Raw genomic sequence first — 71,756 nt, forward strand, 5'->3', positions numbered from 1 at the left:
TCTGCCTTGGGCCCGCTCTGCGTGCTCGGGACCTCAAACATTCGAGCCCCGGTGCTGGTCACCTGGAATTTCAGAGCGCCAATACCTAGTTACCCTAGGTTGATGGCGTTCTGAACACTCTCCAGCACGTGCTGGTATGTGACTCCCCTCTCTGTGGCCTCCGGTGTCAGTGAGATGGTCACCGAGGAGGACTTGGGGGGAGTCAGCTTTACGTGGCCCTTGGGCGGGGCTGGAGCCTTCTTGGCCTGCGCTGGAGCCAGTCCCTTGCTCGGAGGCGCCTTCTTCGCCGCTTGGGTTGCAGAAACAACGAAGAGCCCGGCTACTGGCTTCGGCTCCTTCCTAGAGTCCGCTCTTAACGGCGGACGACCGTCTTCGCCGAAAGGAGGCGGTCCTCCAGGCCAGCGAGGCGGGCATCGATCATCTCACCCATGGTGAGAGTCAATGTCCGCTGCAATTCCCCCAGCATATTGGAGATGCTGAGGGTAGGCCCTGTCGCCGGCGTGTACTCACAGGCGGGGACTTTTTCCTTTCGGAAAAGTCCCTCCTGAGGTCCTCAGGTGCTCGTTCTCATTTTCGAGACGGGCATTGTTGGCCCGTGTATATATTTTAATTAATATCCCGATACTTCTATAAATTAAATTAATAAATATATTTATATATATACTAGTTTTTGCCCGCAAACTTCGTCCGCGTAAATTTCAAAATTAGTAATATATAGCTTTTACCCTTGACTTCGTCCGCATTGGATAGTTTTTTTGTATAGTAGTATACAAAACCTAAGCTGCACTTTGCCGGTCATCTTGCTTCCCTGTCCTCTGAAAAGAGGACTCCGGGGGCAGGATCCTTCGCTCTGCCGAGTGGACTCGTTCTGCTCTCGGCACTATCTCGCTCCCCAGCTCCACTGTATCAGAGGACTCCGGGGACGTGGGAACAAGGAGTGGTAGAGCCTAACTGCGGTCTTCGGACTGTGGCTCGCAATGGGCTGGCTCGTCCGGGGCAGGACTACCCTCTCGCTCAACACCTGGCGTGAAGTTGCGTTCGCGCGGCGTTTCGTTCGGAAGCGGGAATTCCGGTAGCCCGGGGAGAGAGGAAACTCTCGCGGTCGGTCTATATGGAACTTCCTTGGGGAGCTTGAGTGTGCGCGTGCATGTGTGTGCGTGCGTGAGTTTGAGTGAATGTGGGGTTGGATCGTGGGACTCGCGAAAGGGGGCTGGCCTTGTGATCCTCGGACTCTCGTCTGGCTGGGTATGGTGTGTGTGTGTGTGAGCGGGGCCTCAGTATTCTCCTGGCACATCTGTCTGTGGGATAGGGCCCTTGCTCGTATGCAAGGTGGAGGCGCGGGTGCACCCACGGTGCGCTGGCTTCCTGCTTCCTAATTTCTGTTCGCAGGGACTCTGGAGACGCAGGACACTCGGCGGCAATACCCCTCGTCAGCGCCTCTGCAGCAGGGGACTCCGGCGACGTGGTATCCAAGAGGTGAGTATGGATGGAGGATCGGGAAGTATTCTTTCCGATTGCCAGTTTCCGTGGTCTCTCGGCAACAGTCTCGCTAGCGGGGCTGGTGCGGTGGGTCGCGGATCTGGTGTTTGTATGTATATATATGTGTGTAGTGTAGTGGTGGTGAGGGCGTGCCATTTTTGGCGTGCCGTTTTCTGGTTCCCCCGCTCCCCTGTATCAGGGGATCCCGGGGACGCGGGATCGGGCGGTGGGCGGTCTTCTAGACTACCCGCCGGCCAGACCGTAACCCTCATTGAGAGGACACGGGGGCGTCAGCTGCGAGGAGTAAACCTCTATAAAAATTCCCCAAATTCTCCTAGTTCGGGGGCGCGGCTAGGGGATGCTTCTTCGGGAGCGGCTGGGGGGTATCTCAGCCACCGAGCGACCAAGGGGTTCCCGCCCCCGAGGCGGGACGACGATGTAGGTCATCGGAGAGGTTTTGAAACATGAAAGCGAGTTGTAAAAACGATTTACCCCAGGAGGGTACCAGCCGCGCCGCGGCTGGAGAATCCCTCACCGGTTCGCCGGTCTGCCCCTCGTATTCTGGGGGGGGGGGGGGGCAACAACCGCTTCGGGAGTCCTTCTTCTAAGGACTCTCTAGGACGAGGTGCAGTGGGCACGGGACCTGGCTTGGAAAAAGGACATCAAACAGCAAACGAGGTGGATAAGGTGACGGTGGTGAGCTCTGACGAGGAGCCTGTAGACGCGTCGGCGGTGCGACCAGTGGCGCGCCAGCCACTAGCGTCCAACAGTGAGAAGGGAGGAGCAACCAGAAGGAGCCCGCGTACAACGAGCGGAAGTGAGATGGAGACGGAGGAGACGCGCTCCGCCTTCTTCACCAGTACGCCGACGAGCCTGGCGCCTTTCCGGAAGCGGCCAGCGACAAGAAGACAACCAGGCGGGAGTTCGTCTGGCGGAAGGGATAAGTCCTCCTTCGCTACTGCGGTGAAGAGAGGACGGGCAGTTGAGGAAGGCGAATCGAACTCGAGCACACCCTAGAGGTGTGTCCGTCGTGGGCCGAGCCCCGCCGTGCGTTGGTGGCAGCTGTCGGTAACGACCTCTCGCTCCCTGGTGTGATCATCGCCATGCTAGGGAGCGAGGAGGCGTGGGCTGCGGTAGCCTCCTTCTGCGAGGACATAATGTCACAGAAGGAGGCGGCGGAACGAGAGCGTGAGGACGATCCCCTCGCGCCAGCGCTCCGCAGAAGAAGAAGGGGCGGAAGGCGGCGCACACAGCGTCCACCTTCACCCGCCTCTGGGGGTGTGCGGCGGGCAGCCAGCGCGGGGGCGCTACCGCCTGCATCACAGCGCACACCTCTAGCGATGGCCAGATATGGCCGTGCGCTCCGGCCACAACAAAGCCCTCCCCCACCCGGGGGGGCGTGAGGGGTCTGCCACAAGGCGGGCAATCGCCGGCGAGGGGCTGGATGCAAACCGGATTCCCAGCTCCCCGTCAGTCAGGCGAGGTCGGAGCGCCACTGGGTTATTTTAGTGGGTATACCGGGAACCATTTCCCGGGGAGTCCCACGTACCCCTCTCCGTCCCCCGACGGAAGGGGATGCGTAAGGCATTTTTTTCCCAGTGCGCCAACAAAAAAAAAAAAAAAAAAAAGGCGAATCGAACTCGGAGGAGGAAAACGTGGCGAGGTCGACGCGTCGGGTCGAGGTGGCCCTGTCCTCGGTCAAGACGCTGCCAGCCTCGTGCCTCGCGAAGGAGATGGAGAGGGCCCTGAGCGTCATAATCGACGTGGCCCTCAAGTCCAAGAATCTGAAGGGCGGATGCGTCAGGGCATTGAAGACGTCGGCGGCACTCCTGGGGGAGGCAAGAGTTGGTGGAGACTCTATCGGACCATCGATATGTGCGGTTCGATGTCTCCGCCCAAGGCTCCCAGAGGAACCGTGCGGGGGGCCAGTCACCCTTCCCGCGGTGGGCGCTCACCCGCCTGGATCAAGGAGCCGCCAAGGAGGCGGCCTTCGTCCAGGACTGGCTCACGCCGCGAGTCAACGTCCAGGATGTGGACGCCGCGGCAGCCCAACTAAGGGTCTCCTTGACCGAGGTGTGCAATTCCAGCATGCCTCGGTCCCAGCGTCCGCCTCCTCGCCGCGCCGTATACTGGTGGTCGGAGGAGTTGGCAGCTCTCCGGACCGCCTGTGTGGCGGCCAGGCGAGAGTACACAAGGAGCCGGCGGCGGCGTCTCTACGCATCATACGTAGAGGCGAAGACCGTCTTCAAGGCGAGTCTCGCCGCCGCTCCAGACCGCGCGAGGTCGAAAATGTTGGAGGATCTCGACAACGATCCTTTTGGTAGACCGTACAAGGCGGCACGGAACAAGCTGCGCCCGTACGGTCCCCCAGTTGCCGAGACCCTCGAGCCGACGCTGCTGGCTGGGGTGCTGCAGTCCCTGTTTCCCCGAGGGGACAGCTTCACCCCTCCGGCAATGAGTCCTCCGCAGGGTGCGGCTCCGACGGTGGATGAGGTCCCTCCTGTTACGGAGGAGGAGTTAAAAGAGGCAGTCGCCTGCCTCCGTAGTAAGAAGACGGCCCCAGGGCCGGATGGCATCCCCGCGAAGGTGGTGGCCATCGTCGCTTCCCAGATGGGACCACGGTTTCGGGACCTTTTTGGAGCGTGTTTGGCGTCCGAGAGATTCCCGAAGCCATGGAAGGAGGGCCAATTGTGCCTTCTGCGGAAGGAAGGGCGGCCGGTGGACTCCCCCTCAGCATACCGACCCATCGTGTTACTCGATGAGGTCGGTAAAATGTTCGAGAGAATACTCGCCACCCGGCTCAAGACGCACCTGCGCACAGTTGGCCCGGACCTGTCGGATGCTCAGTTCGGCTTTCGGGCTGAGCGTTCGACATTGGACGCCCTGTCCCGTCTGAGGGGACAGGTGAGCGAGGCGATGGAAGCGGGGGATGGACTGTTGGCTGTGTCCTTTGACATAGCTAACGCATTCAACTCCGTCCCCCACTCCACCATCCTAGAGGCACTCCGCTACCACGGAGTGCCTTCATATTTGAGGGGCCTCCTAGCGGACTATTTACAGGACCGTTCGGTCCTCGTCGCAGATAGGACGGGCCGACTGCGACGGTACTGCGTCAAGTCCGGTATCCCACAGGGTTCTGTCCTAGGACCGCTCCTGTGGAACATCGGATTTGACTGGCTCCTTCGGGGAAACCTTCCCCGAGGCACGTCTGTCATCCACCGAGGGAAGTGCAATGAACACCGACTAATGGCCGGGCTCCATCGCATTCTCCAGGCGAACATCAACCACTGCAAAGCGGCCCAGCACCTGCTGGTCCAAACCTTTGCCGAGTGGTTGGTGGACGTGGCGGTTGTCGCCGAGCCGTATTCAGTCCCTGGCAGCTGGCTGGGAGACGAGGACGGCTCGGTGGCATTGGTTGCGCGGTCTTCCACTAACTCCCCCCCCATCTCGCTCTTAGAGAAGGGGCCGGGATACGTGGCCGCCGCATGGGGAGACATAGCCCTGATAGGTGTTTATTTCTCCCCCAACCGCCCTCTCACAGACTTCGAGAACTTCCTCGGGGTCCTCGCCATGGTGGCCGCCAGAGCAGCGCAACGCCGGGTATTGGTGGTGGGTGACTTCAACGCCAAATCAGTGGCTTGGGGTAGCCCATCCACGGATGTGCGGGGCCGCGAGGTGGAGTCGTGGTCGGTGGCGTCAGGTCTGTCCCTCCTGAATAGAGGGACAGTACACACCTGCGTGCGGCGAAATGGGGGCTCCATAGTGGACCTCGCCTTCGACACCCTCTCTTTGGCGGCCTGTGTTGTGGACTGGCGAGTGGAGTCGGTGGAGACTTTATCGGACCACCGATATGTGCGGTTCGATGTGTCCGCCCAGGGCTCCCAGAGGAACCGTGCGGGGGGCCAGTCACCCTTCCCGCGGTGGGCGCTCACCCGCCTGGATCAAAGAGCCGCCAAGGAGGCGGCCTTCGTCCAGGACTGGCTCACGCCACGTGTCAACGTCCAGGATGTGGACGCCGCAGCAGCCCAACTAAGGGTCTCCTTGACCGAGGTGTGCAATTCCAGCATGCCTCGGTCCCAGCGTCCGCCTCCTCGCCGCGCCGTATATTGGTGGTCGGAGGAGTTGGCAGCTCTCCGGACCGCCTGTGTGGCGGCCAGGCGAGATTTCACAAGGAGCCGACGGCGGCGTCCTCGTGATCTCGCCAACGAGGATCGTCTCTACGCATCATACGTAGAGGCGAAGACCGTCTTCAAGGCGAGTCTCGCCGCCGCTCCAGACCGCGCGAGGTCGAAAATGTTGGAGGATCTCGACAACGATCCTTTTGGTAGACCGTACAAGGCGGCACGGAACAAGCTGCGCCCGTACGGTCCCCCAGTTGCCGAGACCCTCGAGCCGACGCTGCTGGCTGGGGTGCTGCAGTCCCTGTTTCCCCGAGGGGACAGCTTCACCCCTCCGGCAATGAGTCCTCCGCAGGGTGCGGCTCCGACGGTGGATGAGGTCCCTCCTGTTACGGAGGAGGAGTTAAAAGAGGCAGTCGCCTGCCTCCGTAGTAAGAAGACGGCCCCAGGGCCGGATGGCATCCCCGCGAAGGTGGTGGCCATCGTCGCTTCCCAGATGGGACCACGGTTTCGGGACCTTTTTGGAGCGTGTTTGGCGTCCGAGAGATTCCCGAAGCCATGGAAGGAGGGCCAATTGTGCCTTCTGCGGAAGGAAGGGCGGCCGGTGGACTCCCCCTCAGCATACCGACCCATCGTGTTACTCGATGAGGTCGGTAAAATGTTCGAGAGAATACTCGCCACCCGGCTCAAGACGCACCTGCGCACAGTTGGCCCGGACCTGTCGGATGCTCAGTTCGGCTTTCGGGCTGAGCGTTCGACATTGGACGCCCTGTCCCGTCTGAGGGGACAGGTGAGCGAGGCGATGGAAGCGGGGGATGGACTGTTGGCTGTGTCCTTTGACATAGCTAACGCATTCAACTCCGTTCCCCACTCCACCATCCTAGAGGCGCTCCGCTACCACGGAGTGCCTCCATATTTGAGGGGCCTCCTAGCGGACTATTTACAGGACCGTTCGGTCCTCGTCGCAGATAGGACGGGCCGACTGCGACGGTACGACGTCAAGTCCGGTGTCCCACAGGGTTCTGTCCTAGGACCGCTCCTGTGGAACATCGGATTTGACTGGCTCCTGCGGGGAAACCTTCCCCGAGGCACGTCTGTCATCTGCTATGCAGATGACACTCTCCTGACTGCTCGGGGGAGAAATTTCGAAATGGCGGCCAGCCTGGCCTCCGCGGGAGGATCCTTGGTCGCTGACAGGATCTCCCGCTTGGGGCTGACGGTGGCGTTACCCAAAACCGAGGCCGTCTTCTTACACGGGCCTCGGCAACGCCAGCCGCCGGACGCTCACATTTATGTGGCGGGCGTCCTCATCGGGGTGCAGGCCCAGATGAAATATCTGGGCCTGATACTCGACAGCAGGTGGCGCTTCGGCCCTCATTTTAGCGGGCTATCGAAGCGCCTGCTGAAGACCGCGGGAGCCCTTTCCTGGCTCCTCCCAAACATCGGGGGACCCGGGAATCGTTGCCGGCGACTATATGCCGGCATCTTGAAGAGTATGGCCCTTTACGGTGCCCCAATTTGGGCAAACTCCCTTCACAGGAGGGAGAACGCAGCCGCCCTCCGAAGGTCCCAAAGGGCCATTGCGCAGCGGGTCGCGATGGCTTACCGCACGGTTAGCCTCGCGGCGGCGTGCGCTCTGGCGGGCACTCCTCCTTGGGAGCTCGAAGCGTGGGTGCTCGCCAGAGTCTACGAATGGACGGCGGAACAACGGGCGCTAGGCCAGCGCCCCAGCGGGTCAGAGCGGGAGGCCGTTCGTGAGGTGGCGAGGGACGCGGCCGTCCAATATTGGACGGAGGATCTCACCACCGCAACATTCGGCCGAAGGACGTTGGACGCGATCGGGCCCGTCCTTAAGAATTGACTCGAACGGTCACACGGCTCCCTCTCCTTCCGTCTGGTCCAGGTGCTGTCCGGGCATGGCTGCTTCGGATCGTACCTGCACCGGATCAGGAGGGAGGAGTCCCCGTCGTGCCACCAGTGCGGGGCTGCGATGGACACGGCAGAGCACACCCTAGAGGTGTGTCCGTCGTGGGCCGAGCCCCGCCGTGCGCTGGTGGCAGCTGTCGATAACGACCTCTCGCTCCCTGGTGTGATCATCGCCATGCTAGGGAGCGAGGAGGCGTGGGCTGCGGTAGCCTCCTTCTGCGAGGACATAATGTCACAGGAGGCGGCGGAACGAGAGCGTGAGGACGATCCCCTCGCGCCAGCGCTCCGCAGAAGAAGAAGGGGCGGAAGGCGGCGCACACAGCGTCCACCTTCACCCGCCTCTGGGGGTGTGCGGCGGGCAGGCAGCGCGGGGGCGCTACCGCCTGCATCACAGCGCACACCTCTAGCGATGGCCAGATATGGCCGTGCGCTCCGGCCACAACAAAGCCCTCCCCCACCCGGGGGGGCGTGAGGGGTCTGCCACAAGGCGGGCAATCGCCGGCGAGGGGCTGGATGCAAACCGGATTCCCAGCTCCCCGTCAGTCAGGAGAGGTCGGAGCGCCACTGGGTTATTTTAGTGGGTATACCGGGAACCATTTCCCGGGGAGTCCCACATACCCCTCTCCGTCCCCCGACGGAAGGGGATGCGTAAGGCATTTTTTCCCAGTGCGCCAACAAAAAAAAAAAACAAGATGCTCTCGGGGCACGGTAGCTTCGGGCGGTATCTGTGCCACATAGCCGGAAGAGAGCCGACGGCGGCGTGTCACCATTGCAGTTGCGTGGATGATACGCCCGACCACACATTAGCGGAGTGCCCTTCCTGGGAAGCGGAGCGTCGCCAAGTTATCATCGAAGTTGGCGCGGATCTCTCGTTGCCGGCAGTAGTTCAGGCTATGGTCGGTAGTGAGAGGGCCTGGGCGGCGGTGGTCTCTTTCTGTGAGGTTGTCATCTCGCGGAAGGAGACTGCCGAAAGGGGGAAGGAAAATGATCCCTCCTCGGTGCCGATGCGCCGACGTAGGCTGGGTCGTAGGCAGCGGGCTAATGCCCGCCGAATGCCTCCCCCGTGAGAGGAGCCTGCGGGTGTCGGAGGGGTAATCCGATGCCCGATGATCCAGGCGAAAGGAGAGCTGCAGGCCTTACGTTCTGGCAGGCAGCTCTTGGAGAAGGAAGGGGGTTGTGGGTGGGGCCCACCTCTATTACCGAAGGCGGAGTTCCCTTTTAGGGGCTCGTGCGTAGTGAACGGATGAATGGCAGGCCGTCCCCGTTACACTAGCTTAGGCACTGCGCCGAAAACGTCGAGGTGGTTTTAGTGGGTAAAAATCCCACATGCCCCCGCCGGGTTCCCCCTCGGTCGGAAGTCTTTTAGAAGATCTCCCCTCGTTAAAAAAAAAAAAAGGTTAATACATTTTAAGAAGAAGATAGGTTACTGCAATACATTTTAATATACGATGTTTTTTGTTTTTCCTTCCTTGGCCAGAAAAGTAATTTTCCCATGGGAATGCGTTGTTTTCCTGTGGTCAAAAGTAACTCATGTCCTTTCTTAAGTTTCAAACTATCTCCTTACCAAATTTCATTTAAATCTGTTCAGTAGTTTAGGCGTAAAAGCGATCGGCCCACCTGAATATTCCCATGGGAAGTTTATAAGTGATTTCAAAATTTTCGGTGTGGCCATATGGGCACAAGTGACGCTGAACGATCTGGACGCACTTTTGAGGTTAATACTCCAGAAATCATTGATAAAATCCATGATATGGTGATGGATGACAGAAGAGTGAAGGTTCGTGAGATTGCTAGTGCTATAGGCATCTCGAATGAACGGGTACAATGTGATTTTGCAGAAAATTACACAAGGGAACAAAATTAAACTTTTTTTTGTTGCATGGAATTTTATGCCTGTTGTTTACTAATTTGAGGTCTTAAATCTATCCTAATTTTTTATAGCAGATCTAGTTTTTGAGATACAACTACCACACATATTTTTGTACTACTTTGTCACATTTAAAGTTCTAATCAACAGAGTTGTTTTAAAAAATAGTTTTTTTAACAATGTCCACTTCGAGGAATATCTGTAAAAATGATCCCAACTATTTTTGTAACATTTGCGGTGAATATTGCAGTAATTGTACACTTAGTGTGGCGGGGTTTATAAAAAAGGTGTATTTGGATTACTTTGGATTCCCTTTGGACACCCGTGACAAGGACTGGATCCCTCATATGGTATGTGAAACATGTGTGCAGTCTTTCGAGATTATGGGCGAATAATTAAAGACCCCATTGTAAATATCAAAACACCGCAAATGTAACCTTCCGCAACTGGAACCGCAAATGGAATCTTCGAATCATCAAGATGATTGTTACTTTTGTGTGGTTGATATAAACGGGATTAATAAGAGAAACCGGTCGAAATGGATTTACCCCAACTTGTTATCTGTTACTCGACCAGTCCTGTACTTCGACGATGCGCCAGCTTCTTCTACACAAAATAATGAGGAATAGAAGAAAAAACCTCTTTTTCTAGTGATGAATGTGGGACAACTGATTTCAACACAGATATTTCGTCTGAACCCCAGCCCTTTAATGAGGAAGTCCTCAGTGCCTTAGTCAGTGACCTTGGTTTATCTAAAAAATCATCAGAGATTCTGGCTTCTCGATTAAAGCAAAGAAATCTTTTAACCCCAGAAACAAAAATTTCATACTATCGTAACCGAGAGAAAGAACTGCTTTCATTCTTTTCTGAAGATGACGATTTTGTTTTTTGTTCTTATGTTCCTGGTTTATTGAAAGCAATGGGAGAATAGAAATATAGTCCAAATGAATTGCGTTTATTTATTGATTCCTCTAAACGTAGCCTAAAATGTGTACTTATGCATAACGGCAACAAGCTAGGTTCAATACCGATTGCACATTCAACTACAGTTAAAGAAGAATATGCTACTGTAGCTGCTGTTATGGGAAGAATCAAGTACAACGAAAACAAGTGGCAGATATGTGTAGACCTAAAAATGGTAAACTTTTTTCTTGGACAACAAGGGAGCTATACAAAATATCCTTGTTTTATTTGTTTGTGGGACAGCAGAGCTAAGACTGAGCACTGGGTTAGAAAACATTAGCCTTCCAGCCAAGCTATGGTTCCAGGAAAACGGAATGTGATAAATGAACCCCTTGTGCCGAGAGATTGCATAATACTGCCGCCCTTACATTTAAAACTAGGACTTATGAATCAATTTGTCAAAGCTCTGAACAAGGAAGGTGATTGTTTTAAATACACCTATAAACAGTTCCATAATTTGAGCACAGAGAAACTTAAAACCGGAATTTTTGATGGTCCACAAATAAGAAGGTTGATAAAGGATGAACATTTTAATAATCACATGACAGATATTGAAAAAATGCCTGAAATGAATTTATTTGGATTGTACAAAATTTTCTGGGAAACAAAAAGGATGAGAATTATGGGCAGCACGTTGAATTGATGTTATCACACTTCCAACAGCTTAGATGTAATATGAGCATCAAGGTACACTACCTCCACAGCCATTTAGACCGTTTCCCTGAAAATCTTGGAGATCTGAGTGAAGAAAAAGGGGAAGGGTTTCATCAAGATATTCGGACTACGGAGGAACGTTACTAGGGCCACTGAAATGCTCACATGATGGCGGACTATTATTATTAAAAACAGCCTTCACGAACCAAGTCAAGCAAGAAAATCTTATAAAAGAAAATTTTTGTAGGTGTATTGATTGTTTTTCTAATGTTTTTCTTAATAAAAAGTGTATTTTTCCAAAAAAAAACTCGTTTCGCTATATTTCAAAAACTAAAGCTCATACAAACAATCTGACTTCAGATCTGAAATCAGCGCACCGACAAAATATACTATTAGTCATAATATTTTCTGTAACAAAAATGCTGTTCCCATGCGTTATAGGTTTGTTGTCCAAGATGCTGCTAAATCTTTTCATTGGAATAACGAACAGGCAACACTTCTAACGTTGGTTTTTTACTACAGAGACGGTAATGAAATAAAGCACGGCAGCATTGTTATGATTTCTGACCACTTGAAACATGACACAGCCACCTTCTATACTTTCCAAAAGATACTACACAAGCATCTCTTGGAAAAATCAATAGTTGGATCTTAAATAATATACATAACCGACGGGGCTTCCCAACATTTTAAAAACAGATTCAACTTTGTGGATGTATTTATTTAAATTTATTTAATTCGAAACAAATACCTTCATAAAAATTAATATTACGATAACGACAATTTTTTAGAAACCCATAACTTGTGAAATGTATATTATACAAAAAAAATATTTTGTGTTTACATTCATACCTACTAGAAGTATAAATGGGCCGAATATGATCGATTTTCAGAACTTCACTTCTTTTTTCCCGTCCGCTTCACGTGAAATGCCCCATATAACAAACTGCCTTCATTTAGTGACTATTGGTCAAACCAACCAGCACTTGGTAATACTGTAATAAAAAATAGCATAGGACGCGATAGATGTAAGTTTTTACTTAGTAAATTATATTTTGCTCACCCTAAGAAACCTGCAAATGCATCAAAAATATATTATATTGAAGATGTACTACACTGTGTCAAACAAACATTTAGAGAATATCGTGAAGATAGTCATATACAAAGTATAGACGAAGTTCTAACTACGTTCCACACTGAAGCAGTACGTGTCTTTGAAACCTACAAAACGGGGTGTAAAAATGTGGCTTCGATCTGACGCAAAAACTGTCTATAAATATGATTTTAATATTTACATTGGAAAAGACACAGAGGGCCGACAATACAAAAATACTCTTGGTGAGAGACGAGTAATAAATCTTGCTTCCTTAATAATTGTCATGGACCTGATAGGACTCCAGTAAAATGGAATCTAAAGGATGGGAGCCAAATTGATATTCCAGCTCCAAAAATTATAGTATTTTATAGGGAGGCCATGGGTGGTGTCGACCGACACGACAGAATGGTAGGAGAACACGAATTTGAAAGAATGTCTAGAAAATGGTAGCGAAAAGTATTTTATCGAATTTTGAAAATGGCTATCGTCAACTCATGGGTTATATATAAAGAAAAAATAAAAACAAAGTGTTCAATAAAATAATTCCTTGTTGAATTAGCGCAACAAATAATTGAAGCTGGGAAATTACAATCGTCTGTAAAGAGATCTAATCGGACTGGAGCACATGCAAATAGAAATGGCAAATAGACGCCGCTGTGTATTAAAACAAAAAGGACACTAGAACATACACAATGTGTAAATGTTGTGCTAGATACCTTTGTAAAAAATGTTTCACACCATGGCATTATTGAAACGTAATAATACAATAAGAAAAGTATTTCAATTTTAGTCCTGACACACTATTGTACTGCAGTATCGAAAGTGTTAAGTGGAAATGAGCTGGTAACTTGTCAAGATAGCAGATAAGAGATGGTCTCTACAAACTACCAAATGGGCAGGGCCTGTTGGAAAAAGAAGCAAAGGCAGACCACTTACACGTTGGGCTGACGATATAAAAAAATTAGTAGGCAAAGAGTGGTTGACATTATCCCAAAAATAGGGACAAATGGAAGGATTTAGAGGAGGCTTTTAACTCGAAGGGGTTCGTGTAAAGAAACAACTAGAAATATATTATATAACAAATACAATTACAAACTAACCTAGTTTAAGTAATCTACTAACACTGAAATGTAACATACTTTACACTGAAATAAAAAGCTTTATTATTATAATGAAAGAAACCAACAAATAAAAGAGTACCAGCTCACAACCGTCACGTACGGCACGGAGGCGGCTGCGTTTCTCGCCATGATGACGTTAAAGCAACTTGCAAGCGATGAAAGACTCAACTATAAAAACAGCGTCGCCGTGGAGGCCCTTACAGAACAGTTTTAATATGCATGATTTATTACACGGGTCCCATTCTATATCATGCGCGAAATAATTACAACGAGATTTAAAAAAACTTTTGAGTTCCGGTGGCTTTAATCTTAGAAAGTGGAAAGTCAACTCAACGGAACTATTGGAAAACGTTGACTGCGGTCAAGAAAATTTCGATTTCAAGCAAGTGGAATCCACGAAGACACTCGGGCTGGGCTGGAACCCCATAAATGATATTTTTTTATTTCAACCATTACTGTACATTTAACGAAAAGAATATTTTTGTCAGAAATATCCCAATTATATGACCCCCTTGGCTGGCTTTCTCCTATAACTATTCAGCTCAAAATTTTATCTCAAGATGTTTGGAAAGCTAAAATAGAATGGGATGAACTAATATCGGAAGAAACCAAACGTGAATGGAATAAAATTAAGAACGATTTAGTTATTGTCAATGAAATTAAAATACCACGGTGCTTGCAAACAAGGGAAAATGACACCATTGAGTTGTACGGATTCAGCGACGCCAGCACCAAAGCTTACTGTTGCGTGGTTTATTGTAAAATAAAGGGAGATTGAAAGAACACGACTTTCGGTGGCATGGGCCCGCATGGCTTCTAACTTATAAGTCAGATACCGAAGTAGAAACACAGTTTTCCACGAATTTGGAGACCAAGAAATGTAAACAAGTAAATATTGTAGTGGCTGAAAATATATTTTTAAGGGACCTAGTCAACAGTTTATTACAGAAGCACCGTTCACTTAATAAGGCTATTAGAATTCTAGCTTGGATTTATAGACTAATTTTCAGAAAGAAGGCAGATTACCTATCAGTGGATGAGTAGAATAATTCAAGGAACATAATTATAAAGCAAATTCAAACGATTCAATTTTACGATGAAATATCGCGTCTCCGTCAAGGGAAATCGTTGAGTAGAGGAAGCAAAATATTAAGCCTTAACCCCGTATGAGACAACAATGGTTTAAGATTAAGACACGCCAATAGTGACCCGGCAATGAAGCAAACATTGAATATTCCGAACAACCGATTAGCGGAACTTATCATTGATTGAGCGCATGAAACTACTTTTCATGAGGACTAAACTCACAACATTTTTTATAAGGCAAAAGTATTGGTAGCTTGGTGGCAACAGGGACGTTACGTCAGTGTGTAACGTGTAAAAAACAGAATCCCAGAAGGACACCACAAATCATGGGTGATTTACCACCCTGAAGGCTGAATCCATCACGCCCCTTTTTCATACAGGCATTGATTACACAGGACATGTTTTTATAAAGTCCAGCAGGGGACGTGATATCAAGGCCACGAAGGATTTCATAGCCGTGTTCATGTAGACGGCCACTACAGCTGTACATCTAGATCTTGTTTCGGACATGACTTCATCAACCCTTCTCGCCGCTCTCGGCAGACTGGCCGCTAGGCGAGGCGTCCCAGGCCACCTATACAGCGATCAGGGTGCTAATTTCATAGGCGCCAATAAAATATTACAGCAAGAAAACGAAGAAATGTGAAACTCAATTAGTCAACAATGTAATTCAGAAATAGCGAAAATGGGGATTAATTGGCACTTTAAAGATCCGTCATGGCCATCTGCCGGCGGTTTGTGGGAAGCAGCCGTTAAAAGATTGACTTTGGTCCATATTTAAAATTGACTTTGGTCCATATTTAAAACCACGTGATACATATTCTGTACATTTTTTGCTAATGCACAATAATGATATGTATTTTATTTCTAAGATGTTGATTTATTTCTAAGATGTTGATTTATTTCTAAGATGTTGATATATTTCTAAGATGTTGATTTATTTCTAAGATGTTTATGTTCCTTAAGAACTCTGACAATCGTTTTTCATACCAAGTAATTATCGAAGCGTTCAAAATTAAAAAGCTGATTAATCTTTATATTTCTGAGTGTTATTACACAGAACCCTTGCGACGGTTCATGGTATCGTTCGTTCAGATGTCATCAAATTTAATAATAGTGTTGCCACACCGCGCTCCTCGAGCAAACGTTTCTCGAAGAGAAAAAATCAACCCATTTCATTGATTAGAATGTTATTTTATTTATATTTCACTTAATAATCGGGCATCACTAGAAAATAGAAAATTCGCTCGTCGTGAGATGCGCGCACCTTTAAATACCTAAAGAGGATTATAACAATGAAACGATCAAATAAAGAGGCCCTTTATTGTTGCGAGTCGGAGGAGGTGGGGGGAGCGGCGGGGGCGGCGGCGGGGGGCGCGGGCGCCAGGTGAGCCAGCACCAGATGCGGCGCGGGCGGGGGCGCGCGCGGCCGGCGGAGCGCCAGCTGCTGCAGCTGCAGGGTGCCGCCCGCCGCGCTCACCGACACACCCTGCGGAGTACACGCACACGTCACAGCGATCCCTCTCGTTATTGCTATTTTTACGTCAGGTTGTTCCTCGGGTTTCCGTTTCTCATTTTCGTTAAAAACACAATAAAAATAGAAATAATAATATCAATCCTTCACACATGAGAAGTAAGTCTTTAGTCCGACTTGTCCTTCTCCCATTCGTTTCTGATGCCTCATGTAACAACACGTCACCGGATGCGATGACAAGCGAGATAGTTTTTGTCTGTTTTTATTTCAGTGCGGGAACACTTTCATTTCATTTCATAAGACCCACCAGCCACCAGTCACCTGGCGTCCGTCCGTCCGTCCGTCACAATACATGTCTGTTGGAATGTTTCTGACTTTAAACGAACTCGAAAGAGTTAGGAAAGACCGCCTCTCTACCACCAAATCCACAGCTATATATTTTTTTTAGTACAAAAAAAGGCTTTCCGGTGAACACTTAGTCGTTCCTATTAGTCCCATTTTTGAATAATTCGGGTGTCTCCTAAATTAGTTTAATCAAATATTTTTGAAATAATTGGCCGGTAAGTTTATTAGCCGGTAGCCTTGACAATAACTAAAACGATACTGTTTGTTTTATTTAACCATTCGAGAGAAATCACAAACTCCGGGAACAACCAAATGTTTCATTCAGATTCGTATTTCTAGCGCCGCAGTCCCCGGCGCGGCCCTACCTGCGGCTGGGTCGGTGTCGAGTGGTGCAATATCTTCAGATGGTGCCTGCCGGCGAGCGTCTGCTGGCGGTACAGCAGCTGTGCGGCGGCCGGCGCCTGAGCTCGCGGAGCCTCCCCCGGCCGCGGACGGCGGACCTCCGGCTTGCCGGGCCCGGGCGCCGCCGCGGCCGCCGCCGGAGCCCCGTGCGCCGCCACTACTATACGCTGTGCGGTGACGGGCGGAGGCGCGCCGCTGGCGGCGGCCGGCGGCGGCGCGACGTTCCCGGCGTTGGAAGCGCTCGCGCCGACCTTCATCTTCTCCTTCGCGATACGCTCCGCTCGTCGTGTGGCCACCTCCATCGGTGAAGGAGGAGCGTCGTAGTCCACTCCATGGTCGGCGAGCAGCGCGGCGTGCTTGGGATTGTGGTGCGAGGCGTCGTCCAGGCGACGCTTGGGCGCCGCGCGACGTCGCTCGGCGGCTTCCCGCATCGCGTCGAGTCGTTGTAGCGGCGGACGCGGGGCGTCATCGTCCGGCCGACGTCGGGCCGGCGGAGGCTTCCGATGTTTGCGGCGGGCGCGCTCCGGGTCAGCGAGCGCGTCGTGACGATCGCGACAGGAGCGGGGAGAGCGATAGGCGCGGGCGACCTCCCCGACCAGGTCGGCGAGCCAATCCCAGTTGGGAGCGTGAGCGGCCGGAGGTTCCGGCGGTAAACGCTGCAGACGGAGCGCTCGCCGTAGAGCGGCGTCCTCGCAAGGAGCCCAGTCGGGCGGAGGAGTGACGTGGTCCCTGGGCGGGGCGGGGGGCGCGCGGACGCGGGGCCGTGGACGCGGGCCGCCGCGGTCGAACAGCGAAGGAGGAGCGTGGGCGGAGCGGGGAGCCGGCCTAGTGCGGCGCGGTGACCGCGGAGCACGAGAGTCTCTCCAGCGGACGGGCGGTAGGAGAGCGTCGGCCGCCGCCCCACGCCGGTACAGGGCCCGCGCCCAGCTGTCGCAGTACACGTCTCCGTCGCTGGAGGGCGGGGTGGGCGGACACCACATCTGCGGGAGAGCGTTCCGATTAAAGCGAGCGCTTCTCTTTCTTCGTGCCAAAGAGCTCCTCCGACTACTCACCGGCATGCGCTCCGCCGCTCCGTTGCCGTCGATCCATATCTGCAATGAATGACGGATGGGTGAATGGCGGTTCTCATACAAGCGACCGATACGAACGAAGTGACCGGTGAACGGCACTTACCTCATGACATGGTTCGGTAAAGGTGATGTTAAAAACATATTTAAATAGGCGATGAAACGACCCGCAGCTCGCGTTTCATCGCCGGTGATTTGTAATATTCTTTTTCACAATTTTTTTTTGAGTCATGAATACTGATAGAGAATATACCGATATATATGAAACAATATACTGAACAAGATATCGTTTTCAACAATTTCGCATATTACATCGAGATCACGAGCAGACCGACGTTCTCTTAACCGATTTCTTTCCTAGCTAATGATACGGACACCGCGGCAGGAGTAGCAGGGAGTGAGGTCGGGGGAGGGGGGGAGGCCCCGCTCGGACTCGCACGTAAATGCTTGCACGCCTTATATCCCTGACGTTCGCGGCGGCGTCGTCGTTTTGGTGGCGTCTCGCGATAACACCGAGCGGAGAGCGAGGTCGGTCAAGCATTCACGAACGAGTATCGAGCGGCACCAAAACGTCGAACGTCAGAAATATAAAACGCAAGTGTAGTGTTTCAAATCATTTATTATTCTGTCGGTCGGGTGTGCCGGCGAGCCAAGAGTCGAGGGTTCCGTTACGTAGTGCGCGGCGCCGCCCGCCCTCCACTACCGCGCCGCCCGCCCCTCCGGCGCCGCCCGATGCGGCCGAGCGGGTCTCGTCCAATGTCCAAAGGTTGATGTGTACGGTGCCACGAGACCGCGTTCGTGGCGCGGTGGGGGCGGGCGGCGGTACGGGCGCGGCCGTGGGGGGGGACGGAGGGGGAGAAGGCGGAGGCGGCGGCGGCGGCGCCGGTTTAGTGCGTCGTCGTCGTGGGCGGACACGCACCTCCGTGCGGGCGTCCTCCCGACAGTAAGTGAGCTCCAGGTCCTGGTCGTGCTCCGGTTCCGTCTCTTGCTCGTGCTGGTCGCTGGCCTCGTCCCGGAGCGCGCGCCTCGCCTGTTCCCACTCCCTCAGCTGCCTCCTCATCTCCCCGAGCGCCGCCCGCTCCGCCTCAGTGGCCGCCTCGCTGCTCTCCACCAGTCTCATTGCGTATTTCTCCACCGGCGTTAACTGAGCACAAACAAACAAAACATGGTCCGAAATTAAATCTCCCGAGACACATTCGACGCTTCTGTCCAGGTCTGGTACTCACCTGTTTCATGAGGGCGGCGAACTCTCCCCGGTCTTCGTCTCCCGCATGTCCGGGGGAAGCTGCGCGCGTGTCTTCATCTAGCGGTACGGTCTCGTCGAACTCGGCGAGGTCACCCTGAGCCTCCGCCCTGGCCGCCTGGGCGGCGGCGGCGTCCGCCTCGTCCTCCGCGGCCGCGAGGGCGGACTCCAACTCCCCACCCTCTGCCGATTCGCAGTCTCTCTGGCCGGCCGTCGGCTCCGTCTCCGCTCCGAACAACTCCTTGATGTTGGCCTGTCAGAGCGGTCGACGGAATTATTGAAATGTCTCGAGAAATCTTAAGGAATGAACGATCGCGGGAACGAGTGCAAGCGGACTCACCGCTCTCAGATAGGACGTAGTGAAGTGTCCGTCTTCGATGGCGAGGTGGCCGAGGGTCCGTTTCTGTTCGGCCTTGCGCAGAATGTTCTCTTCGACGGTGGCCGTGGTGACGAGGCGGAACACGTGCACGTCGCGCGTCTGACCGATCCGGTGGCAGCGGTCCTGAGCCTGCGCGTCCATGGTGGGGTTCCAGTCCGAGTCGTAGAACACCACGGAGTCCGCTCCGGTGAGGTTGAGGCCGACGCCGCCGCTGCGCGTGGACAGGATGAAAGCGAAAATTCGAGGATCCGCGTTGAATCGGTCCACGAGCGGCTGGCGCTGATCCACACGGGTGGCGCCGTCCAGGCGGAGGTAGGCGTGGCCGTGCATACAGAGAAACGCCTCCAGCACGTCCAGCACCCTCGTCATCTGAGTGAAGATCAGCACGCGGTGGCCGCCCGCCTTCAGCCGCCGGAGCAGACCGTCCAGCGTCTGCAGCTTACCTGAGGATGGACGACCGTAGCATTAGACGGAACGGACGGAAGTGAGGACGAATCGCCTCCACCGTGTTTTCGACATATAAGTTCCACGAAAAGTTCCGAATCGCAGAGAAGCGGAAACAGCTTTTGTTCTGTGCATCTACTCACCGCAGTCGTATTGCAGCAGTCTCGGGTGCGGGAAGGCGACGGCTGCGCGCGCGGCCGGAACGTGAAGCAAGGTGAGGGCGGCGCGCGCGGCTCGCAGCCCGCCCTCGGGGGGGCGCGCCGCCCGCCGCCAGGCCCGCGCCCCCTCCCCCGCGCCCGCCCACATCTGGAGCCCGCGCGCCCGGCACGACGACCAGCAGATCATGAACCTGAACATGAATTCTTCTGTCACAGAGCGTCATGGTCTCGGGCGACGTTTAGATCAATTTTAATGAACGATGTCGGTTTTTATTTAATCGAAGACATCTGAATCTTCCGTAAACTATATTAATCCTATAAAGCCCTTTCATATCATAACAAGAAAGATAAACCCACATAATACTTGGGATGCAACGGAATCAAGCACATACTGTGAGAGGATCATCGACAGAGATGGAGGTAACGGACATGGTTACAAGGAAAGAACTTGAGACGGACCGGAGCAGACGGTGGAGGAGAGGAACCGGGACGACGTGAAAGAGTCAGCGACGAACGAGGGGTTGGGGGGGGGGAGAAGGTATATTGCCTTCCTTAATGGGAACCCTCGCTTGACAAAACGGGAATGAACATAGTGAACCTGTCGATGACGTCGTGCAGGTCGCGGAGCACGTCCGAGATATCCCGCGGCGGCAAGGGAGGCGGACCCACGTCCACCGCCGCGCGCAGGTCCGCGCCGAACAGGGGCAGCGCCAGCAGCGGCGCTCGTTGACCGCGGCCATGCGCCGCAGGCTGGCGCGGCGGTGAGCGGACAGGCGAGCGGTCGATCCGCGCGCCGCGGGAGGAGGCGGATCCGACGCGGGAGGCGGCGCTCGGGACGACGGCGTGCGGACGGCCGTCACGGTGGGCGTCGACGTCGGCGCGGTGAGCGGCACGCGGAGCGAGGGTGGCGCGCGGGGGACGAGGCGCAGGTGCAGCCGCAGGGCGGAGGGTCGGGGGACGCGGAGGAGGCGGCGGCGGGGGGTCCGGCAGCTCCTCTATGAGGCGCCGCGGCGGAGCCAGGTGGCGAGCGCGGTGAGCGGCGAAGGCGCCAGCGCCGGACACTTCGAGCGTCGCGAGGTCCCCGCCGAGGCGCGCCGCCAGCTCCACTCGTCGCACCACATCGGCAACGAGCGCCAGTGAAGGCACGCGGTAAGGCAACGGTGGCAGCTGGAGCGGAGAGGACACCGGCCGCGGCTCGAACAGGTCGGGGTGGTTGCACACCTTGCGGAGTTGCATCAGCACGTTGATTACGCTCAGCAGGTTGCCCGAGGCGAGACTCTCTTTCGTTCTGAGGAGCGAAAGAGAGGAAAGATACATTTCGATTGATCCGTCTAGGGGTTAGGGGGGAGGGGGAGAGGTGTCGCGAGACTCACTTAGCTCGGGACATGAAGTCGTCGTAGAGAAACCGCTGCCTCTTGGAGAGTCGACACATGAGCACGTGCTCGTACTTGCGCGGCATCTGTCGCTCCACGTCCGCCTTCAGGCGCCGCAACAGGAAAGGTCGCAGTACCTGCGAATGTAGTACATATTATAGTTTAGCGTCCACGGCCGCTACCGGAGCCGGAGTCTCCGCGTGTCCGCACCTCGTGCAGTCTCCTCACGAGCTCGTCGCTGTACCGGTGCGAGCCCTCCGCGATGCCGGCGACGGGCGCGAACCACTCGCGGAACTCCGAGTGCGAGGCGAACACGTCCGGCATGAGGAAGTGCATGAGCGACCACAGCTCCAGCAGACTGTTCTGTAGCGGCGTGCCCGTCAGGAGTAACCGTCTGCAAGTGAGATATCGCCGATGACGTCGGTTCCTCGCACCGTATCGGATATAACTTTTTGTTTTTTGGCGAGTAACTTTTAATATGTTATTACTTTATTAAAATAAAAATGGGTCATAACGTTTCATGCATTACCTAAATAGTTTACCTTTCTGTCTGGAAATTCAGTAACATCTGCCATCTCTGAGATTTAAAATTTTTGATATTCTGAGCTTCGTCTAATATGAGATACTTCCACTTCTTCCTACGAAAACTCTGATGGTCCTGCACTACCAGTTTGTACGAGGTTATACACACGTGGAACGAGTTCGTTTTGGTCCAACCGACACGTTTCAGTTTCCTCTCCTTGATGGTGCCGTAGTAGGTGAGGATCTTAAAGGACGGACACCACTTCTTGAACTCCATCTCCCAGTTGAGGACGACGGAGGTGGGCGCGACCACGAGGTGCGGTCCCCAGTCTCGGCGGTCCAGCGCCAGGTGCGCCAGCAGAGCTATGGTCTGTATGGTCTTGCCGAGCCCCATCTCGTCGGCCAGTATGCCGTTGAGTCCCCGCGCGTGCATGGTGGCCAGCCAGTGAAGGCCCACGTGCTGGTACTCCCGGAGCGAGTGTCGCAGCAACCCCGGCACGGGCGTGGCCACGGCCGTCTCCGAAAGCGTGGTGCCAGTGGGTTGAAGAGAGGCGGCGAGCGAGGCGGCAGCCTCCACGCGCTGCTCTCCTTCCGCATTGGCATCGTCCCTTCTCGCCTCTTCTTTGATTTCGTCAGTTTCCATGAGAGCTCCTAGCTGCTCGGAGTCCGCGGACTCGTCGCTACTTATTTCCGAAGGCTCGTCTTCGTCGTCCGTGTCGCGCTCCGTGGCCGTGGAGCCGTCCCCGTCCTCGGCATTGTATCTCCCGAGCAGCTCGTGTATGTCGAGGTCCGCGTCGTTCCTGAGCGCGGCGAGCTCTGCGGCGGCGTCCTCGGGCCGTTCGTTCTGTTCCTGTTCCGCGATGGTGTCCTCGTCGTCGGCGGAGTCGACGTCGGGCCCGTAGTCCGAGGGCGGCGGCGAGTGGGCTGGCACGTATCCCGGGGGCAACAGGTCGCCTAGGTCGAGGTCGGACTCCCGGCGTAGCGCCTCAAGCTCGTCGCGATGATCCGTGGCGTCGTGTGCGGCCTCTCGCTCGGCAGCCGCTATGGTCTCCTCGTCGTCATCGGAGTCGTCTCGCGGCTGAAACTCGTCGTCGGAGGGCGGCGTGTCCGGGACGGCCGGGGTCACAGCGGGGGCTGCGGGCGCGCCCAGGTTGGCTGCCAGTTGACGCGAGTAGCGCTCCGTGCGGTCTACGATATAACTCAGTTGCTCATCGAGAGCCTCCTTGCGGGCTCGTTCTACTCGGCGGACGCGTTTCCACTCGACCAGCTGAAAATGTATTACCATTTTTCACCGTTTTCTTTGTTTGTATCTAATGGCGAGTCAATCATACATCACACTATTTACCTTTTCGACATTGGACCAAAAATTTCTGATTTCTTTGGCTGCGAAGGCAGCAATCTTCTTCAACTGTAACTCTTGCGCTTTTTCAGCTTTCTGAGCCGCGACAGCTTTGTCTTGAAAATATTTTTGAACCGCACGAGCACACTACAATTGATAACGTCATTATTACCAACCGCTCAGCTTTACCCGAGTTTACAGAAATTTATGTATTTGGGGCTTGGTGTAATAAAAAAAGGAATGTTTTAAGATTTATCACACCACAGGGTGACCTTCTAACTCTAGTTACCTTTTTGGCGGCTTGCTTTTTCCACTTCCGTTCATGTGCAAAATCTTGCGCAAGCCAGGCCATCTCCTCGAGCAAGTAATCCCAATGCGTCTTAGGTCTCGGCGGTTCGAGCACGCGTGGCAGCCTCCGTTCGGTCCACAGGCCAGCACGGGCGAGCTCCGCTACTCGCGCCGCCACGTACGCCTCCTGTTTGGCCTTTTCGACCATTTCGTCCGCGGCGGCGGCGGCGGCGGCTGCCGGGGTGACGGGAGGGGGCGCGGCGGAGGACGTCACCACAGTAGGCTCGACGCTAGGAGCACAGGCCGGGGCCGGCTCGGACGCCACCGCCACCGCCGGAGAGGAAACCCTGGCCCGCTGGGGGGGGCGGCTCCGGCGGGGGTGGCACCACGAGGGGCGGCCGGCGGGACTCTAAAAAGGCAGTCAGCTGTGGACCTGGAGGTTTTTTTCGCCAAGCCGAGTAGTCCATCATGTTTCCACCCGCCTGAAGAAAATACAACTCGCTCAGTTGCTCCGTGAACCTGTAACCGAGAGCCGTTGTATGATATTTATCATTCAGGAAATTATAAAACAATCTATGGCATCATTTGAATCACCTTTCTCGCAGATTCTTCAACCGGAGCAACTTGTACTCCAACACGCGTTTCCTGAGCGCCGACACGTCCTCGACCCCATGCAGCTTGCTCTTCTTTCTAGGCGGCTCGTCATCACGTCGCTCCACGGCGACCCCGTTGAGAGGTTCCTCGCCGCCCCCTCCCCCTCCCCCGCCTCCACAACCGGTTCCACGTTCCACACCCTAGTAATCACATATTTTTTACATAACAATATTGACCTTAATAATGCCAATAATAAGGTACTAGTAGTACAAAGGAAGGACATTTTTTCATGGTAGTTTGTACAACATTAAAAATCTTTCTTGTTTGCATAACCTTTCTTCAGAAGTAAATAGATCCAAAGTCTTTTGTTAACTAGAAACTTGCTTGTGTTTGTTAAATTTTAGTTCAGACATATATTTTCTGGAGGGATATAGTTAATGTGGTGTGTTTACTAAAATGTAAAAAGGTTATGTTTTCAATAACAAAGGTCTAACTGTCCAACAGTGAATCAATAAGCAAGACTGAAGCATTCCTAATAACAAAATATTATCATAAATTGAATTTATGATTCAAAATGAACTTCAAAGTGGGTCAGGTAGTTTTGTTTATTGGGCCGTCAGCATTTAAAAAGGATCAAGCATTGGTAATGGAATCTTCAGAACACAGCAATCTGTGTCCCACAATACAAACATATCTAACATATTAGTATGTAATCATTTGATTGAAATTAATTTTTCCCAATACTAAGGGTTTATAATTATTTTATAACTACATTAATGAGGTTCCATTTAGTCTGCCGTGACCGCCAAGCTGTAAAGGAAGTGAATCATCACAATTTCCAAATATACATAATATTCAATCAAACAAATATTTATGATTCTGCTTCATAGTTATAAATCTATGTAAAATGGATCTATTTTCTTTTAATTACAACAATGATCATGAAGAAATAAAATCAAATCATTATTTTTATCATCACACATTCAAACTAAATATTTCAAGCAGTGGAGTGTATTACAACACGCTACTGAAGTAATCCAAGTGATAATTAAACAGTGCCGCATTTGTTGCAAGCATCTCTATATTCTCATTAATTCCTTCAGTAAATCTCAGTAATGAAGGTGGACTGCTGGACTTGGGGCACTAAATACTTATGTAAAATATTACACAAGACTTTAAACAAAAAATATCAACTTGTCATTTAAAATAAGCTTATTGATCACTTGTTATGATATAGATACAGTACTACCTAGAGGCTCCATGAAGCATGTTCAGTCACCTAGTGACATGCTCATGATCTGTTTATTGTACACATTAATGGATTAACTGCAACTTTTACATAGAGAACTTCCACCAAGTTTAAACTATGGTAAACTAAGCCACTAAACTCATCTGTTTAATTTATATCTTTATATAATCAGACAAACAGTTTTAAGCGCTTGTATTATTCTTAATTAATGAATCTATTGTTTGTTTCATTTAATAAGCACTTAAAGTATTCTGTCAGAAAACTTATATTAAATATGAAAACACAAACAACACTATTTATTGTTTTTGCTGAATTAAGTATAATAATAATGACAAGAATAATTGAGTAATATTAATAAATACCACATATAAAGCGATATTTAGACAGAATCTTACCATGAGAGGTAACGGTGAAGAAGCTGATCCAAAAGTTGAGGCGGGATCATTTCGTCCACTCATAGTGCGACATCGCGAGACAAAATTCACAAAACCTAAGAGTTCACTATCTAAATATTAAGCAATATTTTCTACAAAACTGCACTTATTTACAGAAGACTCGTATGTATTGTTTATATAAAAAATTAATTACGAATTTGTTAAATACACTAAGTCAGTCTTCTTAATACTTTCCATTTCTTTTAGTAGTAGCTCAATCGAGTGACACTGTCGGACATATCGCCATCAAACTTTTTCACATTACTATTTAGAACCCTGAATAAGCCGCCGTAAACATAATGCTGTGACAAATCCACTCCGGAAGACGCCATATTGATTTTGTATAATCAACCGATGTTAACAATGAGATTTTTTAATCCCTCAATATCTTTTCAAACACAAGATATCACAACTACTTTATCACGGTTTTTTATTTTCTACAAATACATATATTATTGTTATGATAATATTTTCAAAAATATGATTCGTACAGCGATGTATTTCTTTGAAAAAAAATCTATTTGAGTTTTAACCCTTTATCCTGTCTCACTCTTAGCAAAAACACTAATGTTACTATATGAAAATATTCTTAAATTGTGAGGGTGCTTTAAATCGGAATAACTTATTATGAATTTCAATGTATATAACTAATTTAAGATTCTTTAAAAACCTGTGTTTTATTAGACATTATATAATTCTGCTATTGATCTGACTTCCGTGACTAACCTTTAACCTAACTATTAGCTAATGTAAATGATTTAACTTTATTGTAAAATACCTTACAAATTATTACTATATTAAATTAATCATAACATTGAAAATAAATTAATAATAACATTGAAAATAATAATTTTGGTTTTAATTGGAGATTTCAAATATTTAAAAATATTTATTCCTGAAATAATTTAAGAATTATCGTCATTCGTAAGAGATGCATTCGCTTCACCATGCCTTCAACAAATTAAAGTGTAAGTTCGACTACAAATAACAATATAATTACTATTTAAAAAAAAATACAAAGCAAAAACGCATAAAACCATAAAATAAAATATTCATGTTTAAAATTAAAACAAAATCGATAAACTTTTTATACTTTTACGTTTATATTTGTCAAGAAATATTAAAACATTTTTTTTTTTAAACAATATTTTTACGATAGTATTTTTTTTTCAGATATAGTCTATAATGAAACTATCAGTCTCAAAGCTTCTAAGGTGTAAATAAACGGCACGTAAAAAAAATTTATAAAATAAGGCTGAAATAATAAAAAAGTTGAAGTATATTTTTAACACTTTAATACAAAAGTGTTTTTTTAATTTGCTATCTTTAATGTATGAATGGCATATGTCAAGTAATTATGCAGCTACTAGCAACAAGAACAAATCACAAATGACATGTCATGTATTATTGACATTTGGGAACTAAGGCATTAGGACGTTTAAAATCTCACAAGCGAAAATATTAATTTGTTTTTAAAACTGCAAGCCAGTGAACTTGCAACACGAGCGATAATTGAATAAGTAACTTGGGGAATCGTTCTTTTCATAAAAATATATAATAAATTTAGTGTTTAACTTTAGTATACTGTTTTGTTTGAAGTTCCTATTTTCATCAATCCTATATAGGATCAAATTTTTTCGGCAAAGATGTGTTGGCAAGAAATAAAAGTTTTCTCATTTATTTCCATTAAAATTTAATGTAGGTAAGTGTTTTTTTGTGATAAAGATAGAGTCCAGTCGTGATAAATAATTCAATAACTTATAACCAGATTTATGTTCTTTTTTACTTATCGTAGTTTTGCGATATCACAACTTGTAGACGGCTTGTGCTACTCAGTTGTAAGGTGTAATTCGTGGCAACAACTAGTCTACCACATGTGAAGAATTAATTTACTAAGTTTATTATAAACATTAAATTCAAAATAAGTTATTGCTTCTTGAAATGACTGATCAGTGACTGGCATCATGTTATAACTGATGCAAATTGTAAATTGTATGCTAGATATCGTTTCAGGAGATTTAATTACATGATCAAGGTCAGAAACAGTGAGTTATTACAAATTGAACAACGGTTTCATTTATATTGCAATGAAAAATACATTGAATTTAGAAATTCTAATTAAATGTATATTATTTGTTTATTTTACTTATAACTATAAAGAAAATCTGTTGAGTGTTACTTGTAGTTGAAGGATTATAGTTATTGGCAGTATTGACTATTAATGCATTGCCTCAAATTATAATCTAGTAAATTAGGAGAATGAGTTTTAAACAACATTAACAAATGATGTTCTTATCCTAATGAGCCTATGTAAAAAAAACAATCTTCTAAATTTGATAATTGTTTGCTAAAGCAGAAAGAGGAGAGTGCTCTGTCGCGCATGGGTCGCGGTGGGCGCGCGCGGCTCGCGGCGCTGCTGGCCGCCGCCGTGTTGCTGTTGTGGGCGTGGGGCCGGCGAGTCCCCGGCACGCCGCCGGCACGAACGCCCGGGGACCCGCTGGAGGGCCGCTCTCTGCCTCTCATCTTCATCGGCGGAGTGCCGCGCTCCGGCACTACGCTGATGCGCGCCATGTTGGACGCTCACCCGGAAGTGCGGTGCGGCCAGGAGACCCGCGTGGTACCGCGCATACTGCAGATGAGACAGCACTGGATGCGCTCCCCGAAAGAGAGCCTGCGCCTAGAGCAGGCCGGGGTCTCCAAGACGGTGCTCGACAATGCGATTGCCGCTTTCTGCTTGGAAGTGATCGTGGGTCATGGAGAGCCGGCTTCCCGTCTCTGCAACAAGGACCCCCTCGTCCTCAAGATGGGGACCTACGTGCTGGAACTATTTCCGAATGCCAAATTTCTATTCATGGTCCGTGACGGCCGCGCCACTGTACACTCGATCATTACCAGAAAGGTATCGATGTAGCTCCGAAGTGTGTCTCATGAGATGTAATCTGTCGATGGATATCCCACGTGTCGTTTCTCATTCCGCAGGTGACGATAACTGGTTTCGACCTGACCAGCTACCGCCAATGCCTCACCAAGTGGAACCATGCGGTGGAGCTGATGTATCACCAGTGTAAGTCTTTAGGGCCGTCCCGCTGCCTGCTGGTCCGCTACGAGTCCCTGGTGCTGTCCCCGGAGCCGACCTTGAGGCGCGTGCTGTCCTTCCTGGAGCTGCCCTGGGACGAGGCGGTGCTGCATCACGAGCGATACATCAACCAACCCAACGGCGTCGCGCTGTCCAAGTAATATATGTGCATCCAATGACCTGTATGATTAACACATGTCGCCTTGTATTATCCTTCCCTGACCAACTGACGTAAACGACGAATAGAAACGTTTATTTCATAAAGAACAAAAAGCAGCAGCGTGTGTTGGGTACTTTTAACGAATTACTGAATTACCTATCGTGTGCTTGTAGCGTGGAGCGGTCGTCCGACCAGGTGGTGCGCCCCGTGAACCTGGACGCTCTCGACAAGTGGGTGGGTCAAATCCCGGCCGACGTCCGCGCCGACATGGCAGAGCTGGCCCCCATGCTGTCCGTGCTGGGTTACGACCCCTGGGCCAACCCGCCGCGCTACGCCGACGGGCCGGACGTGTCGCTGGACCGGTCGCCCGACCGATCTCCCGCCCGGTCGCTGGTCGTTTCTGAATCTCTGGGGCCTAATTCACCCTAATAAATATATTGTCTCCGATGTTTGTAATTATTTCTCGATGGTATAAATGTCGACGCGAAGACTTCGTATATTGTGTGTGCGTTCGGTGCTGTATATTGTCTGTTAGTGTTTGTTAGACTCCGGTCGATCTGTGTGACGACGAAGTAATAAACTATTGTTGGTAATAAAAATACTTCTATTTTAATTTTGTTGAATTATTTGATTTTATAGTTGCTGAAGGTTTTTCCTAAACGTTCTTATCATATTTCGCTTTACCCAAACGTTTTATTACTCGTTTCCAAAACATTAAGAAATAGCATCGGGTCAATTGTGTGAGGTCAATCTGTCGAAGAAATATAGAATAGTGATAATATATTGTGTTTTTTTGAAGATATACTTTTCATGTAAGGCGACATCTAGCGGGGATTTGTGTTAAAGTCCAACGTTCGCTTAACAGCGCCCTCTCTTGAGACACTCATTATGTATTAACGATGTATCTGATGGGAAGATGGCGCCACTGTACGCGGAATGAATTATTTTACTTTTCATATCTTTTTGAGGAAACGTTAACGTATTTTAGCTTCAGAGATTATAATAATTATAATGCAACTTTTTTAGGTTAGTTCTTTTGCAGACTTTATAAAATGCTTCTTTTCTGTATAAAGTGAATTAAGATTGTTTTCAGTTTGATAATTCCAATAACTGTGTTTTCAAAAGATCTTATTTGCATGTTTCTTATTCTTCCGAGTTCTGGTCTCAATCACGAAAAATCAAATAATTTTATCCAGTTATAAAAAAAAGAGTATTAAAGCGAAAGTGCACCACAATATACAATTGACTCGAGAGTAATCTGTCGAAAATTGTAGCTTTAAAAATTGTAACCGTTTATTTATTATAATGACGATTTTTTTTGTTACTGTGAAGAGTTTGTTTTGAACTCAATTTAATATACCTATGTCAGCAACAATACGTTTTTTAAACTTTTATTTGATGACTCCGTCCGTCATTACATGTATTACTTCTCTGTTAATATTATTTGTTTGTTTTTTTATTACACTGAGCAGAAAGATAAAATGCAACGCTTAACATTCAAAAAGACTAACAGATATATCCCAAGACAACTGAAAACATTTAAACCGTATTAAGGAGCTGTAAAATGAATACAACTATACACTATACACTATACACTATACACTATACACTATACACTATACACTATACACTATACACTATACACTATAGGTACTATCATCACCTCTTCAAAGAACCGATGACAGTTCTAGTTTATAATAATACGCTAAAGTCTGTCTGCGACTTCGTCCGCATTTCGTGATAAACTCGATCCTTTGTCTTATCCTGGTGTCTCAGCTGAATGACTGTAAAGTTTGCGTTAAAGAGCAACAATCATACGTCGTTCAATATCAAAAATATTATAAAAATGCTTCGATGAAAAGGTTTCTACATCTGGCAACTCTTTGTGAAATGACACAGGAGTATGCTAAACATAGTAATGGCCTTTAATTCACAAATTGTCTTTCCACTGTTTAAAATTTTAAATTAATTCACTAAAAAAGATCAATCGAATAAACAACGTACTGATATATGTATCGAGTTACCGGTTTAAATATAAGCACGTATTACATATTCGTATATGATTTGATAATCTATAAAGAAATGCAATCATACAAAGATGGATAAAATATGAACTTAATCAGAAAAAACTAACAATATACATTGTTCATGCTTGCTCTTATTCATATAAGTACCTTCTTTGACCATGTACAAGCGTAATTAATTACCTGCAGGTACATGTCTATTCAGTATTTTATGCATTCATAGAATTTACCCGTTTTGTTTTCGAGTATTTTTAATATTATTAAAACTTTTTACCTGCAAATTAAATAGATATTATCTCAAAGATAGCAACGACAAAACCGGTCTCGATTATAACAATAGTAAGTTGTAAGGAGTGAGGTACGTTAGTCATGTGCCAACAAATAGTTATAAAATACATTTAAATCGTCTCAGAACTCGAGACAAACGAGTTCTTAGTAATTATAATTACATCGTTCTGTAAGGTCGGTACTGAAGACGAGCTGAGCCTCGGACATAGTGCTCTCGTAATAGAAGTCTAAGTGCAGACATTTCGACTCGGACATTAACAGAAGAAAAAGTTGCAAGATAATGTCCCTGTTATAATATAAATATTGAGTTCAGTTCCGAGTTACTGCGAGCCATGGCCTGCGGGCTGAGGGCTGCGGGCTGCGGGCCGCGAGCTGCGAGTGCCGTCTCCCCCGTCGCACGCTCTCCTTACTCCACCAGTCAGCAATCGGCACTCAGCAGTCAGTGTCTGCCGAGCTCCCGGAGTGAGAGGTCGCGCCGTCCGTTCCACGAGGCCATACACACGTGCTTACGTTTTCGTCGGACGAATATGTTTTATTATTACAAGCCGCTAGTGAACTACAGTTTTGTTCGAGTAAAAAATCTTTGAATCGGGCAAAAATTTAATCGAGTGAATTATTAGTAATCGTAAAATGCAGTGTCTGTGGCGCGACACAGTCCGGTGAACAGTAGTGTCGGTGGAAGATGTCCGCGGCGGCGCTGCTCCTGTTCGGTTGGTGGTGGGTGACCGCGGGCGGAGTGCGGCTAGCGCCAACGGACGTGCCGCGATGCTGTCCGCCGGAGCAAGCGTTGTCTTCGGACTCTTTGAGGGCGGACCTGTTGCCGGCCGCGACCGTGAACGACGCTTGCGTGTCGGTGACCGAGGCCCGACCTTGGGCTCCGCTGGTGTACGCGCCGACTCGTAACAATTTCTTGAAACGGGGTCAGCTGCCAGCTCACTGGCGGATCGCGTATTCACGAGTACCCTCCTGCCCCGAGTTGCGAGTCCTTCCCGAACACGCCGCGCCATACGCGCTGTTGGCTAACAATGGCTCGCTCCTGATGCGAGGGGCGACGAGTGCGCTCTCTCCCGATCGTTTCTGTGCCGACGCAGTGGCTGCCCTGGTCTGCGTCGAAGACGCCGGCGGCCGAGGACCTTCCAAGTGCTGTGCCGAAGGACGGGCTTTTGATGGCTCCCGTTGCGTGGAAGATGAGACTCGAGCGGCCGAGGCTCTGCACGAATTGCGTGAGCTCGCGAACGGTAGCGCCGTCGGCGTCGGCTGGCCATCCTGTACGGAAGGCTCTACGTATGCGGTGGCAGGAATATTGAGCGGAGCGAGATTACTCGACGGCGGGACGCTTCAGTTGAACTCGGAGAGCTCCACGTTAGAAGCGGGTGCATGGTGCGCGGAAGCCGTTGCCGGGGAGACCGGCACGAGGGTGCTGGCTTGCGAGGAGGAAGCTCGCTCGGCGCGACCAGCGCAGACTGCCCGTCACGCACTTTACGGAGCGGGACTGGCCGTGGGGGCGGCCTTCTTGGCGGCCACGCTGGCGGCCGGCTTCGCGTTGCCCGCTGCCCACCACGCTCTGCACTGGCGCTGTCAGACACACTACGTAGCCGCCCTGATGCTGGGCGATGTTCTTCTGGCCGCCACCCAGCTGGCCGGAGACAGAGTGCCTCCCCCGCTGTGCCGAGCGCTCGGTGAGCTCACGCTGCTCGTACACGTTGTGATGTGAGGTTTTCATGGTTTCCGATGTTTCTAACGTGATCATTTCTCTCTGTGCATGTGGCGTGTGGCGGTCCAGCTGTGTGTATGCACTTCCTCTTCCTGTCTGCATTTTTCTGGTTGAACACTATGTGCTTTAACATTTGGTGGACGTTCCGGTAAGTTCCTGTCCCTTTAATTTTCATCTCCACTCGTTCGTTATCTTATCAAACCGGGATATTGTCGTTGTAATGTCGAGTGATTTTATATTCTTAAGTTGATTTTACTGATAGAAACTTACAGAGAATGATCGTCATTAAACTATTAATTTTAAAGTTATTATATATATTACAATGACAAAATTATTTAATTTTGATAATATTTTTTGTCGAAGACATTTATTATCGTGATCAGTATTCAGATAGCGGGCAAAATTTGTGAACTAAAATACTGTGGTACATTTAAACACGGGCACAAAGAATATATTCTATTCGCCTGTTAATGCGCTCATTTTTTAAACCATCGATTGTTTTTCATACTGTCTTTTAACAAGATTCCTTATTAAAAGGTATCATGAAGGACAACCGGATCTATAAACAAATAATGAAACACTCTTGAGAACCGTTCACCATCGTTATAAAGTAATCCATTGTATGTTATTCTCTCATTTTGATATTGTTTTCCTTAATGAGGTCGAAAATTAAACGGATTTGCTTCATCTAAAATAGTAGATTTTTCAAAATTCATCAAGACCGTTCCCTCTACGCTGCCCTGTGAGCGCGTATATTAGTCTCGTATACGATAATGAAATACGAACATATGTAATCAGTAAGTCTTCCTGGTACCATACTATTTAAAAAACAAGTAACATCTCATTTTTCTTTCTTTTTGTATTACTTTGTTTTTATCGCGTAGAGTCTCAAAGAAACTGTGGAAGACCAACTGTACAATAAGTTTAAATTAGTAAGATACATGTGACAAGTGACAACTATGAAGACGAACTCACATGGTATTAGTAATATAATGTTTATAAAAACAACACTAATTTAAAGAGTTAATGTCTCTGTATTTGTTCGCGTAGTTTCACTTTGTTTATAACAGTCATATGAACATAGCATGCTTGTAACTTGTGATGTAACAAATCATTGAACAGATGTCACCCAAGACATGAACTATTATTATAATTCCCAAATATCAAAGGTCATGATATAAAAGTTTCCATCGCAAATTCATTTTGTATTCGGGTTCGGGACAAATGTTTTCCGTTAGGTAACTCTTTGTGTATGTGCGTCCAGTGTGTATGTGTGTGTCTCTCCCCAGGGACTTCCGTCCTACATCTCTAGAGCGCGGCCAGGAGGCGTGTCGGCTCCGCGTGTACATGGTGTACGCGTGGGGAGGCCCGCTAGCCGTGTCCGGGGCCGCGGCCTTATTGGACCGGCTGCCCCCTGGCACGGCCCCCGGCCTGCTCCGTCCCCGGTTCGCAGTGCAGCGCTGCTGGTTCTACGGCGACATGGAGATCCTCGTGTACTTCTTCGGCCCGGTCGGAGTTCTGCTGCTGGTGAATCTCGCCCTCTTCATATCAACCACCCGCCAGCTCACGTGCGGTCTGTGGCGGCGCGACGAGGTCAAGTCCACATCCGAGAGGTTTGTCTCTGTGTAATATTGACATGTTCTTCTGTTCTTATATTTGGTTTTTCGTGTCTTTATACTGAGCCTCCTCGTTCCTCACAGGGCGGCGTTGGGTCGCGTGTGCGCCAAGCTGGTGGTGGTGATGGGTGTGACGTGGGGAGCGGACGTGGTGTCTTGGGCGGCGGGGGGCCCGGAGTACGTCTGGTACGCCACGGACCTACTGAATGCCCTGCAAGGTGTGTTCATCTTCCTGGTGGTCGGTTGTCAGCCTCACGCCTGGGCGGCACTGAAGCGCGCTGCCGCGGCGCTCTGTGCCCGGGCGCCGGGGGCACAGGCGCATTCGTCTTCCCACCTGCCATCTTGCGGAGAGTCCCTGACACACACGACGGCGGCCCCGGCCCCGGCCGCACCCCCGGCCTCCGCCATAGCCCCCGCCCGTGTTCCCATGGAGACCGTGTGCTGAGCGGGCATTGTATCTTTAATACACAGTATTATTTTTGTACTCTAGTTAACGACTACGTCTGTATGATGTATCCGACACACTCTGTATATATAGATGTATGTGAGCGAGGTCGAGCCCGCGCCGGAGCCCGAGCCGGAGCCCGAGCCGGAGCCTGAGCCGGCGCCCGAGCCTCTGCACTCGTGTGTACGTTGTACGTGTTTGTATATGTATGTGTTAATTTATACGATAAACTGTATTGACGAATCGTCATCGGTGAACGTCTTGCCGTTCTCTTGGCTGTTGAAATATAAATCATTATAAAATTAGTGTTTTTTATTGGTCTCTATCTTATACCATTGATCACAATATCGTGATCGCCGTCTCTTTCTTCTCTCATACTATTCTATACGTTGTCAGTGAGCGCGTCTATATCTTTCGTGCGAGTGCGCACGCCTCACCGCTTTCACCTCGACACGAGGCGAGCCGTGTACACGAACATGGCCCTGGGTATAATAAGTATAAAGTCGCTTATGTTTACGAAACGAGTTCATCAGTGGTGACGGGCGAAGGTGTGCAGGTCTAATAACAAACGTCTCGTGGCCCAGAAGGTTCGTGTCGGTTCTGTTCAGTGTTGGCGTCTCGACGTGTCTCCGCTTGTTATCGCGATGACTCAAACGAATTAGGAATTCATTTACAATTGACGACATTCCTCAAGATAACAGAAACAGACTGTTCGTTGACAATGAACAGTAAGGTGTTATGTATTGTTCCATGAGGAAAACAAACCTCCCAGAGATGTTATGGTAACGCGTCAGTTATGTATCCGTTCATGAATGACAACACACACACACACACACACACACACCCAACACACACACGCAGACATACTGAACGAGAAAATTATACTTTTGTTAAATATACATATATTAAAATTTGTTATAACTAAGAATATGAAGATGTGGGAAAGAAAAAAACAATATTAATATGAGAAGCAAAATTAAGTAAAGCGTTCGGCCACTAATGTTTTATTTTGCATTAAATAGATACGAACACTTTTGTATTTAAGTCACGGCTTTCGACAAACACCTCGTATAACTTAATTATATTAATTGTATATGCATCTTTAGTCCTTCAAATACAAGTCCCGAGGGATCCGGCGGGTAGTTTTTAACGCATCAGAATATTCCTATATGATCATTTTTGAATTCTATCAATAATATTTATATCGAGTTCCCTCAGCGTGTTTCATTAAACGTTCTGTAAGTGTGTTAAGTCTCAGGGTCTTTGCGGTTTAATGTTTATCTCTTGTATGTGTGTGTTCTCGTCCAATGAGCCGTTCTGCTTACACACACCGCTGCAGCTTCCATTCAATTGTAAATAATTGTCGTCGGTCTCACGACACCCTGACATACGTGTTCTGTCCTCGTCTTCTGAATCTTCTGTGTTCTTATCTCCCGTCTCCTCCTGCTCCTCACGCTTCCAGATGACATCATATCATCTAAGCACACCACTGTATATCACTGTGTATTGTTTTGGTCGGAAGTTTCGCCCGACATTGAGCGAGGTCGTTGTCGTCCGCTTTCTCCGTCCCCTGCCCCCCCCCCACCCCGGTCGCTCGGTACATACTTCAGCCGCCGTTCGGATGCTCCTGTCTTGTCTTCGCTCATTCCATCTATTGAGATATCTTGACACATTCTAAGCTGAGCCGAGATCACTTGTTCTGCTTCCTCCGTTATCAGTGTGTCTATAATCCTTCAATACGTTTTGTAACTTCCACTATACTTGAACAGTTTTTCAACTTGTTTGTATCAATCATCGTGTAGAGTTGACCATATCCCACGAGTGTAGGATGTTTAGTCTCTAGGAATTCCCTAACAGCTGGCCCTATCCCTGCGAGATATAGAGGCAGGTGTCGCGTGACCGGGTCAATGTGTCCCAGACGATTGACTGTGTGTGTGTGAGAGTGTGTGCGTATACACAAGACATGCAGACGCACACACACATGAAAGTTGTGCGGAATGTGGCCGTGAAGAAAACACACCTTCTCAGTAAATGTCACACGCGGTGTTTTGTGTTGATACCAGTACATATAGGAGTTGCCTGTGACGGAGACACTGACACGTTCGGGACCAATGAAATATTATTACTAAAGAGTAAAGACCAATAATATCAGGTAGTTAAATGTGAGAGTGGGTTAGGAAAACTTGTGGAGTGTGTGTGTGCGTGCGTGTTGTGTGTTTTGAACCTCCATTTCACATTACTAGAAAATTTATTTTACATCATTTTACATCCTCATATACAACCATAAGTCGCTGCCTCAAAGACATTGAATCCTTTGTGTATATCAAGAACCCATCGCTTGTGGTCAGTGTGTATTACAAATAGGTCGTCTGTAGGTGTCGACGCCACATCGCCAGAGTGCCGGCGCCTGCGCCTCGCTCGCTCTGATAACACTAATGACAGTATGATGAGTGTCATCGTTGGACCAGTTTCGTGTTTATTATTAACCGTCTTTACAAACAGTCGTCCGGAACGCTCGCGAATTCTGCGGCGAACTGTTGGACCTGAAGCAGACACCTTTCACTCTTGAGTCGCGTTTTTTCACAAGCCACAAACATTGAAGAGTTGTTCTCAATGGGCGCTCACAATCTCTCCGTCTTTTAATATTGTTTGTTTTGAAGTAGGTTTCTTACATCATTGTAGGATTATTGTATTTTAACTGAACACTTATGTCGTGTAAGTCGCCCTCCTTCTGTAACGTTAAGAGGTGATGTGATTTCTGCTTTACCTGCTCTGTGTACTCATTGTGTCTCGATGTCACCCTATGTCTCTAGTGTCCAGCGAGTCCCGGTGGGGCCGGGTCCGTTCTTTCACTAGCCTCGATCCCCTCACTCCATTCACCCGAGCTCATCATCTCACGGATTGTTAATTTTATTTGAAATATTATAATATCACGTCCATGTAGCACTTCCTCGTGAGTGAATCTTAATTTAACCATTCTCTGTGAAGGTGAAATTTCACTTTTATACCGTTGTCTATTGATTATTAAAAAATAATACTTATTATTTAACAAAGTGTGAATATACACTGTCGTCTTCGGTGGCTACGTTAATGTGACAACCCGTCTATCGGCTCTATCGTCTCCCAGCTCAGCAACCGAAAGGAAATGCATACCTCAATACAAATAATTAACTTACAGAGCTTTGTTACTCGTGATGGAACGCTAATTTAGGTTAAAAGTTCTCCAATCGATATAAATGCGTCATGAATGAGAGTAGGCTGTGGCGGATATTGTATCCGGTTGTTTGTGTGGCGACACACACACACACGCCCGCACGCACGCACGCAGCTACGGACGCGCGCACGCACTCACGCAATGTTTTGCAATCAGTTTTCTTAGTTTGTAGGTCTTTATTAGAGTATGAATGTTATGTGGAGTACATTCATAGACTTGAAATGATAAGTCAGTTAATATTAAAAGGTGAGTCAGCGAACGAACGTACAAACGAATTACCGCACGGGCGGTTTGAAAAATATAATACACTGTTGGTGTTGTCATGACGAGTGACGGTTAGTGTATGGACGTGTAGATGTTATAAACAATAACCACCGAACAAATTTGGATCAAATAACGTGTAAGCATCTGTGACCAACGACACCGCAGGAACTCGGAGAACACAGTTTGGCATAGCACTTTTAATGTGGTAAAAATATTTAAGCAGAAAATTGAAACTACGAAGACTTGTTCTATGTATTTTTTTTAAATTTTGTATGTTTTTAAAAATATATCGACGATGTTTTTATAAAGCTTACACTTTAATCAGAAGAATGACTGAACGGTGTCGGTGTGCGAGCCGAGGATGAGATGTTCCCGGGATGAGGTCATAGGGAGTGTTATATCAACAGAAGGTCCCGACGATTGATTCGCGTGGCGAGCTTGAGGTGTTAGGGGGTGGCTTCAGTGATAGCTGTCTTTGACGGAGCACTTAATTACTTCCGAAGTCAGCCTCGTGTGACTCATCGATATTAACACTACAGGTTATGGGTAGGCCCGAGTTCACTAAGGTTTACTGTATAAAATCACAGACATATTAGACCTAACAGTTATGTTTGTACGCTGCTATGGTGCAGTGCGGCCGTGACATCTGGCATGCACGTCTCCCTCCATCCGTGACCACACTCAGCATCACCACTCACGACGTCTCACGTGCGTTATGTACAGACAGTTAATAATTTCATAGGGTGTCCAATTGGCCGACTGGCCGACTGATACAGTTTAACGTATAATTTAAAATATGTGGACTTGTTTTATTCAGACTGACGTCAAAGTGTATACGGAATGTTGGATAAAAATATATATGTTTAAAGGAAAGATCGCAATTTGACGGAATGATTTCGTAACATCGTAATTAAACAGTGTGTCTGTTGAGTAACGCTGCATCCTTAATATTCTGGTATGTTGCGCGGCGTCGACCGCTCACACGCTCGCTGTTCGCGTGTGTGTCTTCATAGCGGCCACCGCGCCGATACATTCTTATTATTTTTGCGTCTCCTATAAGTCAGTCAGTCAGGTAGTATAAGTCAATCGGTGACAGTGACCTGGAATCTTTCTTAAAGTCATCGCCTGGTCGTGATGTCGTCTCTAGCTATGAAACTTTCCATTCTCGGTGGTAGAAGACTAGAAGTGAATTTGTTTTTGTATGTAAGTCAAACAGTAACAAGTCGCCGATGTTAGTAAGTACGGTCGCCGGACGGTTATCTGAGTCTCTGTTTGTTTGCGTCTCGCGTACTAGATAACGTTCCTTTTGTGTTATTACTCAGATACTCTTTTGTTTGCTCGAACGATTGCCTACTGCCGCTATACTCGGAATTATATTATTTTAGTTGGTTTTAAATAATATAATGAACATTTTATTATGTTTACGTTAAAACAGAAAACAATGGCTGATGTCGTCTCACAGAACGCTTAGCTCTATTGTATCTATCTTTACCGCCTCGTAATCAGGGATGGTAGATGAGATGTCTAGAATTCTGTGACGGACGTCGCAGATCATCAAATTATACATTGGGTGTCAAACGTCAACTGTAAAATAAATACAGTTGTTTAGTCTGTGGCTGTCGCTTCGCTTGGTTAACCTCACTGAATATTATGTAACATAATTATTACTTTAATAACATAAAAGTATTACGCGTCGGCCTCCTCGTCTATATTTATAAATATTTGTTATAAATGGGACGCACTATTTGTCTGATAAAGTCCACGGATAACGCGTGTTCTTTCTGTTTTTACATCAAACATATTAAAACGTTACACTCGAGCTCGCGAGTCCTCCTCCTGCAGACGCCGGCTCCGTCGTTATATAGAAAGAAATAAGAATTATCGCGTTACTACTGACTAATGATAAGGAACCGAGTCTCACTTACTGCATCCTATTATAATACGATTTTAAAGTGGGAGTGAATTTATCATAATTTTATAAGTGTAAGTTTTGACTCGATAATGTTTCAATCAGCATGGAAGACATCGTCTAAGTAGACAGTAATTTTAATATGTTAAAGTTTCTTGTAGTAGTTCTCGACCTATCCGAGGCCTCTTCTTTATTTTTTTTCGTAATAATGAATTCCATCACGTCCGATGTCATTATCTACCACAAAACTAAGAATCCTTATCAGACGGTTCCATTCTTTAATTTTTTTGCACTGGTTTTTTTTCAGACGCCGTTGATTACTTTTTGTCTACAGAATTCGGAAACAAAGGATCAGACATAAAATCCCGGGTTCCTCTGAAAATAATAGTTAATGAATGACTTTTAATTACTTAATGTAGCTTTTAATGAGCGAGAATAATAATTTTCGAAGTTTTACGACTCTGCACTAATGTCTTTTGACGTTGCAGTGATACAAAAGGCATTCGTTTTTGATGTTGTACCTCAGATCCCGGATGGAAGTCCGGAGTGATGAGTTTCGTAAAAGGGTTGTGAGCCAAGGCAGTACTGCAACTCTAATTCGTAATCATATTGAAAGTCTTTATCTATACGCGTTCTCTGGCGCCCCTCCTGGTCAGCAGCCGTCAGCTTTACCTGTTTACACACAACCTGAGTGTTGCTGTGATAGCAGTAGTCCAGTTCCAATGATCGTCTCTTGATCTACTCTGTTCCTATCAGAGACTATGTCATTCCTAACCGAATTTGTTTTGTTCCGTACCAGATTTTTTATTTATTATTAAGTTACATCAAATATAGCAGGAAATAGACCAGCGTCGTTTATAACTTCGTGTTTGAATATTTTCATTTTGCTCCAATTTCGTTTCCAGGTACAGCGACGCTAGTTCCACATGTTGTCGTTCCTTTAAGGAACTTGTCATAAAAACTCTGTCGGGTTGGACCCTTTATTATAATGTATTTTGTAGAGGCCGGGAACGAGTCGCCGCCACTCGCCTCACACTGCAGTACAGTAACTCGTTACGGTCCGGTTACAGTTTATTAAACATGACGTGCACCGTAAAAAATATTGTTTTATAACTCCATGTGTCTGTGAACTAGGAGGTAGGTCCTGGCATCACAATACCAAATGTCATGAGGTTAGTACCTTCAGTAGGAGCTAGTTTTTTTGATAACTCAACATAGAGAGTTTCAACGTTGTCTAACGTCTGCTGATAACGTCGGTACGATATTGTAATTTGAAGCATAACTGAATTTAAACATAATATTGCGATTAATGGTTCCCAGTGAAGGTATAAGCGAATCAACTTAAAATTTTAATCAGAGATTAAAGCTGGAAGGAGCTCGGTTAAAGGATTAAAGGAGAAGGGACGGTTCGTTTCGCTCGTGTGTCTATGGAACCAGCAGCCAGGGTGTGTGAAACATAAAGAATTAATTTAAATGTACAAAGATATTATACTATATGGCCCTACTTAAAGACCGACTAGGCCCTACTTAAAGGTGGTCACACTCGTCCCACGCTGTGTGAACACGCTGTGTTCAGTTGTCAGTGTCAACGGTCAAGCTATCTTCTAATCACGTCTTTGTTGGTACTCACTTTGTCCTTTGCCGCAAATGAACAATATGTATGTCAGTACAAATTAAGAATGATCTACAAAGGATAATTATTTAAAGCAATTGAATGTTGCTTGTCTGATATTTATATAAAAAAGTATTTTTATTATGTTCAGAAGTCAATTTTGAATAATATGAGACTAAAAGGTCACAGTGTGTGACGGTCTAGACCCCAGGTATAGACGACTCTTGGAGGACACATGGGCTAGTCCTGGACGGAGACAGCAGGCGGGGACGATGTTACTTATATGTATATTATATGAAATAAGATATTCACACGACGTTCGTAAGAAAAGTACAATTAAAGAAGTAGAAACCGTATGTATGTAGATAAGATTGTTATAATCACACCGCTATCTATTTGACTTCATTAGGCGTTAGACGAGGCAGACGTCTGGAATATTAGTTATTCAATACTTTGTTTAAATTGTAAATGATTTACTTTACTGGAATTATAAAAAAATCTATGAATTTGTACTATATGTTTGCCTCGCGGTGACTGTGAGATTGTGATCTTAGAAGATGTGTGATAGATGAAGAATGTAATGAATTGCAACAATCAAACGAATCAAAGTCAATTGAACTCTGATCCCGCCCCCCCTTCTCAGCCCTCCCCCTCCGCCCCTAACCCCCTGCGGCTGAGTGCTTTCCTCACTTCAATTCATTATTCCTATTCTATCGGAGGCGGCCGAGATAGATGCTGCATCTTAAAGTGTTTATCAATGGAACTCATTACACTTAGCGCTGGAACTAAATGTGATGAACGCTGTAAAACAAGATTTAACTTTAAGAATAAATACTACGGTTAAAAAAAGCCTGAATTTTGAAAATAACTGTACATCATAGCTTCGTTCGATCTTCGATTAACGACAGGGTGGCGACTTGTGGCCCCAACCAGCAGCAGTCGCCAGCACTGAGTGCTGAATAATGCTCATTCTGTCGAAAGATGACGTCTGTTCAGTTACATGTCAAAGATCACTTAAGTTGGATGTTTATAAAGCAATTATAGTCTCTATTCTGACAGCTTTTAGCAACATGTACTAATAAATTTGTGTTATTTAAAAAACATACATACATATTTGGTATAAACAGTTCCTTTACAACAGTTGTTGTCTGTAGAGGAAAAAAGTAGGAAACCAATAAAAGAAGCTATTTTAAATAATGTAAATGTGGATTGAGGCGTCATAATATTGAAGTGTCTCGCAGTCAGTATATAGTTCACAGTTTACATATGTAATATTAAAGACGTGTAGTGTATATAAAGTCCTATTTATATTTGTAAATAGTATACATCAAAGGACTTATATTTTATGAAGGACTCGACGAGAATACTTTATTTTATTCCAGCTCGATTAAAATATTCTAAAGATTATTCAATAAGTTAGTTAGAACGTGTTGGATATAAGTAAAAATAAACACTTCCAGAACATCGAAGCAATGTCTTTATAGGCTTTAATATAGAAAGCGCAGCAGCAAGGTCGAGTAGAGTTGAGAATTCGTCGGTTCAGTCTCGCCTTACTTCATTGTATGTAATATTAATATCAAACCTTTTCCTCTTATTTAAAACGTATGATAATTATATAAAAGCCGAATATAATGACTTAACACAGGGTGCGCACTAATGACATCCTCGTTCATATAATACATGACGTTTGGTAGCGGCGATGCAATATATTCATACTGTATGCTACTTAAAATATTGATTTACAGTTTAGCAAAAATAAACAAAAAAACGAATTATATTAATACAATGTATCATAAAAAACAGTATTGATTAGTCTGATATTATAAAATACTTAGATGAAAATACACTTCACATGAAAATCTTTTTGTAGCATGTTTTTTTTAAATTTATTCTCAAACATTTTTCCATATATTGACTACAACAACATTATATTCAGGAACTAAGGACGCGTTTTCGATACCCATGATAAAAAATATTTTAAATTATAATTTAAAAAAAAAAACAGAAAAATAATTTTACTATAAAAAATACGATGATGTTACACACAGATAGACCATCGTTTTTAAAAACACATTATTTAGTGATGTTCCGTTATTGAGAGCTGCACCGATGTTGAATTAAATGTATGTGTAGTGATCGCGCTGTAAAGAACGATGTCTTTACTACAGTCAACACATGGAGGCTAAAATTAAAATAACCCGTATCTCTTCCTCGATGTAATTCAATGCACGTTTAGAGAGTTAACAAACGAAAAAATATAAATCATCTGTATAAAGTTACCTCTAATGATACTTACTATAAGTGTCATGTGACTTACGTAAGTTCATACTTAGCACGAAGAGTCTGAACGAATCCCTCTGCACGTGATTTGTTATAGACTTGTCTTTAAGTATCAATAGACGTTTTATTAAAGTGTAACTCTTTACAACACCGTTTTTGGTTCGTTTATATTGATTTGTTTGAGGTATTCGCACCAGTTGACCCTTTCCACTCTCGTGAGTTAAATAAACCATGAAGTAAGTGTTCACTAAGCGTTTGTGATCTGAATCGATGTTGTTGTTATGTATTTTGTATAAGTCAATATGAAGGTTTAGTTTGGAGATCCTGCCTCCTATACATAACCTATCACTCTGATGTTTCCATTACGGGTTAAGGTAAGAAGACAAAATGTAAAACTCTGAATGAAATAAAGTTCATTCATTCAACACTACAACATTTTATTATAAGTAATTTAAATTTTCTTGATTCATTATAATTTTTGTTTTATCCCGTTCAGCAGTTAGTTAAGTGACGCTTTCGTAATCAAGGAAATAGTTTAAATTCTAAAGATAAACACTTTTTTGTAATATATTGAAAAGTCATTTTTATTGAGTAACGTTAAAAGAGCGAAAAACTTCCACAAATTCTATCAACCAAGCATATTAATAAATACTTTTAGTTGTATATTTTAAAAAGTTTAATATAAATAAAAAACAACGATTTTAACTTAATAAATCGGAGATCAGCCTCTTGACCTAATGCACGAGTCCACTGGATGCGGCAGGTAGTCAGCGTGACGTGGAAGTTTGCGCTTTTGAAGTTGGTACATTTAGGACGGAAGGAAACCTGTCCCGGTTTCTCTGATACAGAAAACAGCTACAATACTGACCTGCATTATTATTAGAATCGTGCCAAAAACACTTTAAAGAATTCAAGCAGCTGAGTACTTTATGTATTAGAGCGTAATTTGTGTAAAATTCTACTATAGTGGAAACAGACATTAAATTAAAGTAGAAAAAAGTTAACCCGTCAGTAAAGCAGACGAGTCATCAATAATTACGATAAAAAAAATATTTTCTTGCAAAATAAAACAGAGAAAGATTAAGTTATACCCAAACAATAAAAAGTTCTTCAAAAAGATTCAAAAAGTATCAGACTTTTTATCTGAAATAATCACAAGCACGTTTAGACGTGTAAGATAAAGATCTGATGAGCTGTGGAATAAAATGTAAGTGAACATCAGTGGCACGTCCAATAGAGCTGAGATAGCCATGACAGCGGTCGAGAAACATTACAACAGATAATATAACGATAAACAACAAAGACAACGGCTTCATAGAGAAAGATATTACACATTGGTAATTCAATGTTCAGTAAAGAATAATGTCCATTTGAGGAACTACTGTAACGATGACTATGACTGAATATCCTGTTATTAAACAAAATTATTGAAGTCGTTAAGGAAATTAATCGATTACCGTATAACTTATTTTATAAACACTTGCTGTATTTAGTGTCTCCTGATCTCATCCATCCGTCCTTAGACGGTGACGGCACCGGCGGTGTTATACTCTATGGTGCTGGTAATGGTTATCGTATTGTTATTACGTATTAATATTTTAATTTCCGTAGAGATATTATTTTTCCACAGCTACGAGTCGACCAAATTATATTCAAAATATTTTTTTGTACTTGCTCAGAGTGTGTGCTTGTTAAGAACACCTACACGTCTAGTGTTGTGAAGAATTTCTGTTCTAAGTTTCATGACTCCACAATCACATGTGATTGTTGGCGTCCAGGAGCTGAGGTGGACACATCTATCGTAGTCAAAACTGATATCCTCACATGAAGTCCCCTTGTTATTGACATACTTAACGCTAAAATAGCGTAAGAAAATCATGCTGTCTTTAATGTACACAGGGAGAGAGGAATCTGTTAATGTTCCAATTTTCAATAAAATATTTATTATTTAAAGCATTGAAATGAAAAATCTCTTAGTAGTCAAGTAGTTTTGAATGTGACGTCAAAGTTAGGTACCCTGTCCTAAGAATCAAGGAGTTTTAAGGAGTTACTGACCTTGATCGAGAAATAAAATGATATGTAAATAGTGTTGGTCGAAGTTTCATTTGTGTGCTTCTTTTCCTGATATTGGCATTTCAATTGTAACACCGGCAGCATTTAATTTATTACTCAACTTTGCAGTCCAGATACAATACAATTTTAAAGGGGTACGTTCATTATTTAGGGATGGAATTAATAAAACAACCCTTTCTGAAAGACCCCACTTCGGCATTAGCATCAGAATGGTTTATATTCACTAAAGTTATACCAGACATCATATCTACAAAATAAAATTACGAAAATGTAACGATGATCTAGAAATGTCTATAAAAATTAAAAATGTGTAAATGATGTGAGAGTGGTCACGTGTGACGATATGAATGTTAACAACCATGATATTTTTTTGAATATAAAAGGTTCAACGATCGCTGGAATGCTGACTGGGTCGTGAAAGTGATGACGTACACTCGAATTAATATGTTGCTGATGATGCTATTCGCGCAATGACACACATACATACGTTACACAACACGCGCTCCTGTCCCTGTCACACGGCACACCGCGTTACTCCACGCCCAACTCGTAAAAACTGTTATACAATATTAAATAGTAATTAATCTAACGATCTGTCGTTAGACTTGGGCGTCATAAGATGCCGTACGAAAGTATTCATTTATTTTGTGGTATTGTTTCATGATAACGGCGTAAACGAATTAAACAAATAATCATAATGAGGTGAACGCGTTAGTGCGTCGTGTTTAGTGTAATGTGACAGTATAGGTGTACAATCATCACAGCGGTTAGCGTCGCTGCATGTGTACAGATCTCATCTCCGCCGCCATGTGCCACCTCTGACGACGCGCCACACTTGCTCACTCTTGACAGACACTTAAATATCACTTTGTCTCTATGTGTCGTTAACAGCATTCTCCACATGCTCTAAGTTTATCACAATCTATTTATTGATACAAGTCACAGCCGCGAACGTCTCTATATAGTTCCCATTTAGAGGCCTGTCTCCTAATGAGGAAGTTCTCTTTTGTAACAATTATATTTCTTGTGTGAATCTGTTTTGGGATGATGACATTGTGCAAGTAATACCTCGCGATCTCCAGCGTAAGATCGTTTTCTAACACATTATAGCGCCCTCAGCCGGTGTTCACAATCTCCTGGCACCTGTTATATCGAACGGAATGAGATGCCGTCTGAGAGGTGTAAATCAGAAACCGTGATAGGTGTTGTCTGCGAACTGTGAAGGTTTATTTAACGAGGGGTCGTCGGCCGGGGCTCGTCAACGAGTTGCAACAAAAGTTATTTGTTACAAACCACAAGTTCCGCAACATAGTTCTCGTTGTTTCTAAACAGACAATTCTCGGACGACTACAAGTAGCGAATGCTTTTTCCGCCATTTTACATTTGCATCCACAACATTTCCGTTTCGAGGAAAAAATAATTATGTTTTAACTGGTCTAGCCATTAAATTTATAGGAAAAATATTTTAATATCCACCGTAGCTTTCGATTCAAAAATCATCTAAAATCATCATCATTAAAATATGGTAAGATCCAGACGGATTTTTATGTACTGCAATCTATTATCTTTCGTTGTTCTGTTCTGGAGCGTGGTTGTAAGCGATGCTACAAACGTTAAAGAATACCGTTAAATTTATTGATTTTATATTCTTATAATTTTTTTTTTAAGCAAAAAGTATGCGCTAGCGTTAAGTAGATAAAAAAACGGTTGTTGCATGAAGTAAAGCTTAGTTACTGGTACCGTTGTAGCCTGGAGGAGCAAAAAATATCGATCCTTTTAGATCGCTGAAGATCGATCAAGTGTAGTGATAAGACGTTCATCGACAGTCGACACCCAGGGACCCTCTCCATGTATCGATGTGAGGTGAGGAGTGTGGGAGGAACCTGGGCCTTATATAGGTTCGCTATGCGGAACTAGCCTCGCGCCGCTACCTACCGCGAGTACGCAAGCCCTTAACCTCTCGGCGCAACTCAAAATGGAAACCAGGAAATGCAACGACGCGTCAATGTTGCCTCCTGGATAATGACATTCCGATAAATGTGACTTGTATTAAGATTAAACTAAAGTTGCACTATAAGAGAAGAACGTAACGTTGTAGGAAAAAAATACTTTACGTACACAGAAACAATGTTACAACATATTTTACCATTTTAGAAGATTGTTATGTTTATTAAATGTCTTGAGTGTTAATGATACATTAGGATCTATTATCTAATGAGTTTTTAGCGAATTTTAAAACTTTATTAGTGTCAGTTAACAACATGTCGGTGATTCATATGATGTGGTCGGCGCGTTATCTGTGCGATGCTGGATACAACAATAGTCTCATAAATCCATCAGTGACAAGGGCGGGCGGGTCGAGGGAACTATCGGCGAGAGGTCGCGGACACACTCGGAACACATTTGATATGCAAACAACATTAACGAGCCTACGTAATGTGACGCAGAGAACATTATGAATGTAACAAACAAAGGAACCTCACATTAAGGTGCGACATACGAAACAAAAGCCACACATTACTAATACATACAATACAGTGGCCATAGAACGATCGAGCGACGAGGACCGGGGACCGCGGGTCGGACGCGGCAGCGGCTAGGACACTCGAGTCATTTGAACCCTGGATTTGGATTATAATCACATTATTAACAAATTATAAGAATTATGCAAGTGACTATTTTTGGTTTTATCTACAATTCGTTAATATCCCCTGATTAAATATTGTTAATGGACCTTCCACTAATGGAAAGTGAAATATATATTTTTTCATTGAAACTTTCATAAAAGAGGTTAAACAATAAAGTGGAAGAAGCACACATCACGAGCTCGATCATCATCATCATCATCATCATCATCCCACTATAATACTCACTATTGAGTAGACAACATCGCTAAACACTTTGCCCTCTCGGTTACAGTCCTTTGTTTCGCTATATATTAATTGACAGTCATCTGTCTTGCTTTACGTTATATATAAGGTTAGTTAGTGCGCTGGAACATAGTCCGGGGCTCGGCGAAGGAGAGCCATGCATTTACTCACTAGATTAAAACAAACCCGCCGCCTCAGATGATAATACATTCCTGGTACAAACAGCGTTTCATAGAAATGCCGCTTAATGATATTTTGAGGGAGAACCGGTTGTGAAATTGATTATGCGTGGAATGTTCCTCGGAGCGCGGGGGTCGCCATTCCGAGCAGGTAATAGTACGTACCGCTCATCAGACTAGCGAAACTAATTATCGTCGTCTCTCTATTCTGTTCATAGTAATAACCATTTCTTTTGTCGTTATTCAGTTCCTACTTCAGCCATACGATCCTCTGTTTCATGCATCTGCTTTAGAATTTATTACAATATAATCTCTTTCCAAGAGCTGAGGTTTGAGCTAGTTAGGTTCCGAGGAAAGTTCACTTTGTGAATACCATTCTCAATGAAGATTCTGAATTAGTTCGCTCATTTGTACAAGATTAAACTAAAACTATGATTAATGATTTATTTTATTTGATGTTAAAACTATAATTAAAAACTGAAGTGTCAGTACACGGTTACAGATTAAAATTCAAACAACTTTTTTATCGAAAGTACGATTGTTGAATAATGAAACAGTTATGTGGCTTAATGGGTACTTCTGAGGCCTTTCTGATAAATATGGGCTTTCATTAATGAGCGCGAGTGAAAGTACCAGCCACCTGGACACGAGTGTGTTCTCGGAGATCGTTACTTCGAGTTAACAGACGTGTAGGTGGTTTTAGAGGCAGTTTCCGCTTCAAAGTATATATGTACCTCTACTAATGAAATCTATGAAAAACTACTAACCATAATTATCTTTCATATTCTGAGCTATAATATTTTATATTAAACATACAGTTTTATTTGCTTAAGAGTATAAGAGCGGAATGTTCTGATTGTTACATTGCAGGTGATAAATAACGAAGAGATGGTGTGGAGCAGCTCTCAGCGTTAATTAAATATAATGCGACTAATTCAACAACAGGTTATTGCTGCGTCTAGAATTCGAAAGGCATGCAGTATGCTGCATGCAGCAGTCGTGCTGAGAACTGGTTATAGGTTACTTGGTAATATTCAATTATGGTGTCGGACCCAACGAAGCGGCCGTAAATGACTAATTTTCTCAGAGCATTTATATTCAGCGGCAAACAGTTTATTGTACGGGACGAATAACTTATGTATGTCTGTCTGAAGTAGCACGTATGTAATAGTGTCTGCTACAATGTGCCACTTGAGGTCCGTGCACTTCCCACTGTCCTCGAACACTCTTTGTGTGATTCTCAGAATAGGAATGGTTATTAGTTCTAAGAGCCATAAAACAGTCGAACTATTAACGGAACCCTTTATCGCCACTCGCCTTGTTGACATACATACATCGGGAGTGTTCTCTGTCACGGATCATAATTATTTTATATGGTTTCCATTAGTTTATGACGTAGTAATAGCGTGTCGAGTCGCGATGAGACGGCTCTAGTGATTGTAACGACAAACAACTGGGTTAACGATGTCCGAATCATTAATCAGTTCCGTTAATGAGACATCTGACGACACCAGGAGTGTGGGACTGAGAGGACGGCCGTCCCCGGAGAGTTCCCGGAACGGGCTCATTAAGACGGCGTCGGTTTTAGTTACAATGTGAGATAAGTATCCTTTTGTTACTAGAATACTTCTGTTCAGTTGTTTTTGTGCCCCCGACCTGTAATTCTGTTGGCAGCCAATATAAAAACTCGAATAATTCTTGTCGATGTCGTTGTTCCAAACGAGTGTAGAGTAATGATACAAAAAACTAGAGCGTAATGTATTTCGTTCTTTAAATAAAACTGTCAAGTAAACTATTTTTAGTGTCTACTGGTTTTTATCTGACGTTGATTGCATCATTATGGACGTGAAAAATACATATAAGGTCACTCCATTTGTCTCGGGGTAGTGGACTCTTGTAAATGAAAGAATTTGCAAAAAATAAAATGTCTACAAAAGACATGAAACTTGTTGTTCATAGGACAAGGCCGGGGGTCACCGGACTAACCTTGCTCGGGATACGACAAGAGATGGACTCGTTTTAATGAGCCGATATAGTTATATATAACCTTCAGCAGACTCGCAGCGGTGTTGGCGACATGTCCGAGCTTGTACATGTGTATTGCACTAAGGACTTTCATCTGCGTCTTCCACTTGCCTCTTGCTCTACATACACTGTTATTAAAGCCATTGACTCATTTTCGTTGAAATCTTTAAATATTATTTAATAAATAAAACTTTGTTTTATTGAAATATATAATATGTAAGCGGCACATGAACAGCAAATAACTTTTATGTCACCTCGTTTCCCATAATCCTGTAGATGTTCCTAACTCCGCCGTTCATTAAATTTTAATTGACTTTTAAACTGTTGTTTATTATCTAATGGATATTTGGAAAGTTAATATAGGATTTGTGATGAAATTTTGTCAATGTTTACAAATATATAACATGTACAATAATTTGTTTCGTGTTCTTTGAAAACTATGGTTTCTTTTCAATTTTGTAAATAAAATTTTAGTTTCAAAACTGAAATACTCTATCAATAACTACAGTCTAATGTCTCTGTACAGAAATAGGTTCTTAAATGTTTACCGACTTTTTTAACAATAAAAACAAACACAACCAAGAACAACCAAGACCACATTCGTTTGTTTTGCGACGTCGCTTCCTTTGACGTATCGACACAGCAATAGGAGACCACCGTCCTAGAGGTCAGTCGGCCACCACCTTTACCTTACAGCAATGACATTATTCCCTGTCGTTATTGGCTCTCCTTTAATATGTACTCGTGCTCCTGACTGGGCGGCCCATCGCCGGCAACACACTCACCGAGACTTGACGACTCGGATCAAACAATGACCTTCCTGTTTTTATAATAACAGTTGTTTATTTACCGTAACTACGATATCGTAACATGTCCCCACGCATATCAACTATCACTTCCGATGTATCCACTGCAAACTCCTAAGTTATCAAAAATAGGATTTATGAATGATGATATTTGTACAAAATTCAATGTGAAAATATTTTTTGTATGATGTATTTCTGTAAGCCATGTTGTAAGACGTATATTCCGTTTTAGGAATAAGATTGCTGATTAAAAAAAAATGTTTTATACTAAGTAATCTGAGACAGTGTGTTATAATGTTACATGTTTATGTTGTAATCATCTAAGAACATTTCAACTTTACCCCTCGTAGCACACCTGTTACACATGTATCAAACAGCATGGATCATTCTCACATTCTTCATTTAAAGCAACTTTCATTATCTACAATAGCCAATTTTAATAATCTTCTAATGAAATATCATTCCAGGTAGTGTAGCTGATTGTGGGCACATTCGACTCGCCGCTTCACAGAAGACGGTAACACGAGCCCGCTCTACGTGATCCGGAAAAATTGATAGCAACGAAAACAAACGCTTACTAAGATTACGAGAACCCAAAGGACAATTAAATCTAACTCAGCATTTATAAAAAAACAGTTTAGTTGTGATTTTGTGAAGTTATTATAAAATACTTTATACATGTTTACGTGTTAGGAAGTCAATAATTATTGCAACTACACGACCTGGAAGAAACTTGTCGGCAATCTGAAGATTCATGTTTAAAATTTAGTGGAGTACAGCGGCAGGTCGTTTGTAAATACATACAGAGATATATACTCGTATAATGAACCGAGTCCAGGAATAGTGTGCGGCGTCTCGGGTCGCGTGTTACGTCGCCTGACATGTCGCCACCACTCACCTGACTCCATCAGCACACACAGACGGACGGACTGGTTCCAGCGTGGGTTAATACTCAGTAGGATCTTACCAATAATTATAGAAATGAGATCAGACAAGAAAAACTCATAGATGGTGGTCATTAGAGTTGATGCAAAAAACATCAAAAGAGTTCTTTAAATCAGATAAAATAAACATGTGTATTAATATTACAAAGTAGTTCAATAACTTAGAAGTAACTCGAATGTACCACTGTCCAGCAGTAGTCGGCCATCTTCCGGCGCCTCGCGTGAGGACGGCGATACGAGATGTCGGTAACGAGTTCTATTCCGAGGCGCTGACACCTGCACCGCTTATAGACCTGCCACCTGGCAACTGCTAACTACAACCAATATGTCACAGCTAATTGACGCTTTACATCACATCAGAGACTAGCTCCTTCCTCTTCTTGAATATATTTTAACATTTCTCACATTATACAGTAGTTATCATATTCCGCGTTTGTTTGTTTTGTTGAATATGAAATTTTTACAGCGCTCTTGTGTCATGTCATCTGTCTGTCCGTTAGTATTTGTGTGTGTGAGGAGGAGAGGCTTCTAGAATGGTGAAGAGAAAACTCCACGTGGGTAGAGGTACACTACGTCTTTTATATGTGATGAATTCGGACTTAAACGATGCGAGGGAAATACCGACAAATAAAAGTTTAGTTCGCATAATAGAAAAAAAATATTAAAGTAATTAGTTGAAGACATAACTTCCAAGTGAAAAGCTAATAAACGGGGGATTGTCGACGGAACGTGAAAAACGTCTGGTATGGAGATCAGGGTTGATGATGTCAATGACCCTGGAATTATAGACTGTTGCGCGGGTCACCGAAAACAAATTGTTATAGTAACAGAGAGACGATCTCTGTTTAATATACTGAGTAATGAGATGTGACAGATGCTGCGACTAGACTCTTAACGAGGAATACTCGTTGCCCGCGTCGCGGCCGCTGCTACCTATGCTGTGCTGTATTTCTTTATTATATCATATAAATATCATTATATTCTCTTAATCGATAATGTTCCAGCGCACTTCGCCAACTCGTTAGAGTAATGAGCGGCTCTCATTAAAACGCGCATACGTATATTTTTTCGTGACGAATGACTTTTAATTTTCACTGAGGGCTGCGTCTTATAAATATGTTTTATGGTAAACGGCGCAGAAAAAAAACGAGTGCGGTCGAGGCGACGGGATTTTAACCTCTTTCATAAAATAAATAAATATGAAAATCGTCTGACACGCGCTGAACATGTTTCTACATCTTGTATACGTATTATATATAGTCAACTGGGAACGTCTCGGGAGACTTAATGTACTGTTTACATAAAAAAAGAATGAATTGAATCGTGAGTAGTCAATGATATGAAGTGTCATTCAGAGTGAATTCTGGGAACTTTTAGTGTATTGTAAACATATCGTAGACAGAGGACTGATCTGCGAGAGCTCCGAGCAGGGCGAAGAGAGTCAGGGGCACACACTAGTCCCTAACACCGCCTGTCGGAGGCATTAGTCTGACAGCTTGATTTAATAGATCCAGTTTGTACATTTAATGTAAACGAGGAATGTTTATTGATATCAATATATTAACACATTGCAGATATTGTTATTTACGTATAAATTATAATAATCTACAGCCCTGTACCGGATCTATCTCGTGTCTCTGTTCGTCTCTAAGCCCTTGGTGAAAGTCTATTGAGAGATGGTAAGTGGAACCGTTAAATGTAGTAACAAATGATTTCTAGTGTCCTCTTTGCTCCTTAACGAAGTTAGCGTATCTCGCCTCGTTCTCCATGACCCCTAATGCACTCACTAACTGCGTTACGCGGACCGGCGGCCCGGGGTAGGCTCTCGAGTGTCCAGTGTCGAGTGTCGAGTGTATACTACTTTCTGATCGGCTAAAGATGGCTGCATCTCCTTTGGCATTATAAGTTTCAAGCGAGGCTTGTTTTATATAATCATAACTTTTTAAAAGATTTCATTTTCATTTTAATAAAAATGTTATAACTGAATTATTATATTATTTCTAAGGCTTGAAAGTAAGTTAGACACGCGCTTCATTAAATGATGCCTCATGTTGATAACATTCGTTGAAATGAAACCATTCGAATGGTTTCTCGAAATAAAAAAGAAAAACTTGGTTCAATAAGACAATTAACTTTAAGACAAAATTGAGCTTGAGTGTTAAGTCACTGTTGGTAAGGTAACATAAGGCCTGTGCGGTCTGTGAGTGCAAGTGTTTCTGCACATTCTATGATATTAACGATGTGCTGGGAAAGTATACAATGGGTTCGATAGTTTGCAAAACCAGTTTATTTGACGTTAAAAAAACCTGTTAAATACACTTCAACACTATGTAAATAAAATGAAAAACAAGGTCGGCGGGAAGCGGTGGCGCGGTCGGAACATTCACCAGACCCGGCTCTCCTCAAACATTCGATGAAAAATAAATATTCTCCATAAGAAATGATGTAGCGAATAAATCTAGGAAAAAGAAACACAACGCGACGTATAAAGTCCAGGTGTAGGAAGCTCTCCGTCGCCGTGAGAGTCGCTTGGCATCGAGCCCGGGCCCGGCCCCTCGCCCCCTCACCCCCTCACCCTCGGACCTCAGCCGGCGACTGGCCCCGGCTGGCCTCTCACAAAGCGCACACAGTATTCTGGTGCCTGAGTTTACACGATAAGGAGAGTAATGCTCTGGACAGTTTTCATTTCCTGACGCGCTTTCGTTGACATCCGATATCTGCAGTACGCAATGCGAACTCGCAGCCGAGGAATTGTCTGAGAGTTGTTTACTGTTGGCTAGTAGGAATACGTTCCTATTAATACGAGACGAATAGTAGATATGTATGTATATGGTAATGAAGGGTTACGATGACCTTCGATATGACAAAAAGAAAGGCTTATAACTCTAGGCAGCATTTAACGTAATTTAATAAAAAACGGGACACGCCTCAATATTAAACTATTATTATAATAATTTTAAAACGTCAATTTTTACACTCTTATACATGATAGTGTGTATGTGCATTGTGCCTGTGCGTGTGTGTATGTATCATAGTATTGGACGGCGCTTGCGCAACGCTCCACGGACGGATTCGGATCGTAATGTACAGTCTGCCACGCAGGTCCGTTACATAAAAGGATATACGATTGCATGAAACGAGATGGAACAGTTATTTGTGTATCAATTTATATCGTGGTGGCCGGTCTACCGTGCTGATTGTCGATCGTAAATCATGAGGCCGTTTCGCGCGTGCCGTGTGTGAGTTGGTGTGTGTATGTACATATGTGTGTCTGTGGGAGTGTGTGTCAGTCAGGCAGGATGTTCAAGTCTTCATCATAAATATAGTAACGTTAATTAAAGTAGTACTTTAATTATATTGTAGGTAGTCACTATTGAACTTACTAAATCCCGTGTAGTATGAAAGAGAGTATAAATCGTTGGCAGCCTCCCGAAACTCCTCGCGTTTCGCACCTTCACCACGTACAAAGTTGAATCGTTGACCTCAATCAGACAGACCGTCAGTTTTAAAGTTTCAATCCAAAATCGTCCGGTGCAGTCGTGTCCTCGATCATATTTCCCATATTGAAGACTTTTAATGGGTTTAATTCAGGTCGGCAGTAACGGTACACGCAGTAGTAGACTGCATGGCCGACTAACAAAGTAACATTACATAATAATTATTATTTATATTTATATCTGAACCTGAATAACTGGTCAAACAATTACAAAAGTTTTTTTTTAAATATGTCTGTGATGGGCGATTGAAACAGACGTGACTCTGTCGAGTAAGTTTTGTATGTCGTGACTCAAACGGCTCCAAACAATAGCGCGTGTCTCGGGGAGCATTCTTGACATGTTTTTATAAATCTAACACAAGGAATACTCGTCGTTTTTTAATTACAGTTATGTTTATTTTAAATAAAAAAGAGAATCAAAAGTCTTAGAAGAGCAGACGCTCGATGAGTCAGGAGTGATCGAAAAGTTATTTCATGTTGCATAATAATTAAGTTTTGTTCTCTCGAAGGTGAACGGCTTAAGTTCACTTCGACTCGACACAGCGACAGCTGTAGGAGAAAGCCGCAAGACGGTTAATAGAGTGGCAACCGGTGACACACTTCACATATATACTTATAATAGAGATTGTTTTCGCGTTAAAGGTCGGAGGGGCTGAGAGCTGCAACGGTTTTACAACAATTTTAAAAACACTTGAAGAGTTTCGACCGCCTCGTACGATCCGACAGCTCCAGGTGTTTATGACTACATGTGGTACATCTGTTTGAACGGATATTATGCATTACACCACGCCCCAAGGACAATATCCAAAGACGTAAGATGTATTAAATATTATCCTGTGATACAATAATATTTGTATCAAAGGATAACAATTTACTTTTCAACTAATGGGAGGTAGAAGTTTGTAGTACCTCTGCTTGTCGGAGGGCGCATGAGGCTGGTCCCGGAGTGTTTCTCCTCAGCTCAGACCTTTTGTTCCGTTTGATGTACTTTTACTTTCCAACACTTCGCTTTCAATACGTGTTTTGAAGTGCCCACAATCAATACCTCCCGTGAATGTTTCTTTTGTGATGCGTGATGTGCCATAACAGTTCCTTGTCATGTTATAAGCAGCGCTGCAAACACTAACTGTAATGCATTTTTCTTTAATCTCGGCGACCTGTGTTCCAAAGTACAAATATATATCAAATGTTCGTTGGCGTTTATTTAATTCTCAACTTTTCTCTAAGTACTTCGTGTTGAGTCTCATTCTAAGGAGATATCTGTTGTTTACTAGGAGATGTTACATTATGATAGCTTTATCGAGTGTATTATTTCAGTGCCGGCCACTCATCATGTCACGTCATAACATCCTGATAACGTTTTATTTAAGGAATCGCTCGCCCTTCGACAGACTGTGACTGCACAAAGAACAAACACCCATCACCAGTACAAGCGCGTCATCACACTGATAGTTGATAGTTGAGACACGTTCAAACACAAACAACACTAATGATTATGTCACAGTGTGAGAGTTTAAATATTAAAATTATTTATTTATTTAAGAGTGCTATTTTATAATGCAATTTAAACTCATTAATATTATATTGTTTGCATTTGAGATGTGACAGATGAGGTGAGATGAAAAAAGATGAGATAAGATTTCTTGTCGTACGTCACTCCCTAGCGGACGGTGTGTGTGGCGTGCGTCCACACTTTACAACGTAGATGAATATTATTTATATTGTTATTGAATAGATAAGATGTTATGGCAATATAAATATACGACCCATATTGAGTTCAAGGGACTGCAAAGACGTGTTGTTATGTAACCGTGCCTGTGTGTGTGTGCGTGTGTGTGTGTCTGTGCGCGCAGGCGCCGCGGAGATCTGTAACGTCGGTCGGGAACATCTGGGAACATTAGCCAATGATTTATAAACTGACAATCAACTGTCGGGATTCGCGTCGCATATTAATTAAGATTTGCTCTCCCTCGGAGACGTGAGATGTGGGAAGGGTGGAATATATAGTGAGAACTCCAGATTGACAGCGATATGAGCTGATGTTCTGACCGGCTTCGACAACTGAACAACGGAGTAGGCGTAACCGGCGACTCTGTCCATAATAAAGACGATTTGAGATATGCGTCGTTATACTCACGAGCTGTCATTCGAATTCTGGAATCTCTCAATCAGATCCGGACTGTGACCTTGGTATTACTTCAGGAGAATTAATTTCAAATATTTTTTTTTTTTTGAAATAAGCCTATTATTAAAGAACGAATGGAGAGCTTATACTTTTTAAAGTCAGTAAAAATGTAGCCCAAGTTACTTTTACCCACCTGCCAGTAAAATCCTGCCGCATTGGGTCCACCGATATTAAAAACAAATACTTTATAACTATATAAACATACTTTATATACTTTGTTATGAGGGTAGTGAAGAAATATTAATTTGTAATTAAAGCAGACACTTTAATTTTGTTTATTAGCAAACGTACGAGTATTAATTCACCGAACAAAGTGAGTCCCACATATCATTGGCTCGTTCAAATAAAACATAATTTAATTTGGTATAACACGTACATGTTTCCGTACGATATCTGTTATCGGGAGGCATCAGATTGGTTTAATTACCGCGAGGCACGCGTGACTAAGGCGGCGCGTGCCAGGCGAGAGGCGGACTTCGGATGAGGCGTTTGACGGGAGAATCCCACTTACAATTTGAGTGTCTTCAAGTCTAGTCAAAAGTGAATAGCCGTACCTTTCCCATCTTCAGCTTCGTCTCCCGCTACCGTCAGGGAGGATTGTAGTCGAGCACTGTGCAGTTTGAATAAAAAAAACTAAATTAAACTATCTTCCCGGGGGAGTTTAAGATTATGTATGACTTGGAAATTTAATAAGAAACGATTGTGACTTAACATTAAATAATAACTATTCAGATGTAGTGAGGCGGGTCGCACTGTCTGGACTGTTCGTTTTGAACTTTATATGGCTGGGAGGGTTGTAGCCCTTCATCAAACAATGAAAGGGTTGAGGCCCCTCATGACACGTGCAGCTGAATGTTCGTGATAAGCCTAGAGTCGCTCTCAGCTACAGTGCTCTATTCAATAACGACCCTGCCGATGGACTCTTTTGCCCTTCATCCTCGGCGCGTGTGAACGTTTACACATTTGAATGATAAGGTTTAATATTCGCCATTATAACTTGGCTCGAGGGTTCCTATCAAATAAAGATCTGATCGTGACATTCAAAGTCACCTACAGAGAGTTAAGTGAAATGTTAGGGAGCATTGTGTATTAAAGTTATCTAATAGTTAGGTTCGCGTCCTCGTCCGCTACGTTCGATGTGGAGCACGGGGTTTCTGTTTCTCTCGCGAGTCACGGTAATAGTAATTTATTTCAGTTGGTGGTAATGTATTTCTGAACGCATGTATTGATCCAGGAAGTACGTCATCGCTACAACATAACCGACTAATGCGTTACAATTTATAACTCGAACCTACTCGTTATTTATATCCGAGTCGGTGGTCATGTGTTCCAACACTTACATCTCAATGAGGAAAATTCAATAGAAAATTGCTAAAATTATGTTTGTAATAATATAATAAGGCGAAGTCAGCTGAAACTCTATGTATGTAACTCAGGGTGACCGTCGGGCGACGTGTTACAACGATTCAATTCATCTCTATAACTTCTCCTCCAGATTTCGTCTGCCTTCGTTACGTACAGAAACTTACTGTCTTGGAAAAATTAAGATTAATATATTGTGCCAAGAGGAGTTTCATTAGTTTGGATGAGGACGCGAAGGAAACATTAAAAACAAATGAAGTAATAGAAAATATTGTAACAATGTTCACATTTGTATCGTTTGAGACGATATTAAACGAGGTTGGCTCAATTTCACATCGACAATTCTCACTCTCATCATAGTTAAGAAATAAATATATTAAAACATAACAATATAAATAATGAACCATGATTTATCCTGATTATATATTATCCATGTTTAGGAAAAGGCGATTCCGTTTATTTCCATCGTTGGTGTGCGCTTGAATATCTATACGGTCCGCAGCCGGAGGTCATTACAAACAGTCAGGGGAGGACTTTGTGTGTAAACGAAAAAAGTATTTGTGTCACCGAAATCATTTCAATTATTTTTTATAAAAGGAAATAAATATGTTAATAATGTATGAAGAGAGTTCAAGAGGCAGCCGTCAAAAGTTTTAGTAACCGACTGGTTGTTAGAGGATCCCATAAAATGTTAGCAAACGAATAGGAAATAATATGAGTCATATTAATGTCGTGCTAAATATTTTAGTGCCAGCTTACAAAACAGTCGGACTACAGATGATTATTCTGATGACGTAACTGATGATTATACGAGTGACGAAAATTAAAATTAATAAATATGTTACCGGATATTTAAAACAATGTAGAGGGCAATACTTTTAAAGACCTACGGCTGCGGAGACTCGCGGTACTCACCAAGAATGAACAATAATCACGATTAATATCTTGCTAAACTTTAAACCCACTTCCTGTTCTCCGATGAGAAGGTTTAATAACAGTGTAACTTTATGATTTTATAGACTTCTATGTTGAGGAGAAGGGCGGGGGGCGAGGGTGCTGCCAGGTTCGTTTGGAGTCCGCAGGATCCATAGATAGACTTTATGTAAACAGTTGAGGTGTTTCGAGAGGCCACCTGGCCCCCTGGTCGCCTGGCCGCCCGTCTGGGGAACTAACTTCTTACGTAAAGTGACTTCGCCGAATTATATATTAGATGAGTCACCGCTGACTGCTGGCTGCTATTAAGAAACTATTACCCGATAAAACTATTCGGAAGACGGACAACTGGTTGGATGGAGAGTGTCGGAGATCATTACAGATCAAATTTAAATTTATTCATCTTACGAAATAACTTCATTGTAAGAAATTAAAGAAATGGGTGACGGAAGGGAACATGATGTACAAGTAAAATAAAATGACAGACCGAGCTACAAACATATAAACATTAACAGTGAGAATTGTAATTCCGTGAACGATAGCGACAGTTTCCGTGAGTCACTCCTTTATAGAGAACCGATTATAGTCCGAGTCCTTGGAGAGGGCGTTACATAGTGTATTGTTTCAACAATTGCTCAAGCTACAAAGTTACAAAATTGCAATATATTTTAAACGTTAAAATTGTTCCTAAAAACGTTAAACCGACCGGATTTCTTCCATTCTATTTACCTAACATTACATTATATAAAATAATGTTATTTTTGTTACGACGAGTTTCCTTCATGCACATTTATAATAATAATATTCCATATTAATATTACTTCTCTGTCTTTCCGGCTTATCATTTTGTCGTTGATTAATACAATTTAAATTCTAAATTCAATGACCGTAAAGTGAAAGTATTTTGATAAAGGAAATCCCGACCGGTATTGTAATGAACCGATTTCAACCGAGAGTTTGTAACAGTAAGCGAGATGTTTCGTTTGTGTGTGACTTATGAGTCATGACTCTATCAAGACAAGGCCGGGCGCTCGGTGCTCGGTGCTCGGTGCTCGGTGCTCGGTGCTCGGTGCTCATCGGTCGGTGCTCGGAACGTACACAAACCTAGCTCTGTTGCGGTATAATTAGCTGCTTCCAGTTTATTTCATCATTTAGCAACTATATCGAAATCTTCTGCTAATCGTCAAGGCTTTCTGGAAATTAATAAACAACGTGAATTCACTAATGCGTTCAAACGTTACAATATCATATATAACAGAACTGACTTTAGCGAAGTAAAAAATATGTCTCGCCTCGAGTCGGCACGGAATGTATATCGAAGATATTTTTAGAGGAATGTTCTATTATCGCATTGAGGGATTGGGTCATTAGGACGCTGCACGCCGCACGCCGCGCCGCGCGCCGCCGCCGCACGCCGGCTATAGCGCTGCAACTTATCTGCATCTAAAACCACATCTTTGTTTCTTTGTGGAATTTAACTTGTCCTTGATAATCTTTTCCTTTCTTTTCCTTCCTTTCCTCTCCCTCTTCCACAATCAAGGTCTGCAACGCATCTGCAACATCAGGGATTTTGCAGATGTCCATGGCGACGGTGACTACCTTCCATCAGGGAAGCCGTCTGCTCGTTTGCTACCTTTGAAATAAAATAAATAAAATAATAAAAAGACATTTTTCCCGTTAGAGACGGAGTCAGTTATTGATTTATGATCGTAATGATGAACCAACAGAGGCAACAGATGTAATGAGGTCGGCGGATGAGAGATGCCTCGCTGCTTACGAAACATGACCCAACAGTAATTTTCAATTACTCAAAGATGATTAATTATTTATAAATATATTAAATATGACATCGTTCGAGGCCGGGTCGAGTGGTTCTGATTTAAAAGTTCCACAGTCATCCGGAAGGAACGCAGACGACTCGTGAGATTGATATAAATTCTCTTTGCAACAGTTGCGAGTTGTTGGAGTTCACTGAACATTGAAAGTGATAACTCAGCGATGGTTCGTACTCCCAAAACTATACTAACAGTGATTGTTATTCACTGATTACTCCCAGTTTACTCCTGGGCTACTTCTTCCATAATCCTCTCTTCTTCATTGATATCCTTTATATTTTAATATAATTGGGGGATGAGTATTGTTTTAATAAGCCCTCTGACGTCCGGAAGGTTATGACGTCACAGCCCGTTTCCTCGGTGAATTATGAGATGCGAAAAGCCTCTTAAAGGGAAGGACTACGGATTAGCTGTTTGTTCGGAGGCCAGTGTTAATTCCTCTTGACCTTATACGAGTCTGAGAATTTAAGCTTTGCTGGAGAATTCGTTTTTAACTTAATATGGAATCATATAATCTATTCGATCTACAGAAATGGTAAAATTAACTTTACTAAATAAAATGTGGCCGGATAGTTGAACATGCTAGTTTTGTTTATATTTAAAATTCATGAAAATAATTTAAAGTGTTTCGAAGTGTCATAGAGCACTCGAATAATGTACGATAGGATTAAGAGAAGCTTTAACGGAATGCACATCCAAGGCGCTCGCTGCTCAGTCATTATTTAATAAAAGGCCGTTTCATGTGGACGGCCACCTGCCGGTGCTCCGCTGTATTGTAATCTAAATCGTATTTTCATCCCGACGTTACGCATGTATTCTGTTCTTGTTCCGCGACTCTACACTGTTCGTCATCTACATCAATATCCTGACGGTTTCCGTCTCTAATGTTAGAGCGAACACAATACCAGAGGTCGTCCGATATTCAATATCTCAGAACACATTCTTAAGGATCGTAACACGTTTATAAATCGCTCGCATCTTTGATTATTTTCTCGTTAATAAATGTAATCGTTTATGCTTCTGTGATCAAACTCGAGGGAGTCGCTCGTCTCTTCAAAGTGCTTCTCAATTTATTCGCGCAAGTGTTTCAGTGTAACCGATCTTATTACTGAAGCAAATGAATGTATTAAGATCAGTCGACAGCTTCTCGGTACTTCACGTGAATTCATCTCTCACTTCACGCCAATTAAAACACTCATTGAGCAGTTGATAGGATCTTCGTAAAGATGTTTACATGCAAGTCATATTCGTTACCTATCATATTTTATTATATTGATATTAAATGACCTTCGTATATTTTATGAGTTTCGGCTTACAAAATCATTGAATAAGGTTTGTCTAAAGGGTTCTTGTGACCGTACGTTACACACGAGACAAGTTATGTTTTAATACATTCATCAAATGTTTATAAAAGCAGCTTCCTCTCTACATAACATAATCCATCAAATTAATGCTCGCTGATATTCGTGAACTGCTTTGTATCGTTAATGCCTTCGACGCGACTCTCCATACAGAGTAGCCTCGGAGGAGAGAGTGGGTGAGGGAGGGTGAGGGAGGGTAGGGGAGGGAGCGTGACATGACTCAAGGTCGACGGCGGTAGGGCAAGGTTGACAGTGCAATGGGAAATAAATTTGTGGCGCACCTTTGTTTGAGGTGAACAAGTGTTTATGCATTCACACCGGCCCGGCTCGGTACATACAGTGTGTAGTTAGCATTTAATATTCCTCATAAAAATAACACATCATATGTCGTCTCATCACGACAACGATGACTGACGAGATGGCTCCTGGCACATCATCCTTACTCGGAGAGAACAAGCGTTACTCGGACGTCTCTAAAATGAAATTATTTATGAGTTCTACGAACATTAAAAACTTATTCCCTATTTATTATATAGTAAGGAACTTCTCAAAACAACAATATAGAAGCAGTGTGGTCGTCCACGTGACATCGCTCAAGGATTTCAATTGTTAATATTGTGTCAGCAGTTAGTTTTAAGTCTGTTTTAAAGATGTTACTCTGTAAATACTTAATATTTGTTGTACAGGTGTTTGCAGTTTATTATTTTGTTCTTAATTTGCCTTTATATTTGTTAATTTCATTACAATGGTTTGCTTAAGACGAGGCTGTCATGCTGCATCAAGCTCGTGAGATGGTTTTAGGAGGCGTCTTCTTATTGACTAACCTAGACAATGTCATATCGCCGCTGCTCTCGGCGAGTTGTGATTGTTTGAAGTGAAGGAAAGTAGTTATAAATATTTTAAAGCATTGTAGTGACTGAGCAGCTGTTGGTGTAAAATGTTTTGTATTAGAATATACCTACTCTCAGTAAAAACTTTCCTGGTGCTTCACTTCGGCTGGTTACATATTAGCTATTTTAGAGCTTTTGTTTGGATTAAAGGTAATCGATTCCTGTTATTGAGAGCGCGTGTAAATATTGGTATTTGTTCACTTCCCGCTGTAAAACGTACAGAAAAATGGTCGGATATATTTTATTTATAGGTTTGTGTGTAAGGCAGTAAGTACGTCTCCGCGTGGCGTGTGGTTTTGTTCTTGACCCGAGGCGGGTCACAGCCTCCTTTGTTGTGGCAACGGTCTAATTACATAATAATAGGTTGCTAACATTCCTTCATTAAAACACGTCCGCCTCCGTGTTGTTTATCGGCTCATTACAGACATTACGTCACGTATAAAGTAAACAGGCGATACGAGAGGACAGACACACCGGGACCACCGGCACTAGATGACATCGTATACTTCCGAGACTGTGACGCCACGCGTTCATGAACCTTCTTTGAATTATCAAAATATTTATAATAATAATGTGACGTTATTTAATTAGCTACAACCGTTGGTACGACGCGACTGCGTGAAATATGCAGACCCTGTATGTAAACAAAGAGCGGTTCTGTCCGAGTGTGTGTGTGTTTGTGTGTGTATGTTGTCAAACCTCACGACAGTCCTCGGGTCTCAGAGCCCCTCCTCCCCGCTCCGGGTGAAGGTCGGCTACACTACAACTGAACCGTTTTATGATCGAGTAAATAAATAAATTGATTACCATGTTGTAGCTCCGAGACGCCTTATCTGTGTTTACCTGCTTCCGAAATGGATTCGGCAGAATATGTTATATGGGCAGTTTGAGTATGGTTTGAACAGTATAAGATAACCTAAAATCTGTCGTGACCCCTACTGCAGGAGCCACCTCGGGGATGAAGGTTATGTACGGGCCCCGGGGGTGAGAGACGGTCCACAGCAGCCTTGAAACACGTCAAGAAGGTTCTCGTTAGTATGACGAGTGCAGCAACAGGTAGTCATTATTATTGTGTCGTGACTAACTAAAGTCATTAATTTCATTATGCTCTGTGTAATTGTGTGAGGTTGGTATTCATCACAGGACTTGTATCAATAATATTGTATTTAACATAAACTGCATCTATTCTCTGTCGAGTCCTGTCCTGCGTGTGTGTGTGTGTGTGTGTGTGCGTGTGTGTGTGTGTGTTATTGTGTCATCCGATGTTTATTAATTAATGCATTTGATGCCAAGTACGTTTCAATACAGACAATTGTCTGATCCGAGACCCCGCGTGAGGTCGTCTCATGTTCACTCTCGAGGATCTCGGAGTTTGATTAAACTGCTATCGTATTAAAACAGACGTCTTCAACAGTTTTTAAACGTAACGTAACTCAAATACAGGGCTCTTGATAACAAGGGCCGGATCACTTTAATATGATACAGTTATAAAGACCTCTTTCATTACACTTTATTTTGAACAAAATTAAATACAAATAGATAATTTATTGTCGAATGAACTCATTATCCATGACGTAATGACACAATCGAGAAACTCCCGCTAACAAAACTATCCACAACAAACTCATATAAAGTATCAACTAATGCTTTTTTTTGTTATATTAATAAAATATTTGTGACTAGTTATTTGTATTTCTTTATATTTCTTTATCCGTCATTCATCAGTCATGTTAATCTTTTTGTGTTTTTATACACAGTAGAATATAATATATTCCTACGACTCCGTTAAGTAGATAAAGGAATCGTGAGACGAACCTACGTGAATGTCTCCTACAGTAACGCCTAACCTTATCGTTCCAGGTATAATCCTGCAAGTTTCCGTGTTCATTTGTGTTGTTTAACCCTCATCTATAATATTCCCTTACAGAGAGCTCCTCTGTTGTTCTTAAGTGTCTTCGATATCAATGAATAGCACGACGCTGGTGGTGTGGCGCCCACAGCACGGCTACAACTTTATTACCATTAATTTTTAATGTCATCTATAACATCACAATAAAATTTTTAACATAAAACAAAACTATAAAATGTCAACAAATGAAATACGCGCTTATTCTGTAGAAATTGATCTTTGGAAGGTATAATAAACACCATCGGCCCTTCCGCCAGGAGTTGGAGGTCTGGAGGGTGTTTACCGTCAGCTCGAGGGAAGCTTCAAGAATGTGTTTGTTATAAGAGACTCTCATCAGGCACTCCACATGAAACATCTCGATCAGAAAAAAGTGACGCTTCAGTATCGTGTGTAACAATGTCTCCCGTCAACTGCATGTAGTAATCATAACGAAAAAAGAACGACTATAACTTGTAAGATATTGAGTGTCTAGTATTAAGTGCCTTGTGCCGAGTGTCTCGTGTCTGGCGTCTAGTGTCTGGTCAATAGTGTTAGGTGTCTAGTGTCTCAGGTCTATGGTCTAGTTCTAATAACCGGAGCCCAGCAGCCTGGACCAAGAGCAGATCTTTAAGTCTTCAATATCGCGTGATGATGACGCTTCCTATCCCATGATATAACCATCATTGACTGCTACTAACCGTCGGCCATCCGAGATTCCACGGAAGTGTGTGAAGATTGAACCTCACCAACATCGAACAGGTAGTTTACATTCGGTTACAGTCTGTTTCTCGCGACACGACCTTTCATATTATAGACATCAGGAATAAGTTATATTGAACTTAGTGTTGAAATAACAAAAAATGTTGTAATCCTACAATGAGCTTCAAAATACTTATTTTGTTTTGTAAAGAAAAAATTAGTGTGAGTCACGTCCCATGACATAGTTGGTTCTCATCTTAAATTTTTTTATTACTTGTTTCTCTGCCTCACCGTCTCATTGCCTGGATGCTGCGAGCCTTACCCGTGAATTACTTAGTCTTCGTTCCTTGAACACCTCCTGCTCTGGAGTTACATTCTGAGTGAGCATGGCCACGAGACGACCATGAAGATTTAACAGAAGCACGCATCAAGTGTCATGATCTCCCAATATTAGGTAATATTCTGGCTTAACTCGATATTCCCGAGTGTAATAAAGCGTGCCCTCACATTCCAAGTGTGTACAGGTCGTGTGTGGCTCGTTTAATATTAACCGCATGTTTATATTCGAAGCCGTTAATGATTACAAATAAGATTGCGGATAAAATCACGAGCCGTGACATCGCGGGCGTCTCTCCCGGGACCGGAGCCGGGGTCGTGGGTGGCGCACTACACACTACACTCATGTGTAGTGTACAATTACAAAAAATACAATTGTACAAAAAGTTTAATATAAAGTAGACGATAAAGAAGAATTATACATTTTCTTAATCACAAGTTGAAACGTTAGGATGTAAGCCAATTATATTGTTTTTATGTGATATACGTATGTTTATATAATATAGGCGTAGTTTTAATGTTTTATATTTGTAAGAAATGTTCCTACAATCACAGTATAATTTTCTCCCGCGTCCTCTTCATCTCGTGTCGGGTCATAACAGATCAATAATATATTTAAATTAATTATACGAAACTTCCCAACCAATTAACTGTGTTTTAACGTTCAATAACTGGTCTTAGAAGGAACAAGTATTATAATGTACACGTTGTATATTGTGAAGGGATCGTGTCATGATTGTGCCGTAGCCGTACCATCTCAAGTGTTTCTAAGGATTAGTGCGGTTTCAAAAAGATAACTGGCACAGGGTCAGGTGACCACACACAGAGCCACACTCTCACACACAGCCACACACACACACACAAGCAGCTTCCAACACGACTCACCGAGTACAAAGACCAGTACCAATGAATGATTACTTAGTTCACATGAAGCGGAGGAGTACCCACCACCTACCTACATGTTGACTGCTTTGTCTCTCTTACCACCTACCGTTTACAATGACGTGTCAATTAATTTCCCACTTCTGTCCCAATTGTTTAATCTGCGTGTCATCTGATATTTATTGTCCCATCCTTTTATTTCCTCAATGAAAGTATAATCCCGTGTCATATGAACGCGGCTTCGTTTATATTTTTATTGCAATACTTACAATGTTTTATAGTCGTTGTAAACATCGCGCTGACACACGACGCGATGTGAGGTCTAGAGGTAAAGTATAGAGTAAGGTATAGAGCGCCGTGTCTCGTCCGAGATACGGGAAACACAGTGTCATAGATCAGTTGGAACAAAAATGACATGAAGTTTTTATTCTGCGATCTTTTCGAAGTGATCAACCGGGGTTACAACAGTTTGAGTGATCACTGAAGAAATGTTCCAAACTCAAACTTTTTCCTTAGATGCTGTTACTTTAATCGTTTCGACTCTGTCAGTTAACGACCTCAATTTTAGTTTAACCTAGTTCATGTTGAGTTCATCTCGTGTCTACATACAATGTCCTCAGTGTGTCGAGACATGAGAAGAATGTTCGTCGGTAGGAAGCACGTGCACTCTCTTTATTCCGCGTCACTTAACGACGCTTTATACACATAATGGCCGACTTCCGCTAGTCGTACTAATTACATATCCTAACAGGAAGTCCGACTCTCAGAGATCACTACTAATTGGATCACCTTTAGATTGATTCCGACTCTCTCAAAGAGAGTCTCGGATGCTGACTTGACTTATTTACCTTGGAAAAGTTACCTCTTTTTAGCTAAAAACTCGGTGCTTAAAATATTAATATCACTGACGAGACGGGTGGAGCCTATGGGGGTCAAGCAGGTGTGCCTCGTGAGCTACATATATATACTCATTATTCATGTTATCATTTCGTAGGAATTAAGAAACTCCTCCCGCACCTGACCCGTTGTAGCGGGATGTACACAGAAATTAATTTATTGTGATATAATAACAGTCACGTCAGGTTTTTATATAATTTAATATATTGAAATAATATCGGTATGTTTTAGGTTTTGAAAAGGAATTAAGAAAAAGAATATTAAAACATCTGAATGTAGAGGAACATGCTTAAAGGATGGATGTTACAATCGCTGTGAGTACATCTATTAAAGACCCTGACCACAACCAACAACACATGGATGATCTCTTACACAGTAATACACATCCGTTGAGTATAGAAAAAAAACAAATATTTAAGTATTTACAAAACGAGTTACTGATGAACTTAACGGTAACGGCGGTTGGTGAGCCGCTCAGCTGGATCACGGCAGCGATTGTCAGTCTTATAATATAATATGATGTTGTACCTCTGGGAATGTTCTCTGCGGTATCATTACACAATGATGTCAATTGGGGTCAGTCGGCGTGACGGTAAGCCACCGTGGAGTCGCTCAGTAACGGGACCTCGAGCGGGACCTAGACCAGGTGCGGGTCCGAGGAATGAGCGTCGTCTGCGACGGTTTAAAGAATATTCCGTTCGTTAGTTTAAACTAAGTGCTCTTGCATCAAGAATCCAAAGATATAGAGAGCGAAATCCCGGCTAAGAACTAGTTTGTATTTTGTCTGTATTTAAACAGCGTGTTATAGTTTTGTAGTGCTCTCGGATTGGCCAGAGTGTTTTGTTCAAGTTGTGAGCCGAGCTGAGCTCCGAGCTTTATTAAAGCCGTCAATTTCTAAATATCGATGAATTATTGAGTGGATTTTAGGGATCGAAGCGAACGCGAGCGTTTCACAGCTGATCGCAAACACGTGATGTACAGAACACACACAAATGTCGCGGATTTGTGTATGGAGGAGATTATTCAGATTTCCATTTACGACCTCGGTGGGACTTTCAAAGTAAACGTGAAGTAAATATCTGTGATGTACAGTTGTATTAATTTAGATTAAGTTTAATAGTTTCGAGCTATTATTATAGGCCCGCTTAATGAATATGAAACAATTGGAATTGAAATGCAAAATATAGTGCTAAGTGATTTATTACACTCGTCACAGAACATAAAAATAGTTGCATGATGATGTTAACAAACAAGATTCATCACAAGAGATGCAAACATGAAACACGAGCCACCAGCAGTTTGTAGACGGGTTCATTCATATTTATTTGTTTAGGTTGACTTCCTTAAAACCAGCCTTTTATTGCATTGATTTGCATTAGGATACGATACGAGAAAATGTCGTGTCGTGTCGTGTCGTGTCGCGTCGGATTCAAACTCCGGTACAAGTACGCGATCGCTTCACAAAAGAATGCGCTAAGCAGGAAATGCTTCATATTCAAAGCAGGATACAGGAGTCTCATGTTTTCTTTATAACTCGCTCCGATTGAACGTTTAATATTCGTCGGACGTTTACAATATGTTAAGTTATTTAATTATAATTGTTAAAATATTGTCATATATTAATATAATTAAGTTTGTTGCTAATAATGTACAAGGATCACATCAAACGGAGAAAGGAGATCAGTCCGGCAACGATTGTATGTGTGTAACTATGACGGAAGAGTGCCGTTTATGATTGTTCTGTTGGAACTATCGGCCGCGTCGACTAAAGGTACGCAACAAAACAAATATAACGGTATGTTTGTAACATTTTCCCTTTTGTCGTATGAAGTCATACTAATTGAATATATAGGTATATAATAATGGCCGTCT

The 71,756-nt window shown here is 44.2% G+C and overlaps 4 protein-coding genes across 7 annotated transcripts; 2 read left to right on the forward strand and 2 right to left on the reverse strand.

Annotated features, from left to right (window-relative positions):
- Positions 1-15,510: 15,510 nt before the first annotated feature.
- LOC116767320 (helicase domino) lies at positions 15,511-23,552 on the reverse strand. The gene is made up of 13 exons (XM_061527379.1): positions 23,346-23,552; positions 23,063-23,203; positions 21,738-22,984; positions 21,406-21,589; positions 21,196-21,332; positions 20,421-21,110; positions 19,808-20,013; positions 19,182-19,663; positions 18,825-19,094; positions 18,518-18,742; positions 17,584-17,622; positions 16,495-17,511; positions 15,511-15,799 (listed from the first exon to the last, which is right to left on the reverse strand). The coding sequence occupies exons 1-13, from the start codon at positions 23,550-23,552 to the stop codon at positions 15,632-15,634; spliced, it is 5,013 nt and encodes a 1,670-aa protein (XP_061383363.1). The 3' UTR covers positions 15,511-15,631.
- An 82-nt stretch (positions 23,553-23,634) lies between these two features.
- LOC133320136 (uncharacterized) lies at positions 23,635-26,185 on the reverse strand. Its single transcript, XM_061527380.1, has 3 exons — positions 25,583-26,185; positions 23,939-24,138; positions 23,635-23,863 (listed from the first exon to the last, which is right to left on the reverse strand). Exons 1-3 carry the CDS (start codon positions 25,643-25,645, stop codon positions 23,635-23,637), a joined length of 492 nt encoding a protein of 163 aa, XP_061383364.1. The 5' UTR covers positions 25,646-26,185.
- Positions 26,186-27,013: 828 nt separating this feature from the next.
- Positions 27,014-29,470, forward strand: LOC116767559 (protein-tyrosine sulfotransferase). 4 transcript variants are annotated; one of them, XM_032657937.2, is made up of 4 exons: positions 27,014-27,323; positions 27,975-28,520; positions 28,601-28,854; positions 29,031-29,470. In XM_032657937.2, the coding sequence occupies exons 2-4, from the start codon at positions 28,002-28,004 to the stop codon at positions 29,284-29,286; spliced, it is 1,029 nt and encodes a 342-aa protein (XP_032513828.1). In that variant the 5' UTR covers positions 27,014-27,323; positions 27,975-28,001; the 3' UTR covers positions 29,287-29,470. The 4 variants fall into 4 exon arrangements, with proteins under 4 accessions (XP_032513828.1, XP_032513829.1, XP_032513824.1 ...); XM_032657938.2 differs by having other exon boundaries at positions 27,014-27,319; positions 27,978-28,520; XM_032657933.2 differs by lacking the exon at positions 27,014-27,323 and adding an exon at positions 27,340-27,656.
- A 1,803-nt stretch (positions 29,471-31,273) lies between these two features.
- LOC116767457 (probable G-protein coupled receptor Mth-like 1) lies at positions 31,274-35,246 on the forward strand. Its single transcript, XM_032657784.2, has 4 exons — positions 31,274-32,848; positions 32,953-33,031; positions 34,173-34,496; positions 34,584-35,246. Exons 1-4 carry the CDS (start codon positions 31,852-31,854, stop codon positions 34,942-34,944), a joined length of 1,761 nt encoding a protein of 586 aa, XP_032513675.1. The 5' UTR covers positions 31,274-31,851; the 3' UTR covers positions 34,945-35,246.
- Positions 35,247-71,756: the final 36,510 nt, after the last annotated feature.

Source organism: Danaus plexippus, assembly GCF_018135715.1.
Source record: "Danaus plexippus chromosome 9 unlocalized genomic scaffold, MEX_DaPlex mxdp_26, whole genome shotgun sequence".
NCBI lineage: Eukaryota > Metazoa > Arthropoda > Insecta > Lepidoptera > Nymphalidae > Danaus > Danaus plexippus.

Bases quoted from the DNA above. Each gene is read 5' to 3' on its own strand.
- LOC116767320 (XM_061527379.1), bottom strand. From the start codon at position 23,552: ATGGTCGAAAAGGCCAAACAGGAGGCGTACGTGGCGGCGCGAGTAGCG. The intron at 21,333-21,405 runs GTGCGGACACGC...CTACATTCGCAG, and splicing joins TCGTGAGGAGACTGCACGAG to GTACTGCGACCTTTCCTGTT. The intron at 17,623-18,517 runs GTGCGTGTCCGC...CATTCATTGCAG, and splicing joins GGGAGGACGCCCGCACGGAG to ATATGGATCGACGGCAACGG.
- LOC133320136 (XM_061527380.1), bottom strand. From the start codon at position 25,645: ATGAGTGGACGAAATGATCCCGCCTCAACTTTTGGATCAGCTTCTTCA. The intron at 24,139-25,582 runs GTAAGATTCTGT...TGTGATTACTAG, and splicing joins CTTCACCGTTACCTCTCATG to GGTGTGGAACGTGGAACCGG. The intron at 23,864-23,938 runs GTGATTCAAATG...TCTCGGTTACAG, and splicing joins TTGAAGAATCTGCGAGAAAG to GTTCACGGAGCAACTGAGCG.
- LOC116767559 (XM_032657933.2), top strand. The intron at 28,521-28,600 runs GTATCGATGTAG...CTCATTCCGCAG, and splicing joins ACTCGATCATTACCAGAAAG to GTGACGATAACTGGTTTCGA. The intron at 28,855-29,030 runs GTAATATATGTG...GTGTGCTTGTAG, and splicing joins AACGGCGTCGCGCTGTCCAA to CGTGGAGCGGTCGTCCGACC.
- LOC116767457 (XM_032657784.2), top strand. From the start codon at position 31,852: ATGTCCGCGGCGGCGCTGCTCCTGTTCGGTTGGTGGTGGGTGACCGCG. The intron at 32,849-32,952 runs GTGAGCTCACGC...GTGGCGGTCCAG, and splicing joins CCCGCTGTGCCGAGCGCTCG to CTGTGTGTATGCACTTCCTC. The intron at 33,032-34,172 runs GTAAGTTCCTGT...GTCTCTCCCCAG, and splicing joins AACATTTGGTGGACGTTCCG to GGACTTCCGTCCTACATCTC.